The sequence below is a fragment of the Gigantopelta aegis genome, chromosome 4, assembly GCF_016097555.1.
Source record: "Gigantopelta aegis isolate Gae_Host chromosome 4, Gae_host_genome, whole genome shotgun sequence".
Lineage (NCBI taxonomy): Eukaryota > Metazoa > Mollusca > Gastropoda > Neomphalida > Peltospiridae > Gigantopelta > Gigantopelta aegis.
The window spans coordinates 105,033,508-105,105,070 of record NC_054702.1 but is presented as its reverse complement, the minus strand read 5'-3'; the positions used below and the strand labels follow the sequence as shown (position 1 = coordinate 105,105,070).

General features: G+C 35.8%; 2 protein-coding genes across 3 annotated transcripts; one reads left to right on the top strand and one right to left on the bottom strand.

The window, feature by feature from the left end:
• Positions 1–19,738: 19,738 nt before the first annotated feature.
• Positions 19,739–44,360, bottom strand: LOC121371660 (CLK4-associating serine/arginine rich protein-like). 2 transcript variants are annotated; one of them, XM_041497719.1, is made up of 20 exons: positions 44,078–44,360; positions 36,557–36,642; positions 35,664–35,816; positions 35,249–35,346; positions 34,477–34,575; positions 34,101–34,180; positions 33,560–33,644; positions 32,185–32,309; positions 31,578–31,674; positions 31,076–31,154; positions 29,706–29,779; positions 28,935–28,976; positions 28,456–28,638; positions 27,169–27,579; positions 26,084–26,239; positions 25,504–25,552; positions 24,021–24,081; positions 23,641–23,699; positions 22,699–22,892; positions 19,739–22,057 (listed from the first exon to the last, which is right to left on the bottom strand). In XM_041497719.1, exons 3-20 carry the CDS (start codon positions 35,760–35,762, stop codon positions 21,976–21,978), a joined length of 2,073 nt encoding a protein of 690 aa, XP_041353653.1. In that variant the 5' UTR covers positions 35,763–35,816; positions 36,557–36,642; positions 44,078–44,360; the 3' UTR covers positions 19,739–21,975. The 2 variants fall into 2 exon arrangements, with proteins under 2 accessions (XP_041353653.1, XP_041353654.1); XM_041497720.1 differs by lacking the exon at positions 19,739–22,057 and having other exon boundaries at positions 22,758–22,892; positions 25,500–25,552.
• A 13,213-nt stretch (positions 44,361–57,573) lies between these two features.
• Positions 57,574–69,329, top strand: LOC121371659 (REST corepressor 3-like). Its single transcript, XM_041497718.1, has 14 exons — positions 57,574–57,787; positions 57,899–57,955; positions 59,799–59,870; positions 60,325–60,377; positions 60,957–61,118; positions 61,827–61,948; positions 62,278–62,338; positions 62,553–62,653; positions 63,418–63,625; positions 65,056–65,133; positions 66,324–66,381; positions 66,587–66,780; positions 67,074–67,225; positions 68,605–69,329. Exons 1-14 carry the CDS (start codon positions 57,685–57,687, stop codon positions 68,726–68,728), a joined length of 1,545 nt encoding a protein of 514 aa, XP_041353652.1. The 5' UTR covers positions 57,574–57,684; the 3' UTR covers positions 68,729–69,329.
• Positions 69,330–71,563: the final 2,234 nt, after the last annotated feature.

Here is a 71,563-nt window from a genome sequence, read left to right as displayed (position 1 = left end):
CCACCCAAAGCGAATTTAACTACTCGATGGGTAGGTGTAAGACGACTACATTGACTTCTCTCTCACTAACCTACTAGCTTAGGTGTGTGTGTGTGTGTATGTGTGTATGTGTATGTGTGTGTGTATGTGTATGTGTGTGTGTATGTGTATGTGTGTGTGTATGTGTGTGTGTATGTGTGTGTATGTGTGTGTGTGTGTGTGTGTGTGTGTGTATGTGCCCAGGATACCGTGCTTGAACCTAAATTGTGGCGGCCGAAGCGTTGCTTGTGTCGGATGGTCGGGAGTCATTCCCTATAAATGTTAGATAAACTGATCCTTTATTGGTGATCGAATCAGCTCAGTGGACCAATTCAACTGACTGGGTTTTTCTTGTTCCAACCAGTGGCACCACAACTGGTCAAAGGCCGTGGTATGTGTTTTCCTGTCTGTGGGAAATTGCATATAAAAGATCCATTGCTACTAATGGAAAAATGTAGCGGGTTTCCTTTCTAAGACTATGTCAGAGTTACCAAATGTTTGACATCCAATAGCCGATAATTAATTAATCAATGTGCTCTAGTAGTGTCGTTAAACAAAACAAACTTTTTCCTCTTTTAGTGTTCGAGATAGACAAAAAGGGGACTTGGACACTAAAAATGCAGTTTCGTATTGTCCATCTTCAGTTAATGCCGTGGGCTGATTCTTACAACCATTGCATTGTTACACACCCATTAGCTATACTTACCTGTGTGATACATTGTTACACACCCATTAGCTATACTTACCTGTGTGATACATTGTTACACACCCACTAGCTATACTTACCTGTGTGATACATTGTTACACACCCATTAGCTATACTTTACCTGTGTGATACATTGTTACACACCCACTAGCTATACTTACCTGTGTGATACATTGTTACACACCCATTAGCTATACTTACCTGTGTGAACCCAGCTGTAATTAGTGGCAACAAACATTTTAAAGTTTGTTTTGTTTAACGACGCCACTAGTGCACATTGATTTATTAATCATCGGCTATTGGATGTCAAACATTTGGTAATTTTGACATATAGTCTTAAAGAGGAAACCAACTACATTTCTTTCATTAGTAGAAAAGGGTCTTATATATGCACCATCCCACAGACAGCACATGCCACGGCCTTGGGTATACCAGTCGTGGTGCACTGGCTGAAACGAGAAATAGCCAAATGGGTCACCGACGGGGATCGATCCCAGACGGACCGCGCACCAGGTGAGCGTTTTAGTGGCAACAGTGCTGACAAGAGATACTGGAAAATTAATGAACTGGTTTCACAAACTCGGCTAGTGGGCAGTACTAAGGTATTTTCTCTATATCCCACTGTTCTCGTGCCAGGCTGTGACAGACATTCGAGAAACTACCTTTGATCTACAAAGGGCTGTCCAGAAACATCACGAGGACCCGCTTTCTGCTTGGGTGAATCTAATCTAGAAATAATGGACAACCTGGTAGTGTTCACCTCTGGGCACTCTCCGAAATAAAACCGCAATACAGATATATTTACACGAGTAGATTTACTATATTCCATGTGTCACCTCGTGTGACGTGTCCAACTGGTTGAGTTGATGTACGAGTGTCGCTGGACAGGAAAAGAAAGTAGTATTTGTTTAATGACGCCTCAACACATTGTAAAGGCTATTTGGTGTCAAGCATAATATTATCGTCTTTTCAACATTTAGGAGGAAAATACAGGGGCAGAGACAGAGAGTTAAAGTTTGTTTGTTTAACAACACCACTAGAGCACATTGATTAATTAATAATCGGCTTTTGGGAGAGACAGATAGAGAAACGGAGACAGGGAGAGACAGACAGAGCTATTGGGAAACAGACAGAGAAAGATACAAATAGATAGATAGAGAGAGAGACAGACAGACAGACAGACAGACAGACAGACAGACAAAGACATCTAGCTAGCAATAGGGACCCACCCATTACTTACCAACAAAGCTATGCCAGGTCAGGTCATGGGGTTTAACGTGTACATTCAGAACAAACTGTTGTAGCGCACGCCTGTCATGGGCGCAGGTGTCTGCTCTCGCCGGCTCCTTCGTTCAGGATAGAAAAGTGTTAAGGGGAGGGCTCGCCCGCGCTGGCAATTGCAAGGGTGCACAGGCAGCCCGACGGGGTCGGAAGCGTTTGAGGATGGGCCGACTAGCAACAGGGGATGCTTTATACATATATCTAATTTTTCTGTAGGTGTGCTACATGAAACAAAATGTTTAATTCCACACACCCACCTTGGGTAATTTCTAGACCAGTCCAAAGAAACGACAATAACGAACCTAAGTCCAGTAACGTTAATAGGTGAAAAGAATCCGGATTCGGTATAGCATTTAATGACCTAATGCAGTGGCCCACAATGTCTATCCAGTGTGTACCAATCCCTGGTAACCAGGATACAAAGTTAACAATGTCCAGGCCATTAAGACACAATACAAGCAGCATGAGAGAGAGAGAGAGAGAGGGGGGGGGGGGGGAGAGAGAGAGAAGGAGGGAGAGACTGAAAGCGACGGAAACGGGTGTTAGTACAGCGCTGGACTCACAGAGAATTTCTGGTTCGAATTCTCTCATTGCCGTACATTTATTTATTACATTTTGAAGGTAACATACGGATTTGAGGTTCTTAGCACAACACCACCACTATGACCCAGTCAGGACCTGTAACAGTTCAGTTGCCTGTGACTCACAGCTCTGGGAGCGCTTTACTTGAAAGGAATTATCTCAACGATTTATAAAATTGTATGCATGTTTGTATGTATGTATGTATGTATGTATGTATGAATGCATGCGTGTGTGTGTGTGTGTGTGTGTGTGTGTGTGCGTGCGTGCGTATGTATGTATAAACATGTATGCATGTAGGTGCTATGTATGTCTCTGTGTGTAAATATAAACAGAGGGTTCGAGTTCAACTTTCCCCAAGTTAAAATACCTTGCCACCGTTACATCTCATGTCGTGTACACACTGTATATACACGTATCCTTAATTGCGAAATCATTGACAGTTTGGTGAAACAATTTCCTAAAGTGTTTTTTTTTTTCTCAGGTTTTAGTAACCAAACATACTTGTATCCAGTTTTGCATTAATTATCCTCCAACTTGCCTTGGTACCCTAATTTTTGTTAGCAGTGTCCATAAAGAATAATTATATTCGACCCCTGTCAGTATGTGTATGTGTGCGTACATGTGCGCGCGTGCGTGCGTGCATGTGTGTGTGAGATGGGAGTGTGGGGGGAGGGGGGCAGCTATTTTCAACTGAGGCAATGCAGTTATCTTCAATGCAAGTACTCCAATCGAGATTTAGTGAGTACGGTAGGTTATACATTTTTGGTTTCGGTGTCCATTGTTGCACTATTTCAGTTAAGAAACGGTTGAAACATAGTGCTACAAGTTTTGAATACCAGCTATATATAGAGTATGTAACAATATCCGGACGTAGAAAGAACCACACTTTTTAGGTCTATTCGGACTAGTCCACCATATTATGTATACGAAACAGTATAACTGTAATGCCATTTCAAGTTACAAAGTGTGTGAACGCGAAATTGCCACGATCAAAGTGCATATTTAAAAGATCCTTTGGCAATGGAGAAAAACATTGTAGCGGGTTTCTTTTGAAGATTATGGGTCTGGCAATCAATAGCCGATGATTGATAAATCAATATGTTCTAGTGGTGTCGTTAAACAAAACAAACTTTAACTCTTTAACAATCCCATATCCACAAAATATTCATGCACGTCCATCCTGGGCACGAGTTGTGGTTTGCACCAGATCTCCTAGATTTCTGATCTAGATGAGGTCCAGAAAATGAATAGAGAGACCGCTTGGGCACTACATTATTTACACCAACTGTCCGCCGAGATGGCCATCGCATGTGACCGAGTTCCCAGTCTCTTCTGGTCAGGTAAATCCGGCCGTGTGTTTTGGGCAGCCTGCCTGCCGGGCCGTGGAGCCGTATCGCATGACTCAACTCAAAACACAACAAAAGATAAATTGTGTTTTCTATATAATATTTTCGCCCACCTGTCGAGAACTGCTTAAACCATTATGTCGTGGTCAAAGATAAACGGTGACCGATTTAGAATACGAAATAAAACCGTGTATTACACGGAACAAGACTGATCCACGTTAGTTTATTTAGATTGTATCTTCGCGTCAAACAAAACCTAAGACGGAACATGTGCGTCAAATAACCTAAATAAAATATAGCAAGAGAAATCATTGTCAAACTGTCAAATGAAATTAAAGCATATACAAAACTAACATATAATTAATGAATAGCAAACTAGCTATACTTGTTAGATGTGTTTTGAAATAGATACATATAGTGTGCTTTTGAGTTAAAGGGGTTTTTTGGGGGTTTTTTTTTTTAGTTAAACTTTGTTTTGTTTAACGATACCACTAGAGCACATTTATTTATTGATCATCGGCTTTTGGATATCAACCATTTGGTAATTGTGACATATAGTCTTAGAGAGAAAACCCTTTACATTTTACCATTAGTAGCAAGGGATTTTTTATATGCGCTATCCCACAGACAGGACAGCGCATACCACGACCTTTTATATACAAGTTGTGTTGCGCAGCTAGAACGAGAAGGGTGGTTTTTTTTAGATAAAAACGAGCTAATATTAATGTGAAGTATTTTAGGGTATATTGTGTTAACACATTAATATGGAAACTCTCCGGGTTATTGTTTGGGTCGAAGGATCGAACGCCCTCTAATTGTTTTCACCCTCCCACGCCTGGTATATCAAATACCGTGGTATGCCCTGTACTACCTGTAAGAAAGTGCATATAAAAGAACCCATACTCCTAATAAAATGATGTAGTGGGTTTCTTCTGAATTCTACGTTAGAATTTCTAAATGTTTGACATCCAGTAGTTGATAAATCAATGTGCTCTAGTGTTGTCGTTAAACAACACATTTTTTTTATGGTGTATTAACTGTCAATATGAGCATAAGCGTGTGAGACCGGGGGAGGGGGCGCAGTGGGGAACTGTCCCCTAGTGTTTAGTGCTGGAGAAAAATCCTTAAATTCAGTCAAAAACGATAAGGATATTCGGGCAAAATGTGCTAAGCTGAGACCTTTTTACCATGTATTTTCATCATTCTTCTCGCAAAATGTTTTGTAATCCATATATAAGTGATTCGTTTGCACTCCTGTTTAGTATTTTTGTTTAATTCGTGCAAAAACTAGCCTGTCTCCCTTCAAAACTGTGAGCCTGTACGCTTGTAAATATGAAATAGTTTTAGTGTGGGTTGTTAATATGGAACGATTTGTGGTTAGTGTTAATATAAATTGTTTAAGGGTGTTATGATTATTTGCCCGTAGGCAGAGATTTACTCTTAACACTGGGTGTGTGGTGGTGGGGTGGGGGTGGGGGTGGGGGATTGGCGTATGGAATGGCATTATACTGAGGGCTGATATTTGTAAAAGTCAAATTCGGCTTTTGCCTTAAAAACTTATATTTGGCCCCCACAAAATGCTCAGCATCCATAATCGTAGGAGGCTTTTCACTTAGACCTAATCGTAGGAGGCTTTTCACTTAGACCTTATTGTTGGAGGCTTTTCACTTAGACCTAATCGTAGGAGGTTTTTCACTTATACCTTATTGTTGGAGGCTTTTCACTTAGACCTAATCGTAGGAGGTTTTTCACTTATACCTAATCGTAGGAGGCTTTTCACTTAGACCTTATTGTTGGAGGCTTTTCACTTAGACCTAATCGTGGGAGGCTTTTCACTTAGACCTAATCGTAGGAGGCTTTTCACTTAGACCTAATCGAAGGAGGCTTTTCACTTAGACCTAATCGAAGGAGGCTTTTCACTTAGACCTAATCGTAGGAGGTTTTTCACTTATACCTAATCGTAGGAGGCTTTTCACTTAGACCTTATTGTTGGAGGCTTTTCACTTAGACCTAATCGTGGGAGACTTTTCACTTAGACCTAATCGTGGGAGGCTTTTCACTTAGACCTAATCGTGGGAGGCTTTTCACTTAGACCTAATCGAAGGAGGCTTTTCACTTAGACCTAATCGAAGGAGGCTTTTCACTTAGACCTAATCGTGGGAGGCTTTTCACTTAGACCTAATCGTGGGAGGCTTTTCACTTAGACCTAATCGAAGGAGGCTTTTCACTTAGACCTAATCGTAGGAGGTTTTTCACTTATACCTAATCGTGGGAGGCTTTTCACTTAGACCTAATCGTAGGAGGCTTTTCACTTAGACCTAATCGAAGGAGGCTTTTCACTTAGACCTAATCGTGGGAGGCTTTTCACTTAGACCTAATCGAAGGAGGCTTTTCACTTAGACCTAATCGTAGGAGGTTTTTCACTTATACCTAATCGTAGGAGGCTTTTCACTTAGACCTTATTGTTGGAGGCTTTTCACTTAGACCTAATCGTGGGAGGTTTTTTACTTAGACCTAATCGTGGGAGGCTTTTCACTTATACCTGAAATTGCAAGTTCATCCCAGAAACAAAAATGTTACCCACTCTAAAGCAAGGTCAGCGAACCATGTATACTTCTTTTGACTTTTCTTTTCTTCTTCATATTTTTATTTCTTTTTTTTTCTCTTTTTTTAAATCCATTGAGCCTGTACTTTCACCGATGTTGATTGGGTTTGGCCCCGTCTGGTTTGTACAGTGAGAATTAGGTCTCCACACAGTGACGATTGCTGGCACAAAGAACCATACCAAGCTTTGTATACTCAGTCGAACTCGTGGACCGAAAAGGGTATTTATTTATAAAATTACACATCAGGGGCGGATCCACATGACCTATTTATTTTAATGCCTTAGATCCGCTATGGTTGTCATAATACATGCTTTAGTTTTAGTGATGACAACGAAGAAGCAATACGTCACAATCCATTGCTTCCTAGTGTCACGCGTGTTTGCGCGAGCGTGTATCCATGACAGTTAGCGTGAGGCATTTTGGGACCCGTTTATCTTTTGAGAGTATCATTATTATATTACCTTGGATCCGCTATTGTGTGGTTGCCATAATACATTTCTGTGCTCCGGTAATGGCAAAGAAGTAACAATACGTCAGAATCCATTGCTTCCTATTTCGTTGCCTGCGTGCGCATGTGCGTGTGTTTTCATGCATGTTAGTGTTGGGGTGGGGCATTATGGGGGCCATTTTATATGTGAGAGTGTCTTTTGATAACAGGGAACCATATTTTCAAAATGTCAAAACAGAACAAGAGTCCAGAACAGATCAGAATGGTTAACGTGAAAATATATATCCAATATATATCCAATATTAAATGAACGTATTATTAGAGGTAACCAATAAAAATAAAAACATTGCCGGACCAACGATATTGAACAAATGGTTGTATCGATTATTGTTAGGCTCTATGGTCAATAGGAAGGGGATATTTAGATAGCGGTACACACAAATTAGTGTCTCACCAGATCAAAGTTTGAAGTATACCGCTACCATATTTCAATTGGTGAAAGATGTTAGTGTTTGTTGTCATTTAAGAGGCCTACGTTTTTGTTTTGTTTTTCATGTGGCCAGTATAATCGTGTAATTTAATGTGTGCCGCGTCCTACTAAACATAGTACGACTAGGGCAGTGAAAGACGTGGACCGTTAAGTCTGAAACGAGCAGCTGAACCCTCAGTTTTGTGGTTCCCTCCCATTCTGCCTACAACCCACGTTGCCTACACCCATTTTGCCTACAACCCAGTATGCCTACACTCAGTTTGCCTACAGTGTGCAAAAGTGACATCCCCAGTTCATAGTGGGACAATCCCTATTATTTTGTGTCTCAAACCAATATAAAAATATTGTACTACATAAACAATTAAGATTATAATGGACATAAGTAATGCAATTGGGGCTTAGTTGCACAAAGGTGATTTCATGCTCTTTATGGTGATTAGTATTAGTCCAATGATCCCATACTGTGATCTTTAATATGTGATCAAAGTGAAAGACTTTCAACTCAACTCGCGATGAGAGTAGACGTGGTTAGCTGCGCTCTTGACTTACCCCCCCACCTGGGGGGACTGCTCGCCAGTTTTGGAAAGCTGAGTGAGTATCGCGTCACGCACACCGGGTCACGGGCTTCCGTGACCTTGGTGTACGGGGACGCGATCTCACCGACAAGGAATCGGAAGTGGAGGAAGAGGAAACCTGCGCCAGGAGCGGCACGGGGGGGATCTAAGCTGGCGGCTCAACCGCCAGTGGCGGTCCCTTCTGCGACGCCGCCCCCAGTCCAACCTGAGACGACGCGACCAGCCCCAAGGGAACCGTCGGCCACCGAACTGGACGAGCTCAACACTGCGGTGTGTGAGACGCCCAACGACCCTCCATCACCGACCGTCACGTGGCCCAGGAAGAACTGGCCGGTATCTCCGGTACAGCCAGTCGCCTCGCCATCGGCCCGATCGACCACCGTTGGAGAAAAAAGGAAGGCAACATCACCGACCGACCGGCCAGCCAAGGCCGAGAGACCAGCCCCGGTAGTCGCTCCCCCTGAAGAGTCCGAATGGACCGTCGCGGTGAACGGACTGAATAAACAACTTCACCAGTACATGCAGGGGGACACGACTAACCCGACGCAGCTACGAGGCAGCCACCTCAACACAGACTGGAGATCCCTGGAGGACGGCAGCAAATACGAACTCCACAACAAGATGTTTGGAACTCATGACACCGTAGTCGTGACGCACCAGAGGGACAAGACCTACCGCCAAGTCATACTTCCGGCCAAGTTGGACAACAAGAACATCCACAAGATGATCCGGGCGGTCTGTGGCCCCGACTACGGTGCTGTAGTGCGTACTTTGCTACGACGCCAACATCTCCTGCCTCTACTCCGGGAATCTTCAGGCTCGCCAAAGTAGACGCCAACCTCCTTTTTCTTTTTTTGGGCTTAGTTGGACTTTAAAATTTTTCGGCCGCGGCTCAAAATTCTTATGTTTATTTTTTTATAAATAGTCCAACGCACTTTACTTGGGTGCCCGATCAATTGCTCAAATCACCTTAAAACCTTTTAGGCCGAGCAGTCAAAAACGTTTGGTTTTAAATTCTTAGTCCGGACATGTGTAGAAGTGTAGAATGTCGTTAGGATTTTAGGACTTAGGTCTTTGACCGACCACTAAATTTTTTATTCCAAATTCCGCCCACCTCAAACGTACCCCTCCCCCCTCCTGGCCCGGACTTGGTCACTGGCGAAAGTCAGAGATTAAGCCCGTGACAGGCGTGCGTGAAACCTTCGTGGTATATACGCACGTGTAAAACTTTTACTCACTCACTCAAAGTGAAATGGCCTTCATGATTCTTTGATATAGGATTAAAGTTCAACTTTGTAAAAAATATTTGTTTAATATTTGTGAGGTCATTTTATAGTTTAATTGTTTTTGTTGTGTAATGTTATTCGTTTTTATAATAAAATATGCGTTTGTCATATTATTTTGTCATGTTATTTTTATACATAGGGACCATACATGGAATGCTCCACTTTTAACTGGGGATGGCATCTTTTCATACTGCGTGTAGGCAAAGTGGGTTGTAGGCAAACTGAGTGTAGGCACCAGTTTGGTTATCATATGCTTACAGGTTTTGGTATGGTAGTATTCAGGCCCGTAGCCAGGATTTTGAGAGGTGGGTGGGGTGTGGGTCGTTTAGTCGAAGCGCCCGAGTTACTTAGGGGGGCCCGGGGGCATATTGAAAAAAAACCCACAAGTAGGACACACACCCCTCCCCCCCCCCCCCCCATTGGCTACGGGTCTGGTATTTATATCCATGGTGTGTACATATTGATTGGGACTCTGCGTGTTTATGTAATTGTTTTAGCCACATTTGTTGCTATTATTGTCTGTGTGATTTCATTTGGTTGTATACACTATTTTACTATTTCAGATATAACCTCGATCTCTTACGTCTCCGTTAGTGTTTAAAGATCACGCTTTCCTGCTGTGATGTCGCTTGCAGACAATCAGACAGACAGACAAACAGACAGACAGACAGATAGACAGACTCATATCATAACAATAGAATAAAATGCAATCGTTATAAATAATATAATTCTAATGAGCCATTCTATACTAAGTTATGAGAAACCATCCAGTAAATAGAGGATACTACACGGGTGGCCGTTATGCTAGTTTAAACTACCAACTGCCAGCAGAAAGTTGGCCAACGTCCTGCTGTCACGACTTCTACGACGGTCCAATTGCTAGTCTGAGCGCTCTTACGGCTCAATTGCCGTGTAACCCATTAGTCTTAAAGGTAGGGTCAATTCAAACAAGAGCCTTATGTGTTGGAAAGATGCATACCCAGACCACCAACACATACTGACACTTTAACAAATGAAAACACGTGATTTTAGAATTAATAAAAAAACATGATTATTCCTACTAAGGTCTCACTACACAGATCACTTCCGGGTGAGAGTTCATTGATGACGGTCCACTATAGTTCCTAATTGTGGCACATGTTATGGTTCACATATTCACTTCTAGGAAATGGTGAAGAATTAAAACAATATGTATGTTTAATGGTAAGCCTTCTGGCTGTATTTTGCCCATGTTATTTTGTAATATTGTGCATCGACCTTTGGGACATGGGTATTTAGCGCAAGTGACAGCCGGAGTGAATCGGTTAATGAACCACCTGTTCGGACCGGTACTACAGCCAGATGCGGTTATATAGCAAAAAACTGAGACGGAAATGTTCACAATTTTGGAGTGAATATAAATGCTTATATAATGTATGTTCGCAATGGTGTATGTTATTAGTGCCAACGAGAACCCGTTCTATGGGCAATCTTCGCTTGAAGTTGGGCAGTTTAACATGGGTTTCAATGGCAGATGACATCTGTGTAGTGAGACCTAACTGGGAACAGCCATTTTGTTTAATTTTTGTAACGTCCGGTGGTATAGCTTGGGGCGAAGTGACGTCAGCTCCGTCCATCTCCTCTATGCACAGTGTAAACAAATGCTCTAATTTACGACAAGGCGCTTTGCTTTCGTCAATCTGACTTGTAAAACAACATAAATGACTTGATAGTATAATAAACTATTTAACTAAATATATTTCAGGTTACATCAATAGAACGAAATGGAGTTATAGTATTTTTCTCTTTTTTTAAATCCAAAGAAAAAAATGCATATTATTAGGCCTATTGGTAGGGTACGTTCGAGCAAAAACGACCACGCACGATACCCAAGTAATACTGTTCTTTTCTTTGGGACGACGTAATTGGTCAGTTTTGTAATTTTAGATGGGAAAGTCTACTTAATCAAGGGTTTTACAGAATTACTTACAGTAATAAAGCAGTATGTCCATTACGATTTGAGAAGTATCCGTGCGGTTATCACACAATACCCTGTGATCTTAATAAAAGAGGAACGTCTTTTTAGTGTGTCTAGACAGTGTCTGGGGACCGTCTATATATACACCTGCCAGTCAGGAACCACAGGTAAAGGCAATGGAAAGAAAAGACCAATTAACCAAGAAAACACTCCGGTTATTATTTCAGTACATGGGTTAATTTATGTACAAAACATAATACAGTTATTTCAACACTTTGACAATGGTGGTTTATTTTGTATTGAAAAATAATATATAATTGTTGCTGGCTTGCTGGGATGGCTATTATTACAGAACATTGCGATGCATCCGCAAAAATCAGGTATATTTTGTTTCTTGAGTTCCAATACTAATTCCTGACGTGACACGTTAGGTATTACGTAATCACCAGCTCGTCAGAGGGCGTATTCACTGGGATGGTACAAAATGGCTGCGCTCGTTATATATAATAGCTATCACATTTAACCGTTTTAATAATTAACTATACCATTATACTTATTGATATTAAGCAATAATGTGCATTATATATCGTTGAATATGCATACCAGGTCAAATGCCTAAATTGCCCCCTCTTTTAAGTCGGGAATTGGAGAAATTACAACGCTGGCAGTTGGCAGTCTGACCCTAGCATAACGAGCACAAAGGTTATATTATGTTTCTTATATATCCTAAAAAATAAATTTAAACGGCTTTTCCAACTAAAAACTTGTTTACGGCCCCAGCGCTTTGTCACAGACAAGTCAAGTTTCAGGTTAACTTGTTCGTTTTTTTCATTGGATGGTATGGCATAGGTGACCTGGTGATCGCCTAGAAGCAGCCAGTCATATGTCTTTTAAATTGTTATCACACGCATGTGTATTAACAGTATGTGTTATGAAAAGATAACGAATGATGTTCTCATCAACGGGTGTGTAAGAAACGCATCCAAGTATAACTGTTAAACGTTGACCGTGTCACGTGTTGTGTTAGTTATCTACCCTGGAGTACAACACCCATGGTAATGCATTCATGAGCGAAGATACTCGTTTGAATACAATCATACTTCTTTCAGTTTGATGTAAAGGGTTCTAAATTATATAAATTTTGTTAGACAGGACAGGACATAACAACCTTTGATATACATCAGATAGCAACGATTGAAAAGAGAAATAGCTGGTAATATGCAACAAACTCGTCTTATGAGATTCGACACAGCGACTTACAGCACACCAGTTGTCCATCTATATATCCTATATATGCTATGCTGGCCTTGATTAATAATGAGCATTCGCTTGATGCGCGGTCGGTTAAGATCCCCGTCTGACTATTTCTTGTTCTACTCTGTACACCACGACTGCTATATTAAACGCAGTGGTATATGCTATCTGTTCTATGGATTAGTGCATATTAAAGATCCTTTGCTACTAATGGAAAAATGTAGGTGGTTTCCTCTCTAAAACTGTCAAAATTACCAAATGTTTGACATCCAGTAACCAATGATTTATAAATCAATGTGCTCCAGTGGTGTTGTTAAATAAAACAAACTTTACTCTTACCGTCAGAGTACTCGGGCTATACGTGTGTGTGTCTGTGTGTGTGTGTCTGTGTGAGTGCGCTCGCGCGCGCGCGTATGTGTGTAAAACTTTTCCCACGGCTGTTTATTTATAAGTCCTTCGTTGTGTTGCCATATATACATGTTCAGGATATTATCTGCTTTTGTAACTACACACTCGTGTGTACTTTTCCTGAATAATTGTGATACCAGTCGTATCTATGGCATTGATACAGGCCCTTAGTGATGATATCTGGTGTGGGAGCACATTCTTTAGTGGGGTGGGGTAGGTTGGGGGGGGGGGGGGGGACAAACTTTTTTTTAAAGAGGGCAAAAAACAAAAAACAAAACGTACATGTTCGTCCTCACAGCACAAGCTCCTCTTTCCTCCACCCGGTTCCTACCGGTCTATATTACTTATTCAGTTATTGGTCCACGATGAATGGCAGTGCATATGCATGCATTATGTAAATGCTATTGCTATGTCTAGTTTGACTGCACAAAAGGGTAAACACTGTGTACATAAATGACTTGATAGTTTAATAAACTATTTCAATAAATATATTTCAAGTTGCATCAATAGAACGTTTTGGTGTTATAGTATTTTTCTTTCTGTGTACGGAGTTTATTATTAGCCACGTTGTGTGTACGTGTATTTATAGTTGTACGTATATTTACAGTCCACGTGTACTATTGTACATTATTACATATACCCATTATTATGTAACACACCTAGTCTGGTTTTAAACTCGCCCACCCACACGTACAGACGTAATCTGGCGAAGAGAGTTAACACTGGGTTTCGGACGGGGACCTGGCGTGTGTTAATCACATAGGATGGGTTAATTCCGTCTGGTGTTATGTAACGGATCATGTAACATGACGGTGCAGCAAAATTGCATGACCTAAAATACACAGGCGTTTGCCCTCGCATAACCCCAGTTGGTTATTTATGGAGTAACCTTGGGCAGTTGGCAAGTACCTGCGAGCTTCTCCTACCATGCAGAGAATAAAGGAAAGGAAGGAAGGAAATGTTTTTTATTTAACGACGCACTCAACGCATTTTATTTACGGTTATATGGCGTCGGGTTAAGGACCACATAGATATTGAGGAAAGAAACCCGCTGTCGCCACTTTATGGGCTACTCTTTTCGATTAGCAGCAAGGGATCTTTTATATGCACCATCCCATAGACAGGATAACACATACCACGGCCTTTGATGTACCAGTCGTGGTGCACTGGCTGGAGCGAGAAATAGCCTAATGGGCCCACCGACGGAGATCGATCCCAAACCGACCGCGCATCAAGCGAGCGCTTTACCACTGGGCTACGTCTCGCCCCCAAAGGAAAAGAAGACTGGCATAATGAAACTCCGCCTACTGTAATAAACTATGACTATATGATAAAACTGGCGTCCAGAAATGGGGGCGTGGGCCGTGGAGTACATTCCCCTCCCAACTTTAAATATGCCTCTCCCACAGGCATACGGGTTCCAATTTTTTACGGAACCTGGCTGATTTTTTTTGATTTTTTTATTTTATCGAATTAAACGAATAGGACTATTTTGGCAGAGTTTGGATGAAGTTTATTCAAAATTGCAGTAACTAAGTCTATTACACGCAGTTCCGAACAAATCACTATGCATTTTTATATGGATGTTACTATAAATATTGTGAGTAGAATGATGGAAATACGTGATGAAAAGGTTTCAGACCAGTTCATTTTGCCCGATCTGCTCCAGCGCCTATAACTATAGTTCATTCCATCCTCCTACAAAAGTTGGTGGGTTGTTTTTTGTTTTTGTTTTGTTTTTTGCGCGGGGGGGGGGGGGGGGGGGGGGGGGGTAGGGGGGTTAAAATAATTTCAGTTTGATTTGACGTAAGAAAAAAGTAAGTGTTCTGGAACTGACGAAAAAACTTGTATTATTGTTGTGTGCAATTTAGAAAACAATCGGCTACTGGAAGTCAGACATTTGGTATTTTGTATATATAGTCCCGCTACATGTTTTCCATTAGTAGCAAGGGCTATTTTATATACACCATCCCACTGCCTTTGATATACCAGTCGCGGTGCACTGGCTAGAGCGAGAAATAGCCCAATGGGTCCATTGACGAGGATCGATCCCAGACCGACCGCGCATCAAGCGAACACTTTACCACTGGGCTACGTCCCGCCCTCTCTAAGATAATATGTGAGAATTATCAAATGTTTGACATCCACAGATGTTGATTAATAAATCAATGTGATCCAGAGGTGTTTCTAAAATAAAAATACTGTACATGAAATTATTTAGATGTAAATTTTTGTGGGCATGTAGTTCAAGATATATTTTTTACATTTCACAATAAACATTATTTGTTTTGTCATAATACAAAGTATTTTGACACTTCACCTTTAATAAAAAATACAAAAAGCGATTGGGGAAAAAAAGTATAATATTGTTTTAATATGCACTATAACAAAAGAAATTATCGGTACAATAATGATCATAAAACATGCTGGTATAACAAACATTTTGAGAGTACTGCTAAAGCAATACAAGACACCAACCGGGACCAACAAATGTTTCTATCTGTTAAAAGTTGAAGAGTCATAAATGTCAACAATGGGCTAAATGAAAAGCTGTTCAATTTCAGCTCAATATTTTGAGGCATTGTGAAAAAATAAAAGTATTTTAAATCCGGAAAACTATATGCGGGATAGACGGATGGACGAACGAATGGACGAACAAACAGGCAGGCAGAGGAGACAAAACTATAAATATAATTCTCGCCTTGGACGAATAGAGGACCGAGAGCGACATTAAAAGTCTTATTTACAGTTACTCAGTCTATGTAGACCTTTTGTTACACAACAGAACCAAGTTATTTCTTCAGCATTATTAGACAGAAACTACAAATTAGTTCAATCACACGGTTTACCCAAATGTAGTTTTATAATTTACTTCATGCGAGTGTGTGTGCGCGCGTTTATATGCATAATAAATTGGATGGGTTTTTTTACGGAAACTGGAAATGTGTAATCTTAACATTACTAATTGTATTCTGAGCCTATTAAAAATTAAAAAAGTAAATAAATATTTATTTTTGAGGTGCACGATATTTTTTTTGACATGACAAGCATAACTGAAATGGTGAAAATTGTTGTGTGTGTGTGTGTGTGTGTGTGTGTGTTTATAATTAAATATTTATAAAATTAATCCAAATGATCTATTATCATGTTTCACATGCACATGTATTGGGATATAACCCCAGGCTGTCCAGTGAGTAAAAGTTTTACACGTGCGTATATACCACGAAGGTTTCACGCACGCCTGTCACGGGCTTAATCTCTGACTTTCGCCAGTGACTAAGTCCGGGCCAGGAGGGGGGAGGGGTACGTTTGAGGTGGGCGGAATTTGGAATAAAAAATTTAGTGGTCGGTCAAAGACCTAAGTCCTAAAATCCTAACGACATTCTACACTTCTACACATGTCCGGACTAAGAATTTAAAACCAAACGTTTTTGACTGCTCGGCCTAAAAGGTTTTAAGGTGATTTGAGCAATTGATCGGGCACCCAAGTAAAGTGCGTTGGACTATTTATAAAAAATAAACATAAGAATTTTGAGCCGTGGCCGAAAAATTTTAAAGTCCAACTAAGCCCAAAAAAAGAAAAAGGAGGTTGGCGTCTACTTTGGCGAGCCTGAAGATTCCCGGAGTAGAGGCAGGAGATGTTGGCGTCGTAGCAAAGTACGCACTACAGCACCGTAGTCGGGGCCACAGACCGCCCGGATCATCTTGTGGATGTTCTTGTTGTCCAACTTGGCCGGAAGTATGACTTGGCGGTAGGTTCTTGTCCCTCTGGTGCGTCACGACTACGGTGTCATGAGTTCCAAACATCTTGTTGTGGAGTTCGTATTTGCTGCCGTCCTCCAGGGATCTCCAGTCTGTGTTGAGGTGGCTGCCTCGTAGCTGCGTCGGGTTAGTCGTGTCCCCCTGCATGTACTGGTGAAGTTGTTTATTCAGTCCGTTCACCGCGACGGTCCATTCGGACTCTTCAGGGGGAGCGACTACCGGGGCTGGTCTCTCGGCCTTGGCTGGCCGGTCGGTCGGTGATGTTGCCTTCCTTTTTTCTCCAACGGTGGTCGATCGGGCCGATGGCGAGGCGACTGGCTGTACCGGAGATACCGGCCAGTTCTTCCTGGGCCACGTGACGGTCGGTGATGGAGGGTCGTTGGGCGTCTCACACACCGCAGTGTTGAGCTCGTCCAGTTCGGTGGCCGACGGTTCCCTTGGGGCTGGTCGCGTCGTCTCAGGTTGGACTGGGGGCGGCGTCGCAGAAGGGACCGCCACTGGCGGTTGAGCCGCCAGCTTAGATCCCCCCCGTGCCGCTCCTGGCGCAGGTTTCCTCTTCCTCCACTTCCGATTCCTTGTCGGTGAGATCGCGTCCCCGTACACCAAGGTCACGGAAGCCCGTGACCCGGTGTGCGTGACGCGATACTCACTCAGCTTTCCAAAACTGGCGAGCAGTCCCCCCAGGTGGGGGGGGTAAGTCAAGAGCGCAGCTAACCACGTCTACTCTCATCGCGAGTTGAGTTGAAAAGCCGCTGTCCAGCACACTCTTAAGAAAAAGTAGGACAAAAGTAGGAATGAAAATATAGCAAAAGTAGGGCAAAAGTATGAAAATAGAAGAAAAAAGTAGGACATAAGTAGGACTGAAACAGTACGTAGCAACGTTATTCATGCTCGTACTGGATAAATGAATGTTAAATCCAAAAAGTGGTATTATTGAGAATTTTTTTTAAATTAAAAATGTTTTAATATAATGTTCTGTTTGTACCGATATTTTGTGTGAGATCCAAAATAATAGTAAGTTTATGTAACCGACACGTTATTTAAAAGTGTTGGTATACTATATTATTTGTTATACATATTTATATGTACAATAATGTTGATGCACCTAGTTTGCAGAAAAAAATACATAAAACTAATCGGAGATGAAGATAATAATTCAAAACCCATGTACAGGCACACTATGGCAGTGCTACAACTCCACAGCTTCATCGGAGTATTGAAGGAGCACACTACTTAGGCATGGCAAAAGTAACATTTGAGTTCTAGAAATTAAATTTTAAATTAAATTTTATCTCACAATTACTTTCAGGGTATAAATTGAATATGTTGAGATAATATGGTGCCTCAAATTAGGAAATATATCTTACTATAAAAAACAATTCCCATAACTGTTGACTTTTATAATAACACAAGCAATATGCACACTTTAACAACAATTTGCAGCATTTTGAAACAAAAAAGTAGGAAAAAGTAGGTATTTTGAAGAAAAAGTAGGAAAAATAGGACAAACCAAAAAGTAAGAAAAAGTAGGAAAAGTAGGATAGCTGGACAGCCTGTAATCCAATTTAACGTCTTTTAAAAAATAAAAATAAAAACACCCAAAAAACCCATTCTTTTATAAAAGTGAAAGCTGTCCAATTTGTTCCCTGGTTAACAGTTTAATACCAAACCTTTGTATATTTGTCATCCAAGTTCTAATGCTATACATTTTATGCATCTTAACGCCAATCGGTGCCTCATAACTGATATATAAAAGGTTGTGTTGGCCTACATGCTAGCTGTCCTGTGTATGGTTAAGTGTCCCTTGATACTATTCAATATTAGTAAACTAAACACTACAGTTTTTCTTTCACTTTGTGGTCTTACTGTTACAACTATATGTTAGACACCAAATAGTTATACTGTGTAGTTTAAAAGGTGTTGAGGTGCCATTAAACAAACACCGGACTCAGTGACATAGTGGTTAAGCCACCAGACTTAAAGCTGGTAGGTACTGGGTTCACATCCTGGTACCTACACCGGCCTGTGGCAGCCACTACACAAGACCTCTCTCACAAATTGGATTGGACAGAAGCACGGAAATAAGTATAAAGAAGAATTAAACATATTCCTTTTCTGTCCTAATACACTGTGTCTGCTTGTTATTTGCCATCCCAGCCTGCCATTCATGGAGTATGGTAAGAGTAAGCATGGTCTCAGATCACATATTTTATTACGGTAAAGAAATATAAATTAGTGTTATATTTTCATTGCTTAGTTTTAGTGAACTAAAAAAACAAACAAAAAACAAGGGCTGACAAACTTCTTTAATTTCTTAGAATGTTTCCTGATTTTTGGTACACTTGTAATGAAGTAAAATTAATATCTTGTAAACTGAACTATAAACAGTAGACAAAACAATTTGACATCCCACATGTAGTTTTTGTTCAACACAAAGTTAGTGTTCACTAAGAAGGGTTTTCTTTGGTCAAATTTACAATACAACCGGGGTTGAGTATATATGCATATTATCACTAGTGTGTGGAAATTACAAACATCACAGGTCTTATTTACAACACATATATTGGTGGGGGGGGGGGGGGGGGGGAGGATACAGGAACACACATAAATAGAAACAGCAACATGTGTTACTGATATTCAACGTCACAGTGCTGACATTCAGTCCCACAATACATCTGTATTTTATACAAGCAGAACTACTCTTAGAGGGGCGGGCTGGGGACGTAGCTCAGTGGTAAAGCATTCAAATGAAGCGTGATCAGTTTGGGATCGATCACCATCAGTGGGCCGATTGGGCCATTTCTCGTTCCAGCCAGTGCACCACAACTGGTAATCAAAGGCTGTGGTATGTGCTATCCTGTCTGTGGGATGGTGCATATAAAAGATCCCTTGCTACTAATGGCAAAATGTAGCGGGTTTCCTCTCTAAGTATGTAAAAATTATAAAATGTTTGACATCCAATGATTTATAAATCAATGTGCTCCAGTGGTGTCATTAAACAAAAACAAACTACTCTTAATTAATAGTAAACAACAGAGAATTTTTATTATGATCTCAAATACCATGTGTTCCCTTGTTTGTTTCCATCAGTGCACATCAATGAAAACTATCAACAACCATACATGTGGCTATTTATTCTCAGCTTGTGGTAAATACCCAATAACAACACTAAAGACAAATAGAAGATATAATTGTTGATATCCCCACCCCAAAATATGTAAACTTACTTTTGTCAATGATTAAACAAAGTCATTGAGAAAAAGTTCTTTTCATTCTGTAATCCAAAAATACAAGAATTCCACAAAATTAAATGTTTCGGCTACCATAAACCTTTTTGGTGCTCTGTGATGAACATCCATAGATGCAACTATGAAACAAGTTTCACTGACCTAGGACTTGTGAGAAACTGACCTAAATGCTAAACTGAGGCTGTTGCGACCAGTAACACCTTTCGAAAAAGTAACACCTTTATCTCACCTTTTTACTTTGTAATATCAAGACAAAACGTGAAGAAATCATAATAATTTGACAATTTTACACCCGAAATCTAAGCAAGTAAAGCCCACCGCAGACCCGACATGTACAGCTGAAGCTTACAGATAGTATGAGATTTTATTCTAGTCAAACTAACCAGACATGAAAAACTGGGTTACTACGACTGTGTGCCTTTCATCACAGAACATGGACAGGAACAGCTTTCGAGTAGCACAATGTACAGTCAGGTGCAATAAAGCATGTTGGATCTGAGCAATTTCAGTCACTGACACTCGTTTGCAATAAAACTGTCACTACAGACTACCTAACACACACAGTACAACGATGGATGATTTTTAATTAATACTACAATTACACACATCATAGAAAGTCCTGCAGCAGACTGTTTTAAGTATGGCATCAAACAATATGTACAATATCATTCCTTGTAAGATAAACAAGTTGGTAAACTCTTAATTCATAAATAAATATCTATAGTAGGTTTTGTTATGTCTCCCAAAACATTAACTCAATACAGATGTACAAATAATGAAAGTAATTTGAACAATGAAGTGATGAAAATCTAGTCCTAAATACACAGAGTTGGGCTCACGCCACATGGCAAGTGTTACAGCTACTAGCATGTTATTTATCACTTTGCTTTAATTGAACGTCATATTCTGTTAATATAGCTGACAGCAGAATAAACCACATAAACATAATTCATTTTAGTTATATTTTCTGCGTTGCTTTCATAAATTGTCTTACAATTAGAATTGCTATTACATTAGAACATCACTACCCTCTCAGAATGAAGCACACTATCTATTCTGTACAATTCGAATGTTAACCTTTTTGTCATCTTTCAAACTCCTCTGCTGATTTCACAAATGAAGCATTTGATACATAATAATATTGATATGAATGTGGGTTAGTGAGGCGAACTTAAAACATCCATTCAGCAACACAGATGTTCTTTCAGTTATTTTAACACCTGTAATTATTACTATTTAAAAATAAAACAACATCTCCACTGTAAATAGAGTAAACAATATGTTCCATTGCTAACTACTTGTGGACTTCTATTCTGTAAACATAACACGACTTTCAGAGAACAATATGTTCCATTGCTAACTACTTGTGGACTTCTATTCTGTAAACGTAACACGACTTTCAGAGAACAATATTTCGGTATTTCAAGAAAAACTATACATATTCCTCTACTTCACACAATCCAGGTTAAATACCAGAAAATCCATAAATAATCACAGGTATTCTGACTATACACAAGTTTTCAGCTACAATTTTTTAGAATGGCAACCACATCATTAAAATGTTTTTATCCCATCTATTATCTATACAATTGTTAAAAAACAGTTTAACTTTTCTACAAATTATTATTCCCTACTGTATACCAGTTCCAGTGTCATATATTATGTATAAAAACTGAAATATCATGATTGTAATATTATTTCAACACAACACAGACCAAATATTTCATCAGGTTGTTATTAAGTGGAGGTATGCCCTGTTCGTATGTAACATGATGTTGCTGTTTTTTTGTTCCATTTCAAGGCTATTTCCATTATGTACATATATATTTGGAATAAAAATCCTCAAAACACCACATGCATATTGTTCAAAGACATCCAAGAATAACGTGTCTAGAAAATTCAGGTTTTTAAAACATCTGGTTCACCTTCAATTGTAAGCTTTGGCATAATTTTCTAGACACTAATATATGCAACTCCAACTGGCTGGCTGATGGGTTACACTTTCGTTTTAATACGCAACCAGTTTATGTTTCTCTCTCGACCTAGAGCGTGATCGAGACCTCGATCTTGAGTGGGAATAAGAACGTGATCTGAAAGTAAGTAAAAATTAATTAAAATATAAAAAGAGTACACAAAACAGGGACAAAAGCCCTGAAAGGGAATTGTGTAAAGCATATTTATCAAAGAATCGGGTATCATTTGAACTGATAAAATGTAATATCCAATTAATAATAAAAGTTGAAAATATCTTTTAAAAGCTGAAATATCTACACCAGACCTTGGTGTTTAAGGAGAGCTATCAATCTCGTTCCCCATTACTTCCTTGAGACTACTTCAAGGAGAGCAATTTCTAGCTCCCCTTAGTGATATGGTAATATCTTAAATGGCTCCCCATAATTTAAATTACGAGAGCAATTATTCAATCCCATACAAATTTTTCATGTCAAGGTCTGCTACATCACACTCAAATGAAGGTTATTTACAAGCATTTTCGATCATTTTTTTTTTTTAAATTGTTTATTTTATGCCAAAAAAAGAAAGAAAGAAAGAATCTGAACTTGGATGAAAAGATGAATAATGAGATCGCTGTGTTACTTGTTGAGATAAAAGTCAGAAGAGCTATGTACAACTGCACTAAAGCACATTGATTTATTAATGCGACAGATGAGTAATTAATTACTGATATAAATGACTTCACTACTGGGCACTGTACTGTAATAGACTGACTCACCTTCTCCGCTTCACTCTCGGTGGCACGACCTCCTGACTGTCGCTGTCACTGCTGGAACTGTTGTCATTTCGCGGACTTTGTCTGCGATACGGCCGGCGGTCCACGTGCTCCTCTGCCTGTAACTTACGGTGGCGCTTCTCTCGCTCTCGCCTTCTCATCTCTAACGCACGGGTCCGCAGTTCCTCTTCTCTGTCCTGTAATACAACAATATCAAACATAATTCTCAGAGCACTAACCAATGCCTCAGACAGAAACTCAAATTAGATATACACCTTAAGAGAGGTCCAACACAAAGGTTTAAAATAAAATCCATTGTAAACAGTGTAACCGACCAATGACATACTTTTGATAAGTGATGTGAATACAGTGAAAAAATACAAGTCCAGTGAGCAATTAATATAAACTGACCAATGATATTTTGATAAGTGACAACAGTGAGAATGAGTAACGTCACAATTGTGTTTTATAGCACTATTATTTCACTGATATTTTTGTATGACTACAGCAATAGTACGTTTCACATAGAATTTGTACACTCATAAAAATCTGAAACATAAATTCTAAGGAATTAAATGGCTCACAAACTATAAACTGATTTGGTGATGTTACATTAAAAAAAAAATATATTTTATATATAAAAATAAAAATTTAATTCACTATAGTTTTAAAAATACAGTAAGATCAACATTCCAAGATGCAACTACAAAGTTACATTGATCTGACGTATAATAGTTTGTGATAAATAGACCTAAATGCGAAAGTTTAACATTGGAATTAAACAAACATTGACAAAGTTACCATCAGAAAAGTAATACCTAAAATAAAAGGAGTCAGAATTTGCTGTCGAAGTCATGTAGATATTACATGGCTTGAAGCTAAATTAATTAAATACCAATAACCTACAAGATGAAACAGTATTATATTTCTAATAAAAGGTTATACCAATCTCTCTTGTTCTACTTTCAATGTTCGGTGCACTTCAGCCTTTTTGTCGAGTTTGTCTAAAAGAGAAATAATATTTATTTAAAACTATTTCAGTTACTATATCATGATCTGCAAGGGAATAATATTCTTTATTTAAACTATTTTACTTATTACATGACTTTGTCTCAAGGGGAAATAATATTTACCTAAAACTACTTCAATTATTATATCAAGTGTATTAATAATCAAAAATATTAATTGCTTTCTGATAAAATATGTCACTGGCTAAAAATAATCTCTTCTTTTTTAACATAATAAAAAATATTTTCAAATGTATTAGATGCTATTTTTATTTGTGACACCCCCCACCCTCCCAACACCATGACACAATTTCTTACGTTGTTTGTTGAGCTGTGCCTGCATTCTGCGTTTCAGTCGTTCCTGGGGCGTTAACTTGTTCTGAAAATTGTAAATGGGTAACCTGAACGAAGAAATCATGAACAGTTGACACCCTTCCCCAGTCCGTCGAGATGGGGAGAAGGTTCACACACACAGACACTTACCTCATGTATGGCATCATCTAAAGGCATCTCAAATGTGATACCAAATTTGCCAAATGCCGAGATATATGTCCGTGGTAGATTCCACCTGATGGTGGATTGCGTGATCAATCTTACTCTTTCTGGACCAAGTTATTTCGTATTCTAGGTGGTACTCCATGTCATAGTATTTAATATCCCATTTGTGGGATATGTTTATAAAAGAAGATTTGATATGAATTATAACGAATACTCTATACAAGCTGATAATATTTAGATGTCTGTGACATCATTGCACAGTCATTTTGCCCATCCCATATCTCACATAAGTGACTATGATGCTAATGGTGACCACAAAATTTAATCATGCCTGACTATTTATTTCAATCATCTAATGATGGCAATAGTCTGTGATGTTTTTTCTTCTGTTGTGCAGAAAATACAAAACATTTTATGCTTTTTTAAAAACAATGTACTTGGTCAAGGATTTTTTAGTGCAAATGATGAATCGAAAAATATTTTGCTTGGAACAGAAACACTTACTCTGATTTTTATTTTGAAATGTTTTTACTGATAATCAATTCAATTCATTAGGGTTTTTTGTTTTGTTTGGCTTTTTTTTTTTGGGGGGGGGGGGAATTCACACAAAAGTGCTTCCAAATAGCTGCTTTTCTCTTTTTGTTTCGCAAGAATTCCAAATCATCCTCCATTATGACATGCCACATTGTTATAACAATGTGTGTTTTTGATAACTGCAAAGAAATATAATCCTACATATCTGTGTTACTTCCCTTTGAAAGTAGATATTCATTATTTGGAAATACTCAAGACCGATCTCCACTGTATTGCAATATATCGAACAGTGACATTTGAAGGTTTCAAATTAAGCTATAACACTCTCAGCTTTCAATCATCAAATCACTATTTACTACTATTAAACTCATTAATAGTTCACAGCATTATAAATATCAAAGGTACAACAATTGCTTAATCAATGCTTCAAAGTTAGTGTTGATGATTGTTAGAACTTAAATATACCGCACCCATTCTAAACAAATTTCTTGTCAAATTTAGACAATATACAAAATCAATCCTGATAAAAATTGGATAAATCTGCAGAAGATTTTATTCCTTCTATTTTGTTTTACCTGAAGTTTGACTGCAGATTTATTCATCATGCTCAAAATTATTGGTTCAGTCCGAGAACAATAAAAATTCAACAAAAACATTTGTTATAGAATTTGTGTACTATCTGTGACATACTGTTGTATGTTAATCAATAAATATATTTCCAACAAATAATTAAAATACTACACAATCAGAAGTAAATGTTCTTACTGACTTTGTTTGACTGTGCAAGATTACCAGGCAACGAGAGTGGTTTCGTAGATCTGCAAAGAAACAAACAAAATAAACATTGAGAAACTAGAAACATTTCTGTTATTAAAAATATAATGGTAAAAGGGTCATAACTATTCTGAAAAAAGGATATATCAATAATGTAACAAATATAATCATTATCATCTACTCATAACAAGTTGTGATACCAAATATCGAACCTATTGAATAAAGATATAAGTACTAATATAAGTCTAGTTACTATTACTACTTGTAATGGACACTCAGAGACAACAAAATTAATGTCTCTAGATACGCCCATGAAAACCTACCTTTTAACAGGACTTGATTTCCACTCATTATGAATGTCTCTAGGTACGTCCACAAAAACCTACCTTTTAACAGGACTTGATTTCGACTCATTATGAATGTCTCTAGGTACGTCCACAAAAACCTACCTTTTAACAGGACATGATTTCCACTCATTATGAATGTCTCTAGGTACACCCACAAAAACCTACCTTTTAACAGGACTTGATTTCCACTCATTATGAATGTCTCTAGGTACGCTCATGAAAACCTACCTTTTAACAGGACTTGATTTTGACTCATTATGATTTCCATTTGTTTCCATGTCCGAGTCTGATTTGCTAGAATCTGATGTTGCACTTGGTCGACGATATCGCTTTATTGTAACTTGACCGACAATGTTCGATGGACTACGAGACTTGGAGCGAGATCTACAACACAAACGAATGAAGAACATTTATACCAAGAAAATCAATTCACCAGACAATGAAAACAACTTTCTATTTCACATCCATCAGAGATATTTTGGTATCACATGGTCATATGATAACACATGTATATGAGAGATTTAAAAATATTTGATTAGCTACTCCAAGATGACAACCGTGAGAACATTGATTTATTAATAATCGGCTACTGGATGTCAAACATTTGGTAATTTTTTACATATAGTCTTAGAGAGGAAACCCGCTACATTTTTTCATTAGTAGCAAAGGATCTTTTATATGCACCATCCCACACAGGATAGCACATATCACGGCCTTTGATATACCAGTCGTGGAGCACTGGCTGGGATGAGAAATAGCCCAATGGGCCTACCGACGGCGATCGATACTAGACCGACTGCTCATCAAGCAAGCTCTTTACCACTGAGCTACGTCCTGCCTCTCCACTGAAACTAAATTCTCTCTATGGTGTGTAAGGTAACTCGGACTGCAAAGTTGCCATAAATAAGTTGTAGGTGGAAAATATGTTTGTAGCATACTGCAGGAGAAAGCTCTGCATGTTCTTCACCCAAACTAGGTTTGTATGCATCAACATACAAGCTTTTCACAGGACATGTTCTACAAGCCCAAAGACAAAACCTAAGTCCCTGGTTTTTGAGGCTATGCATGAAATAGAGTACTACACTTGTGTCTGTTAGGATACAATTTATCTTACAACTCGCTGATACAGCCACTAACCAATAACTATCAACAACTCTGTAATACGCTTGTTATGAGTTGATGTCTCTGAAGAACTTATTGATTATTAGACTCAAAACGGAAAATATTGTTTACACAAATTGGTTTTTTTTTAAATATGAGTTAAAACTGTACAATGAATTAAAAAAAAGAAGAATATCCTTGCACAATCATACCTGCTTGATTTCGATCTAGAACTTGAGCTAGAATAGGAAGATGACTGTGAACTGTTGGAGCGTGAACGAGACAGAGATTTCAGAGATGATCTTGAACTGGCTTTAGACCCTGACCGAGAACGTGACCTCCTGTGGAAAGACCTTGACCTTGACCTCGACCGCGAGTACCTCCTGTACTGATTTCTCCTATCGTAGTTGCTCCTCCATCTGGGAGATCTCGATCTGGAGTACTGACTGCAGTCTCTCCTGTCTCTCCATCCGTATCCGCGGGATCGTGACCGTGACCTCGATCGTGACCTTGCCGCACCTCGAGCCCGCCAGTCTCTGCGATAGCGCGAGGAAGAAGGAGATGGAGGTCGATCACGGCCGGCTGATCGGCTACTGCTGCTGTGTTTCCTCGACCGTGGACTCCTGTCAGAACAATTCACCATTTCAATAGGCATTCTTATAAAGCAAGTTATGTAGTCCCCACGAAAATGCTTCTAAAAGATATATTTGTTTGATTTTGGTGAGACTTTTTAGGTGGGGATCGGGCAATTTAACTACAAATATTCACCTCATGCAGGCAGCCAGATAGACATACATACACATTTGTCATGGGCCTCATAAGTTAAAACAGCCATGTATATACATAGTACAATTACACTGATATTGCTTATGAATTTTGTTTTACTTTGTTTATTTTAATAGTATTGTACTTAACACATACCTACCACTTATCACCAATTTGACGGTCAAATCTGTAATAGGTCTTTTTACTAAGTGTGCCAGCACACACCAGAGGACACAACCGTCTTGTCATCATTACCCTAATTCTGATGGAAGATGATGTTACAAAACTGCAGATTAAACACGACTGTCGACTGTAGTGTCTTAGCACACACCTAATGATTGATCAGTCGGGAATCAGCGATAATGCTGAGGCAACAGTATTCTTAGTGTAACAATTTTTTCTCATTTCCTTGTCATAGATTCTGGGTTATCTGCCCATTATTCATATCATGTCATCAAACATTTGACAAAGCTACCTCCCACACAGTGAAGTCAATCACTTGTCACACATACCCACCTTTGTTGAGAAAACTCCACAGGCAACCAACACAAATTCTAATCAATGACATTTTTTTTTTACACAAGCTTCTAAATGTCTCGAATAAGGTTAGATCTTCCCAGTGTTTTGTCAAGGCATGGCAAAGTCAACAAACTGCTGTTTGCCCTAAAAGCTTTGTCTGTGTATTTATAAAAGACACAGGACCCCCTAGAAAAGCAGAAAATGTAAACACCGACCATGAGCATCTTTTCGAGCGAGAATGTTCAGACTGAGGCCCTGATTCCGACGGCAGAGACGGCCCGTGAACCATGCGCAGTTCCTCGTTGTCAGACTCCTTGCCGAAACTCGTGATGAACAACTTCTTGCCGATATTCGCCGGGGTAGGGGATGGGGATCTCGAACACGACGATGAAGATTCTCTGTAAACACAAGCACATTGTTCTAAGCGATCCAGAAAAAGTGATACCAAAAACTAAAATGAACAGAAATTTTGTGTTAACAATGTGTAGATTGTAAAAATCAAATTTCAATTTTCTGTGTTAAAAACATTTTATTTAAAAGCAGATATTATACTATTTCATGAATTAATATACAAATTATCACAAATTTAATTATCTAGAGCCTTTAATATTTTTCTTTTGTATTTCAGCTCATTAAAATTTTTAATAAACTACTATTACAAATAAGAAAACAAGACAGAAGACAAGGTACTTACTTTTTGTACGGTTCATACTTCGGACTATCTCGGGCAGCATAGCTACATCAAAACAAATAAGAACATTGATTTATTAATTAATGTTAATTTATTTTTGTTTTCAGAAAATGATTTACTATGTTCAGCATTCACATTATCTAAACTTTCAAAGCACAGAAAAAGTTATGTATCCACTATTATCTTTAACTTTTAACATCTTGTTTTCATTAAATTTAAATAATAAAAAATCCACACACACAACCCCCTCATTTCCTGCTTGTTTCTGTAGATCAAACAGAAACAAAAATATATTTAAAACAATCTCTTTCCTGTACAGATGGACCCATTCCTTCCCAAGACAGTCTTTATAAGAAAATGTTTTATTTAACAACGCACTCAACACATTTTATTTATTGTTATATGGTGTCAGACATATGGTTATGGACCACAAAGATATTGAGAGGAAACCCATTGTCACCACTTCATGGGCTATTCTTTTCGATTAGCAGCAAGGGATCTTTTATATGCACCATCTCATAGACAGGATAGCACATACCACGGCCTTTGATATACCAGTCACATCAAGTGAGCGCTGTACCACTGGGCTACGCCTCGCCCCAAGACAGTCTTTATAGACTTGACACTGTGCAGTCCAGTCAAAATGTTTCAAAAGATTATGCTATAAAATGTAGTGTATTTCCATTATGACAAATGAATAAATCACTTGTTTTAACAAATATTTTAAAAGTAAATGGTACAACATAATTTCCAATGCTGAAACAAAACTCCTACCTTGGGGGACTTATTTTCCTCCCAGCGAGTCGCTTCTCTTTAAATGCACGTCTCTCTCGTCTAGACTTTCGACCCTGCAAAGTGACAGATATCAATAATCTAAGCTCCACCTAGACTGACTATACTGATCATAGAAATCAAGACTGAAACAATCAATAGCTTTGTTCTGCTGTTACCCTACTTGAATGAATGAATGAATGAATGAATGTTTAACGACACCCCAGCACGAAAAATACATCGGCTATTGGGTGTCAAACTATGGTAATGCAAATAAATAAAGTGATGATCAACATCAATATAAAAATTCAAGGTTTAAACAAAAACAGTGTAAAGAACTGTGCAAAAATACAAATACAAATATCACAGAATTTTACGGACACCGAATTCTACTCTAAACTTCAATTTGTGCTGTATTGGCCATTCTCAAAGAGAATGTTACACCCCTGCACCACGGTGAGGTTACAGCACGCGCAGGGGGTTACCCTACTTGAATGCTACATTAACTATGTTTTGCAACCAGATGAATATTACCTACTGACAATCGTAACAAAACTATTTAGCAACAAAACAATTATCATTATAGTTGCATAGTGTCATGAATTAATTTACAAATCTGCTTTGAAATACATTTAGTAAGTCACAAATAAAATCTGTTTCAATGTATATTTTTGGCAACAAACTGATATTTCCATACCAATGCTTTTGGATAGGGTGACAACATTGGCAGTGTGTAACAAGTCTGTGATAGACAAGTGACAAAAACTTGTCACTGGCAAAAGGAGAGGACCAACTTGTTTACCAGTAAAAAAAGCCAGTAAAAAAAAGGCCTGGATGACATTTCCTATGTTTTAAAAAGTGGCTGAAAAATAAATTCAACAAGACACATGACATGACGTCAGTGGTTATGAAGTATAAAATTACTTACCCAAAAATCTTGGATATTAATGGATACATTTTAATACTTTTTTGAAAGATTATATAATAAGAGAAATACTGTTTACAATTTCTTAAAGTACATGAAATGCAGTGTCCAATTTTAAAAGATTTCAAACCCATAACCACCTAGTAGGAAGACTTATGATCTGTTTAGTTTTTATTACATATCTTCATATTATTTTCTGGCAGAAGGCCTGCCTTGGGAATGTTAAGCTGATGTTTTTACCACCAAAAAACAATGCCAGAAGCTAGGTGATCAAGCCATTAGTAAAAATCTAAATTTTAACTAGACATCAAATCCTGCACAAAACATTTGACATAATCAACAACAAAAAAGTAATTTAAAATAAATTTGTACAAAAATTGTTATTTTCAATAGAATACCAACAATTAAAACAAGCATTTTTTTAAACTTATAAAATTAAAAATCATACTGCAAACTGAGCTTTCTCTTCTTCAATAATCTTAGCTTGTCTCAAGGCTTCCAACTCTTCTTTATCTTTCATAAGCAACCTTAAAGTAAAATTGGAGAAAAGAGAAAGATATAAAACCAGTGAGAATAGTAAACACTGTTGGGACATAACAAAATATTTAAGTGTTAATGTTTTGTAAAAACAGCAATTTTTTTATTTAATAGTGAGTGTGAGCTGTACAAGTTTCAGTTACAAATCCAAATGTTGCGTCCTCAGGCATCTTGAATGGACAAATTTCGATTTGTTTTATCACCTACCCTCTATATTGTAAATACTGTAAAAAAAAAACCTTCTTTTTTTTTTGCAGAAAGAAGAATAGAAGAATGTTCAAAATTGCTTTAAAATGAAGGGACCAATATCAGAATGAGAGATTGATATTACCTCATTTTATTTACTATATATAAAATAGAATCTTCAATCTATTCTCTAATACTCTTAATTACTCTAGGTGGTATTCATTTACCTGACAAAGTCATCATTTTTCATGCCGTATATCTCGGCACACTGGTTAACAGCAACGATCTGATCTGGCGTTAGTTCATCCACGTTCAGTGTGATATCTGTAACACACAAACAGAATCATATATCATATTCACCGAGTCTTAGTGTTGGGAATCGGTTAGAATTCTATAATTTATAATTGGCTTACATCAGCCGATTGACTTTCGATAATACAATCGGTTAGAATATATTTGAACTAAGGAATAATCTGAATTATTATGCCTATGGATTGACTGTACAAATTTCAGAAAAAAAATGACAGTTTACCTAATCATCAACCTCGATATTGGTATTTTTCCTGCCTTTTTACCTGCCAATCTACAGGTACCACATGCTTTGTTAAAATTAAATCATCAACCGTAGCTTTATATTTCTATTTCTAACATACCAATGGTAATTTAGTAATTTTATTACAATAATTTAAGCTTGCCATCCAAATATATGTCCAGCATTACCAATCAGTTAAGACTATATATGAACTGATGAAGAATTTGAATTCATATGCCTATGAACAGACCTTACAAATTTTCATGAAAAACTACAAGTAATAACAAAGTATAACAGTTTACCAAGGTCAGCAGCCTCGATGTCAGTGTCGCTGCTCTCATCGGTGTCTTCATCCTCATCTTCCTCGTCTACAGCCGGGGTGCTATCCTCGTACGTGTATCCTATAGCAGCCTTCTTACCGGCCAACCTACAAGTACCATGTGCTGCTGTGTTAGATTAAATCATCAATCACACTTCGCTCTTTAAGGCGAGCTCTCACTCTGTGCACATATTTTCGAAGCAATCTTAGCGCTATGAAATCGTAACACCATCATAAGCTATGACGTCACTATGGCCTGTGCTATGGTGACGTCACAACCTATGATGATTTTATGATTTCGTAGCGCTAAGTGATTCTCATTTTAAAAAAACACAAAAAAACCCCACTGAAAACATCATTTCCACAATTTCTCCGACGACGGAAATCTGTCTCACGACGGACAGTTAGCAGCCATGTAGCTTCGAAAATCCCTAGCCTGGTTCCCTTTCATTACCCTGGGGCTATATCAAGGAGAGTATTTTTTAGTTTCCCTTAGCATATGAATTTTTTCTTACAATAGTATTACAAAAGGATTAATAAATTTCAATGTTCAGTATGATAATAATATAAATATCTCCCATAATCTAAGTTTGGAAAGCAATTAATCACTCCCCTCAATTTATCTTTCAATTGTTAACATACAAATGTTAATTTATAATTTGATTAGAAAGATTTAAGCAAGGAATCCAAATATATATCCCGCATTACCATTTTTTTGCATATTTTGTGCAAATATTTCGCATTCTTGCTCAATAATACCAATATTTATATCTTGTGTGTCATGCTGATTTTATGAAACAAGTGTCAGGATTAATGTATTACCCTCACGTTCATTAGGGTAATACATGAATTCTGACACGAGTTTCGTATAATCAGTACGATTCACACGCAAGTGTAATAATTTCTTTATTATCCACATTATCCAAAATATTGTTTTAATGTCAAAACATTTCAAACATAACTAGAAACAGACGACAAAACAACATCATTTTGGTAAGCATTTACATAGAACTAGAACTAGAAGTCGCATCACAAAATTAAGTCATTCGCTGTAGTTGTGCATGAGAAATCATTATGACACACGTGTCATACTGGTTATATTTCCTGAATATTTTGAACTATGTGGATAATAAATATCAATATCTACTACCATATAAGATAATACTAATACACTGGCCATCTTTTAACCTGGGTTGTTTTACCCTAGGATAAATATAACTTGGTTTATTTTACCCCAGGTTGAATTGTGTCTACACATATTAAATTAATGCAAATTAATGTCACTAAATTTAACAATGACTGATGACTCGTTAGTGGTACTTTAACTATCTTTTAAGAACTAACACAGTGAAACCTACTTTTTCTTTTCTTCTTCAGCAGTGCGGTCTGGAGGTCCGAACTGTTCATCAATATAGATTTGCTGCAGGGCTTGTTCTTCAGTCACTAAAACAAACAACATACATAGCAAGGTCAAGACAAAACAACACAATATGGACATTGTTATTCAAGCAGATTAGTAATCATCAAAATAGAAATGGTGATTTGCTCAATACACCTTTTTACAGTCAGCTCTTATCAACATTTAGTTTTATCAACAAAGTTAATAGCTGCCTTTATGGACTGGACTCTTTCTTTACACAATTTCAAACAAAAAGACATTTTTATTTAAAAAGACATTTTTATTTAAGTGATGACTTAAGTAAATTTTGACTAAGGTAAGTTCCTTTTACTACAGTAATTTTCTGAATTGCTATGCCTGCCATTCAAGAATATAAAAGATGTCACTCTTCTAATACAAAATTCTTTAAGAGATACTGATGTACAAAACCAGTCAAATATATGAAAGCCTATGGGTTTGGGGTAGTTTTTTGGTAAATGTAAAAAACTAAAGTTGCCTACAGCCTGCAGCTTCATTTTCAACCAGCGTTCGATACCGTTCATAGTTCAAGTGTCTCTCTTCATCATCATTCACCTTCATTCTATAATTAAAAATATACATAAATAAACCTATACCCATCCATGTTAAAACATGTTGTAACAAATAATATTTGCCTTTATGTCACGAATGGACAAATAACACTGTCAAAATCATCCAGAAAAATAGTTTAATATAAACTAAAAATTGAATAACAAAGGTGTTTGCATAAAGCAGTCAGACAAGGTAAATCTCTTAAAAGGTCAATGAGGTTTTATATAATTAAAATTCTTGTAATGAATCTATAATGTAAATTGACTCAAATTTAAACAGTACAAAATATATAAATGTCTAACTTACGGTGTCTCTTTTTTCGGATCATACTCAGGTATAAAATCTAGGTGAGCTCGAACATCAAACCGATCTATCATGTTGTCTCTGTTGCCTTGCCACGGCATCCTGTTCAAAAACAATTTAATTAAATATAATATATCCTGAGACAAAATAGAAAACTTGTGACAATGGATTTAATTGATGCATCATTTGTCAGTATAATTAACAGGAGGTTTTTAGTACAAAATGAAATGAATAACTGTCACGTCATACTTTTAAAATACAATGCAGTAGTACCAAAATGCTAAAAACAAACTGATGTAGTATAGTCTGACAGCATGTTACAGTCTATTTGTATGTAATCTCACATTCAACATTTCACTGAAATTGGTTGACATTGCAAGAATCTTCAGTCATATATATATATATAAAAAAAAAAGAATCATTCTCTTTAGGCGCAATTTTTAACATTAGTCTGTCTTAATATAATCCAGTACAAACATCTGAATATGACATTTTATCAGCACTCATTGATAAAAGTATAAAAAGCCTCGGACTTCATACTTTTATCAACTCATGCTGCTAAATTAAATGACAAGACATTCGTAGAGTATCCTCTATTTGATAGACAACAACATCATGCACAACTGTTCCACATAAAAGATGCCAACCTTCTGTGAATAGGGTTAAGTAAATATTTTGTACTGAATTTCAAATAAAGATGACTTTAGGACTGATGTTCAACACTGCTAACCCAACAATAATATTGTTAAAAGATTCTTTTCAAGAAAATACTCACATGCTTTGTGGACTCTCAGCTGCCATGGCGATGGCTGGATCCAGATTAATCTTATATGGTCGGCCATACACGCGAAGGAACTGAGTAGGATCCAATTTCTAAAAAACAGGGCAAAATAAACAGATTCAAAATAATATGCAATATAAAATATAGCATCATATTTAATCAAATGGCCATAGCAACAATCAGTGTCTTGAGCGTAGTCATAGGTGATGGGTATTTGTGATTGATTAGGCTAAGTTATGGTAGATTAATTGATACTAAAACATGTTGTAACATTAACCATTATAAAAGAAATATATGATCATATATATTTCAATGTTACCCATAGGTGTAATTCAAGATGTCTAACTCATGTTTCACACACTTGTAATACAAACCACAAAGGTTAAAAAAAAACAAATCCAGCTCTTACAGTTTTCTCGTAAAATTCTCGCCTTCTCTCTGCTCGCTTCTTGAAGTCGACCATCAACCCACGGATCTTCTTCTCCTGTTTCCGCGCTTCGTGCCACATGGTGTTTTCCTTCAGTATCTATGCTATGTCATTATATGAGGATTATCTGAAGAACTAAGAAAACAAGAAGAAAATAGCAAAATGGCCATACTAACCATACTAATGTTACTTATGAACAAAGTATATAAATGGTCCATGTGATCTTGCATAAATCTGGGACAATTTCGAGTCATCTTTACCTCCTACTAATTAAATACATGAAACTTTATATATAACTACCTAAGTCTATGAAAGTTGACTTGATGGATTTTAGGTTAGCTTGGTTGCTTTTCATTTTATAGGTTTTTAAAGGCTATCATAGCCTTTTCCTTCCAATACCAAGATTCGACGCCTGTAATGGTTTGTCAACACAATACTATTAAAATAAAAACACACTCTAAAAGTTACTAACTCGGCCAATTAATAGGCAGACTTTCTCCAATCCCTAAATATACTGTTTTTAAACTATAAAACTGTGACACAGCTTTAGATTACACCTAAGTCTAGGCAATAAACATTGTGCCTAAAATACATATACCTAAAATACATATGCCCAAATTAAATACAAACATGCTGACCTCAAAGCATTTTACATCAAAACCACTGAATGTTTAAAAAGCTTTAATCATATTAAAAGTACTTGAAATGCATTTCTAAACATCTACAAATTTTCAGCATCGATTAATAACATTAATGCTCTAAACAATGCTTAGTGCAGATAAAAAACCTTGTGCTCAAATTTGTGACATCTTAAATCCATATGTGACTAAGTGTCAATTTACAGAGAATCAGCTGACACACATAACATTGTTTACCTTATGTTTCTACTGTACATCATTCAACATGGTCATTTGTCAGTTCTTCCCATTAGTTCATCAATCCCAAACTTGCATCAAAATCACTGAAAAACCCCAACATGTATCCAGTTATCATTTAATTTAAGATTTTTTTGTATATGATCAATACGTTTTAATAAAAAATAACATTAATCAACTTGTACTTCAACAGTTTAAAAAACAAACGTTAACAACAACTACAAGAAATACATTGTACCTTACAACTAAATTGAAACAAATTAGAAACACTTCAATATTAAACACAAACATGCAATTGCTGTCAGCCTGATTTGTGATCAGAGACTAGAAATAGAAACGAGATGCTTCAGGAACACGGAGAGAAAAAAGAGACTATGCTGTCTGTGAAATATATACTTTTTAATAAAATTCACCGTAAACTTAATCTTTAAGAACATGTTATACACAAAAATAGATTTACTCTGCTACGGTTTTTCCAGCATAACGGACTTAGAACATTTTTGTTTCACCTAAGACCCTCTACCAAGTACCTTTTATGTTTTAACAATGTTTCCTTTAAATATGTAGGTACTACCTGGTTTTTCCCTGTGGTGAGTATATTACTGATTAATATGTAAAATATTTGTTATCAGCGAACTCAAAACAATCAATGTCAAACATATAATTATTGTTGTATTAATTAAGACCAGTAATCTTTGCCTAGTCTGTGGGTAGGTAAAAATCTTTTTGGTTAGTGGGCAATTTTTTTTCCGCGACATTGAAATAAAACAAATTATTGGTAACTTAATACTTTTAACATTTTATTTAGTTAACTCATAGTAGGAAAGTTATTAAGTGGTTAAAATGACATTATATTTCTAAATAGCGTTGCATCTTAAAATGTTGTATACTGGTATTATAAAGCAGACTCATGTGATATGAATGGAGGTTTTAAGGTGGGGGGGGGGGGGAGAGGTCTAAACTAGCAAGTGAACTTTAAACTTGGGGTTAAGAACATGCTCCACAAGAAAATGTATTGAAAAAAAGTAGTTTCACTTTCAGATTGCATGTCAGCAGGCCTATGAATCAATTTTTTTAAAATGGTATGGCCTGTCTGAATGTTTATTTATAGTCCTTCCCACAGGGAATGCCTTTTTTCATATTATGCAATTTTCTACAAGTTATTTATTTCTGAGCCGATTGTTTCAGGATTTTATCACACGTTTCTACTCGGCTAATCGGCATCATTCACTACCTTTCACGAATGGCTACGTCAGTTTCTATTCCCAATTTTGGATTAAAACATACCCAATATGAATGTAGATATTCCTTTTGTTCATTATTATTATACAGATAGATTTTGAAATCGATACGTATTACTTGACAAACACTCCTTCCCTCACCCATGACATTTCATAATGCAAAATAAAATATATTAATTTCAATAAACAAGTACATGTATTTGTTACATTACTGTACATTGTTGTATTACTTTTAAAATCTAACTTTGTTTAATAAGATGAAAATTCCCTTTTCTATTTTGTAAAATGACACAAAATTCCCAATGTCAAAGCCATGGGCGTCATGTAAAATTTTAGAAATAAAACCCTGTTTTTAAATTCCACACAAAAATAGTTTGTTTTTTATTTCCAAATTAATTTTACTTTGATTTTGATGTCAAAACAAAACAGGCTAGTAGGTACTGGGTTCGGATCCCAGTCAAGGCATGGGATTTTTAATCCAGATACCGACTCCAAACCCTGAGCGAGTGCTCCGCAAGGCTCAGTGGGTAGGTGTAAACCACTTGCACCGACCAGTGATCCATAAATGGTTCAACAAAGGCCATGGTTTGTGCTATCCTGCCTGTGGGAAGCGCAAATAAAAGATCCCTTGCTGCCTGTCATAAAAGAGTAGCCTATGTGGCAACAGCTGGTTTCCTCTACAAAACAGTGTCAGAATGACCATATGTTTGACGTCTAATAGCCGATGATAAGATAAAAAATCAATGTGCTTTAGTGACATCGTTAAATAAAACAAACTTTACTTTTTTTTTAGTATATATGTAATAAATGTTCAAACAAAACATTTTGTTGCAATTTCACATTGGAATTTTTCCAGCATTTTGAAAATGGAAACGTCATGTACCCAGTGTATTGTTATTGTAAGAAGATGTAAAGCAACATCATTGGAATACTGACATCATTCAAATTCAAAATTAGCTACATTATTACAATGCTTTGCCACATTAAGGCCAAATAAATTTAAAAAAGAGTTGGTGATCGTCCCCGCCCGTACCTGAAAAATATGCCCGCCCCTGAGTTTATTTTATTTTTTATTTTGTTAAAAATGCATCGAGATAGCAGCAATTCAACTTCCGTAAGCACTGTAATGGGTTAAACCATCACCAGGTCCATCTGGCGGCCAGTGAAGGAACTACAACATCCAGGCGCATGCGCTGTTGGCTGCTACTCCCGCAAACAAAATGGTCTCCAGGGTTTTATAAAGTTTTTCACAGAACATTTTTAAACACATGGTGGCGAATACAATACATATCACAAATATAAGTTAACGAATACGAATATGTATTCTCGTCCATGAATACAAAAGTGAAAAGGTTTTCAGAAAGGAAAAAAAGTTTTTATTTATTTAAAGTAAAAACGGATTAATCATGTCTATTAAGTATTATCATGTTATTTTTAAATTATACAGTTAGCATTACATATATGTATTCGATTCAGCTAGTGATGAATACGAATGCAACTACGATACAGATCAGTTTGGTGCACCGAATATTCAAGTATATCACAACACCCCTATAATCCGTCCCATCATTCTATAAAAATGTTTTTGTACATAATTTCAGTTTGGTTTGATGTAAGAAGAAATAAAAAAACTCACCTATTTTTGTCTGCAATTGACAAATCAATTGGCTCAGAAATAACCAACTTGTAGTAAATTGTATAGTATGAAAAAAATACATGTTCATGTGGGACAGACTATAGCCGTGAGTAACCCTGAACCGGCCTACTAACGGGAAACGGTTTCTGCACAAGCGCATTGTTATGTACAATCGATTTGATGAAATAATGTTTTACTGTGTTCACTTTCTTGTCAAAATCAACCAACAAATGTTAATATCAATGCCATTTTCAGTTGTGAAGAGATTAAATGCATGTCAGTCTAATGTTGACATTGTTCAGCTACTCCCGTAAACAAGGCTAGTTTTTCAAGACTGATGCATGTCACGATGTCACAACTCTTATGCAATGAATCTTTGAAGCAGACGAGACCTTGACAATGACAGTGGTGTGAAACTTGTTTATTTAGATTTGTTTAATATTACACGCCATTTAATATAGTGTGCACAGTGCAAAATGGCGGTCGTGATATACATAACCTATGTATAAAAATATTTTGAATGTCGACACTCATGTCACATTAGTCTGTGCATGTTAATTACGTTTTAAAATTAGTATTGGGTATGTTTGTAAACAAACTGGGTTTTTAATGCATAAAACAATTGTTAAAACAACATATCTTGATTGTGAATATATGTCTAAAACTGACAGATAACAATTTGAATTGAAAAAAACCCTCTGAATTAATCCAAAAGTATACTTTTTCCAGCCTCGATCAACGTTTTTGTATCACGTCAACATGTCTTTCACCGCTGTAATGATCAACTATGTATATCAACCTTGTTTTTACAGAGGCTTCAATACATATACCGTATAGGAGAAGCCACGGTGACGTCACATGTTTTGATCACGTGGTACCGCATGAGCGCTGGTAGGCAAGAAACCAGTTGATAATACTGGCATTAGTAGTAATGAACAATTGAATGTTTTTCCGTCAATTAAATCAGTGTAGACTAGTTTTGATGAATGGTATTTTGTCATGGTAATTTCATACGTTGTTGTTAGATGCACAAGTCACTGTAGTAAGGATTATGAAATTAGTTACATCAAATAATGTGGAAGCGAAACGTTGAACAATTAAAGCTGACAACAATCAACTTTGCCCATCCCCCAACGGAGATCGTCATTTTATACAAGGTTTGTTGTATGTTATTCATTCGTAATACTAATACACGTCAGTATTTATTGAAATGAAAAATTGAAAAGACAATAAAATAAAATAATAATAAAAGCCCCCACCAAACTGACATGGAAACAAAGATACCCTGTGAACAGTAGGGCTACCCAGTCAATCGACAAACAACGTTTTATGTAACTTTTTGTTTGTATTGACAGATCCATTATAGTGGGTAAAACAAAAATCTGAATATATTTTATATTGTATTATGCCATAAAATATGTAGGTGGCTGAGTATTTATATTTTTAATTAAATAACAGGGAGCTGTGTGTGTGTGTGTGTGTGTGTGTGTGTGTGTGTGTGTGTGTGTGTGTGTGTGTGTGTGTGTGCAATCAAGCATATATATATTGTTTCATATGAAAATGGTTCCGAAATATTTCCATTTATTAATTATATTATATGTTAATTATAATGTTTTACAGTTTTTTATTGAAGAAGTGATCCACAGGTGTATTTGTAATGTGTAAGTTGATTTTTTTATAATAAAATAAAAGGTATAAACATTTCAGGGTGGGATATCAGATGTATTAAATCATTTGTTTGGGATTAAAAATAAATTAATAATAATAATAATAAAACTGGATATTGATCCACAAGTTGGTGATAGCCACTATATTTTATTAAAAACATAAATTATGTTACATGCATTTATTATATAAGTTATCTGAATTTGTTTGCAGCAAATAAAGAAAGAAAAGGGGAGCTGATTGTATTTATAAGTATTATTGTCATCAGTGACAGATGTCAATATGTCTTCACAAATACATTTATGTGTATTCAAATATTTCAATAATATTCAATATATATATATGTCCTTGACCAACATCTTGGGCTTACATGATACAGTCAAAAAATGCTATAGTTACTAGTACTAATATGTACACAATATAAAACTTTCATACTTATATATCATAGAAATTTACCAATTTTCATATTTTTTTCTAGGTATCACTACTATCAGTGATCCCTGTTTATGGACAAAAAGAGAACCAGCAACTCTTGGATGAAAAATGGGCCTTTCACGATGAATTAAGGGCGTTTAAGTTTTAGGGTGAATTAAGGGATGCTAAGGAGAACACTGGTATCAGATTCAGCGATTCTTTTCTACAGTATCTCATGTTTCTGTGCATAAGAAGGATACCAGAACCTTTTTCACTGACTTTCCAAACTACCATATATGCAATATTATTGGGGCTATTCAGTATGTGATGATGACATTGATAACACTTGGATTTAATCTTTTTTTACCAGGATCTCTATTTTCTAATAAAAACAGACTTTACAAAATCAATAAAATTATATCCAGAAACAAAAGACAACACATATGTATCACACAGATAATATTAGGGAGGAAACCTGCTGCTGTCACACAATGGATTACTCTTTCCGATTAACAATAAGGGATCTTTTATATGCATCAGCCCACAGACAGGATATGCCCCTGCGTGTGCTGTAACCTCACCGTGGTGCAGGGGTGTAACATTCTCTTTGAGAATGGCCAATACAGCACAAAATTTAAGTTTTTAGTAAAATTCAGTTTCCGTAAAATTCTGTGATATTTGTGTTTTTGCACAGTTCTTTACACTGTTTTTGTTTAAGTCTTGAATTTTTATATTGATGTTGATCATCACTTTATTTATTTGCATTACCATAGTTTGACACCCAATAGCCGATGTATTTTTCATTCATTCATTCATTCATTCATTACAGACAGGATAATAAATAGTGTAGCCTTTGTTACACCAGTTGTAGAGCACTGGCTGGAATGAGAAATAGCCCTATAGGACCACCAACAGGAATCAATCCTAGATCGACTGCGTATTAAACTAGGTCCTGGCCTGCATGGGATTAGGCGATTAAAATATTAATGGCAATTTTTTTGTGTGTATATATATATATATAAAATAATGCTACAAAATGTTCTGAAGATGGAACCGCAAAGATGAGGGACCAAGTAAATTTGAGATGTATCCTGTTTAAAAGGCTAAGTTCTGTACTAATATTTAAAAAGGGACGCTCTAGCTAGAGGGAGCAATGTATGTGTGGTCATGGAACATGTATGGAAACTAAATTTAGGTTCCTCCATTTTAATACAATGTGTTAATATGTATCCAATATCAGCAAGTTTAAGGAATAAAAAAGGACTTGATAAAATTAATAGTTTTAAAGTTTTTGTAAAGTTTTCTAATAAGATACTTGCTTAAATTTATTGTTGATGAAAAGCCTTACAAATGAACCAGTAGACAAGTCTGATGTGTTATATATATAACTACTGTCTATATATTGTCTACTGGTTGTTCATTTGTAACAAATGTTCATATATACATACATATATATATATATATACATATATATATATATATACATATATATATATACACATACATATATATACACACATACATATATACACACATACATATATATACACACATGTATATATATATATATATATATATATATATATATATATATATATATGGGTTGTTTAAAGAAATAATTTCCTTTAACAAAGTGTAGGCCAATTATTTCTTTTAAACAGTTTTAAATAAAAAAATATAGGCCTACTTGTTTTATTTTATTATTTTTATTTGTGTGCGCGCGCTCGTTTGTAATGCTTTACTTGAAATATGGACCAGACGCTTTAAAAAGACATGGACTAAAAATATTTATTCAGGTGAAAAGAAAAAGAAAAAAAAGGAAGTTTGCTATAGTTTTGAACTCGGTCAATCGTCAAATTGTATGGGTGGAAAGAGTACATGTATCTCCTCCATACAGGAGCTATGTAGAATAGCGTTCCCGTGCTACAAGCGGTATTTTAAGCACGTTTTGGCCATTCTTTGCTATTCACGCTACGCTAGTTCGCTTTGTTACTATTATTATGGTCATTACGATAGACTTCTGCCTACCAGATGTGCACGCATGCTGATACGTGACGTCACTTCCCTAAAAACATGGCTTCTCCTATTGCAATGTATGAACCCAAAAATTTAATAAATGTTTTATTTTATCTGTTAACGTAAACATCCAAGTATACTTTGAATTTCCCTCCGAGTGACACAACACAACCAATATGGCTGCTCAGGCTATAAAGCTTACAGCATGGCCTATTTTGTTTCATAATTATCACTGATTGCCCTATGGCCTATATGACTAACAAACACTATTTGCGCTCATTTACTACTGTCGACCTTAGCTACGAGATATGGCAAGACTTCCTAATATTCCAGCATTCCGTTTGTTCATTCAGGCTTAGGTTTAGGGTTAAGGTTTGAGAAGGATACATGCTGGAACGTTTGGAACCAAGCTTTCAAATGTATTTTACTCGAGAGTAAAGTGGTCGCGCCCCCTTTAATTTTCAACCAGTGAGAACTTTGAAACCAGATGATGTAGTTTAAATTTAAAGTAAAAAAAAGTTCTACCATGTCTTTTAACAAATATCTCACCTTAGAAAATCAATTCTAATCTCAAGGATGTGCACAGACAGTGTCAAGTAACCACCATGACCGGTATATCGCCGAGTCGGACGAACTTCACCTGTTCACGCAGAGAACACATAGAAATACATTATTTGATTTTTTTTTTTTGTGTTTGAACAATTTAATTACGAGTATGAATTGTTAGTATCAACAAGTATTAAACTTTTTATAACACCCTTGGATAGGACACAATATACACTGTCTCTATTGTTAAAACAAGAAACAAAAGTGGTCGCAAAAGAGAACAGACGCCATTTAATTTTCAAAATTGATTAATTGTACGACAGCCGTGGTATTCACGAACAACAGGAAACGCTGTTAAAACAGTAAAAAATTAATATAACATATCCAACGGATTTTTTTTTTTTTTTTAATGTATATATATATATGTATATGTATATGTATATGTATATGTATATGTATATGTATATGTATATGTATATGTATATGTATATATTTGACAAATGGTACTTTTTATTTCATTCATCTTTTTAAACTTAAACCTGATATTTTGTCTAAAATTATTAAATATATACCGACATATCTGTATAAATGATTTATAAACGGCGTCGTCTAATCAATATAGAACTCATAATCATTTTAACAAGATAAGCAGACCGGTTTTTATTTTAATGTGGCCAATAATTGTAATAATATAGCTAATTTTGAATTTGTATGACGTCACTATTCCAATGACGACAACTTATATCTCCTTCACTCCTTGCAATGATAAATAACTACGTAAATGACGTTTCCGTTTTTAGAACGCTAAAACAATTCCAGTGCAAAATTTGCTATTTAAAATTTTGTCGTTTGAAAATCACTAATACACCTGTTTTTGAAGCCCGTACGAAAAAATTACTGTCGTTGATCTCATTTTCAAAAGAAAAAAAATGTGATCAGCGACATTAAGTTCTACATAGAGTTTTTACAATAAACAGATAACTGTAGGTACTTTTCAGGAACGACATCTGAAGTGTGTGTCGGTATAGCCTGCAGTGCGGGCACAAGCTGAAGTGGGAAGACACAGGCAAGATTTTTACCTCTACGTATATCTTTTTTTATCCGTTCGCCGAGGTATCAGGTCATTTTGCCCTTAGGCCGAAAAAAAGAGAGTTGGTGATCGTCCTTTTGATCACACAAATCAGGGTAGGGGGGAGGTTTTTTGTTTTTGTGAAAAACTTTATAAAACCCTGGAGACCATTTTGTTTGCGGGAATAGTAGCCAACAGTGCATGCGCCTGGATGTTGTAGTTCCTTCACTGGCCGCCAGATGGACCTGGTGATGGTTTAACCCGTTACGGTGCTTACGAAAGTTGAATTGCTGCTATCTCGACGCATTTTTAACAAAATAAAAAATAAAATAAATTCAGGGGCGGGCACATTTTTCAGGTACGGGCGGGGACGATCACCAACTCTTTTTTAAATTTATTTGGCCTTATTCAGATTCGCCCTGAGTCAGATTCGTTTGCGGACTCCAGATTGTTTGGTATTGAGCAATAAACTGAATTGAATTGAATATATAGAAACGGGAAAAAACCGTACATTTTTGTCCTCAAGTGGAACACAAATATCAACCCCTAACCCTAACCCCACCCGCCAGAATGCGTTTTTGTCCATTTTGAATAAGACACAGAAAGAAAACTAAACTTTACGGTGTACGTAAATATAGTCTATTGGTGGTGTAAGTTCAATCAGCCTTTTTGTCGCAAACGTTTTGTTAGACTGATTTGTACGCTACACATTAAACCGAATGACCACTTCGGGAACCAGTCTATTTAGTTTGCAAACGTTTAGCGAAATACGATTGACTGAACGTTGGCAAGTTTCCAAATTTTATGCAAGATTTGATTTTAGTCTCGGGGAGTCGAGTAATACAAAGTTTCCCCATTTAATTAAAATTAAAATATAACATAATATTTAGTAACATTATATATATTCTAATTTAAACTAGAAACAAAATAATTATTATCTATTAAACAATTTTGTTGAAAATACCCACAAGTCTATTCGGCGGTAAATTCAGTTCATTTTTAGCAAGTGCACGATAAGTTTGTTTTGGTAAATAATATAAGCGGTTACACCATTAGTTAATTTTATTATTAGTATCACAGATCAGTCATTATTTTATAGGCTTAATAATTTTATTGCAATTCAATTAAGTTCAGTTTATTTATGGATACATGAACAGTATTACACTGTTATACATTTTCGATCATCTTATGTTTTCGAATGGCAATTTATACGCCATTTTTTTGCATGCAATCGGTGCATAATGAAGAACGGACGTCAACAAATATCGCATTTGTTATAAAAAAAGTGTACAAAATCCCACCAAAAAACCCCCTGTAAATATGGCATTTAATAATACTATTATTTTAATAGTGTAAATCAGACCTAGCAATCCAAAAAGTAAATAGAATATTTTTATTTTTTTTAAATTAGGGTAGTGATTAATAATTACTAGTCTTCCCTAAAAATATCTCAGAGCCATTTAAGATAGTACCATAATGAACATTGATATTTAATCTTGTTTATAATTTTTTTTTTTAATTCACATGCTAAGGGGAGCTAAAAATGACTCCTTGAACTAAGGTCGAATAGAATAGAATAGATGTTAATGACACCCCAGCACAAAAAATACATTGGCCATTGGCTGTTAAACTAAACTAAGGTCGACAACTGTTACTTTTCGCACCCTTGTTTTGGTTTCATACACAATAAATATAGCATATCTCACTTTAATTTTACTTGTAATCCATATTTCGTAAATAGTACATTTTTTTAATTACAAATTAATTTTCTAAAAACCTTCAGGTGAATTAGTAATGTTACAACAAAAATTTCAACAGCAATTTTGCATTGGAATTTTTTCAGCATTCTTAAAACGGAAAGCCATGTACCCAGTTTATTGTTATTGTAAGGATATACAAAGTGATGTCATTGGAATACTGATGTCATTCAAATTCAGACTCAGCTATGTTATTACAATGCTTTGTCACATTAAAAGAAAACTAGTCTACAGTACTAACCGTGACCCCCTGTCAAAACTCTATAATGAGTGGACAACACTGTTTGGGCTGGGATTTAGCTCAGTCGGATCCATTCAACTGACTGGGTTTTTTCTCATTCCAAACAGTGCACCACAACTGGTCAAAGGCCGTGGTATGTGTTTTTCCTGTCTATAAAAGATCCTATGCTGCATTAGGAAAAATGTAGCAGGTTTCCTCTGATGACTACGTGTCACAATTACCAAATATTTTATTTCCAATAGCTGATGATTAATTAATCAGTGTGCTCTAGTGGTGTCGTTAAAGAAAACAAACTTTAACTTTTAAACGCTATTTATAGGTCAGTATTTCTTTTCTTTCTTTTTTTTGGGACAAAATATTAAGTTTAAGTTTAAAAAGATGCAAGAAATAAAAAGTACCTTTTGTCAAATATATCATATCAGAAAATTACTGTTGGATATGTTATATTTATTGTATATGAAGCAAAAACAAGGGTGCGAAGAAAGACTGTTGTCAACCTTAAAGTCTGAACCACAATGTTAACAACTACAAAAATTTACTTTTATACCTTTAATTATTTTTAGATTTTCTCCACATGTTGCCCAGACATAAAACGTAATGATTTTAATTTACAATGACATGGATTCCACATATTAGAATAGACTGGAACCATATCTATATAGGCTTCACTAAGATCTTCAGTTCTAGGAAAAACACATACAAGTTTTCACCGTCTGTCATTTTTCTTTTTTATGAAATACTGGTACTCTTGAGATGTGGAAGCCTCTGATGTATAAAAGTAATTAATTTGATGCCATGATGGTTACTTTATACCTTAGCACATGTCATGACATTGTAAGATTATGTCATAAGATTATGTCATATTGATACATCCCTTTTGAAGAGTATTCCATAAAAAAAAATGCAGCAAAAATTGCATGTGTTTTGTCTATAATTTAGCATGCTAAATCTGTGTCATTCTAAATGGGGTTTTTTTTACAGTTTGTGTTTGGACAAAGTGTGGTAATTAAATGTAGTTGTTAATGATGTGGTTTTGACTTTAGTCTCAGGGGAGTTATGGGAAGCCAAAGAGATATGTTCCCTTAAACAGCAAGGTCTGTTAATGAAATTGTTAGGCAAGTAATGCTTAACTAACATATAAAAGCACTGTGTAATACAGCACTGCATGGTCAATACTTGTTTATATCCATATATGAAGATGTCACATGTACCCTACACTTCTGTGTTGCAACAAAAAAGTGCTGTAAATTATATAAATAGATTAAACAAGCCTTTTTCAGTAATTAATTCTAAAATTGCCTTTATAAAAAACCCAAAAAGGTATTATTAATTAATAAAATATGCCTTTTATATCTTTTTCCATTCATTTATTAAAAAAAGCTCATAAATTACATTAATGTTTATTTCAATTAATTTTTGTGTATTTTTAATAAAAAAACAAGTGCCCCGAAAATGGTGAAAATGCCCCAAAAGTGTTTGGTCTACCTTGCCTTGCTAAATTTCTAGGGAAATCACTACAGTTGAAATATAGCAATGACTAATCTTAATTTGTTTAAGGATTTATACTATTCAAAAACAACCCAAGGAATACTTATATATAGATACATTTTAATGTTTATATTTAATATGCGCTTTATGCTTTATCAAAGCAGACATTACTCTTAACTGCCTATTGTAAGCACAGAATTGCAAGAACATAACATTTCAAGCTGATAGGAATGTAATAAGTATGAGGTGAAGAAAAAGAACCAAATAATGGTGCCAGTTAGTAATTTAACTACTACAAACAAATGCCATAACTGTATCGATAATTTAAATATTCATACATTCTTTTTCTATTACAGAATATATAATGGCCGTGGATGGTGGCAATATTGAAACTGGACTGTCAGGTGTAAAAACTGTTATGAACCTCAGCCATGACCAGGACGTAATTGAGGAAAATAATTATACTGATCTTTTTGGTTTGTGTGATGAGACAACAGCTGAGGTACCAGATACTGAAATTAACTTAAGATGTCACAAGTCATCTAATATCCTCTGGAATTCCCCTGAACAGAAGAAATACAAACAGAAAAATACTGCAACTTCTCGTATCCAAAAATTGCTTGATTTTGAAGACAACACAGAACTTGATTTCCATTTTGAAACATCAGTTTACACTAACAAAAAAGATAAAAACAGAACAAAATTAAAATTGTTGAAAAGAAAAAGGTCTTGTAAGTCTTTGAATAATTCATCTATGAAAAGTCTGCCTTTGTGTGAACAGCTTCAACTAACACCTATCCTATCTGTTCCACCAAACTCGCCTTGTAATGGAATAAAGCGAGATATTTCATATGACAATCCTTTCATCACTTGTTTGCTTGACATTCTCGAAAAAACAAGGATGAACAATCTGACACACACGAGTAAAGAATCACAATATACCAGTTCTCTGTTGCCGAAGTCGTCTTCAAGTGTTGAGACTAATTCTTTGTTGCCCGAGACCAGCATCTGCACAACAGAGGTAATTCCGATTCCAGATGTAGAAACTCCAACAACTTGGTGTCCAGAGTCTAATCGTGCCGATGATGATCATGTTGTACCACAAGTATCTCAACTAATGAATGCCCACAACAGTAGCAACACTACTCGTGTGTTTTATAACAATGACTTGCCAGTGCCACATCATCAGAGAGTAATGCAGTCTTGTATCAATCAGGATCACATCGTCCCAAATGTTATAGAAGAATAGACTTCATATTTGAACTAACAGAGATGAAGGAGTGATTTTCAACTTAAAGAAACAATCATTTGTTGTAAACTGAAAATTTAGATACTAATTTAATCCTAATTGCTTTCAATGTGATAAAGGTACTGTTATTGGCATTATCTAAAACATTTTTTTATAGATTATACTGTAATTTGTTTCCTTATGAAAACATAACTCTTGTTTTGATAACCGGCCTCGGTGGCGTCGTGGTAGGCCATCGGTCTACAGGCTGGTAGGTACTGGGTTTGGATTCTAGTCGAGGCATGGGATTTTTAATCCAGATACCGACTCCAAACCCTGAGTGAGTGCCCTGAAGGCTCAATGGGTAGGTGTAAACCACTTGCACCGACTAGTGATCCATAACTGGTTCAACAAAGGCCATGGTTTGTGCTATCCTGCCTGTGGGAAGCGCAAGTAAAAGATCCCTTGCTGCTAATCGGAAGAGTAGCCCATGTAGTGGCGACAGCGGGTTTCCTCTCAAAATCTGTGTGGTCCTTAACCATATGTCTGACGCCATATAACTAAATAAAATGTGTTGAGTGTGTCATTAAATAATTTTTTTTTTTTTTTTTTTAATGTTTAGAAAATTATGTCAATAATCGATGAAAGCCAACAACAGAGGAAGTAACTATTGAGAGTGGTTGCTTATTTATTCACCATAAGCTACACAGTAATTACAGAATATTTAGGAGATTGTGGCATCTGTGGTGAAATACTTTTATTTTGGATACCATGCAGAAGTGGCCACTGATTTCATCGATCACTGACATAATATACAAAACATATTAATTAACATAACAAGAGTTATGTTTTCATAAGGAAACAAATCACAGTATAATCTATAACAATTGTTTTTTAGATAATGCCATTAACAGTAACTTCATCACATTGAAACCAATTAGGATTAACATGGTGCTTGCGTGGCATTAAAAATTATTTCCCTTTCACTTCTCTTTTCCTCTGCTACTCTGCCCTTTCTTCCCCTTTTGCCTTCCTCTCCCTTCTCTCTTTTGCTTTTCTCTTCTTTTTACATGTTATAAATTTGTTATTTGTTAAGTTTCATTAATTTAAATCTTTATTTCAGCATAAATATGTAGTGTTCCTGGTTTTCTGTCGATCTATCATTTCATATTGCCTTGGTTATTATTTTTATTTGGTTCTTGTTATTCTTCTTCTTATTAATTATATTAATCTCTAATATTAACCTTACTAATAAGGGAATGCCAGGAACGTTACGTTGTGCATGTTATAAAGTATGGTATGAGACCAGTCTAATTTATATTGTGGTGGAAAATTACTCGGGGGTTGTCGGTAGTTTACGGGCTTCGTTATTATCTGACCTATCGGGTTTAAGGGTTATGAAAGTCCATGCAGATCGGGCCAAGGCATTATCCTTTACTTGGTTTTTGGGTTTCAAACAAGTACGTCTTGTTTTGTTCTGTAGGATGTTTTTTTGATTGAATTTGTGCTTGCTTTCAAATCATTAGAACGTATTTAAATATTATTATGGGTGGGGAAGAGATTAATTAATTAAATGGTTGTATTTGGCTAAAGGAAATTCCTTTCCCAACGATTACGCTAGCACATTTTGAGTGGGTTGGGAGTTTATCCGTCTAGGGCAGCGTGTCAAGGAATCTGCTTTCCGAATTAGCAAAACGGAGCTAACGAAAAGGGTGCCGTTAGACTATAATAGGAAGTAGGATTCAGGGTTTGACTTGTTGAAGAAATCGCTTTCTGAATTAGCAAAACGGAGCTAACGAAAAGGGTGCCGTTAGACTATAATAGGGAGTTGTTTTTCCGTGTTTTGAGAAGAGCTAGCGGATATCTCAATCTCATTTAGTATTGGTGAACGTTGTGATGGGGAGGTGTTAATTAAAATTGAACTTAGATTTATTTGTAAATAACTATTAAAATTTAAATGTCAACTGTCTTCGTATTGCGAAATGTTGAGAACTGTTTTCTGTGTTGACCCCCTTGAATAAATATATAATCTGTTCTATTGTTATGTAGTCTGTCTGATACTAGTATTTAGACGTGGTATGTCAAGGCCGCCTATTTAGTGTTAAGTACATTGAAGTCTACAACTGAAAGGGGTAGCTGGACCCGGGTAAAATTTCAAGTGGCATGATTTTGTTTCATACTTGAGTGCGAAATTCATTACAAATATACTAAATATAAATATGGTAAAATAAAATAATTAACAAATAGTCATTGGGGGGAGACTCCCTACCCAAAGAAGAATACGGCACAAAGCAGCAGTTTATCCATAGCAGTTTTGATTTTGGCTTTTTGTTACTGCCTGTCTTCTCATTTCCAAAGAATCTTCAAATAAGATAACATTTTCTTTTACATGTATTTTTTCACTGTTGGAGTGATATATAGTAGTAGTAGTAAGAATAAGTGCTGACACAATGGTTGACCATTGTTTGGAAAGCAGTTTACTGATGGGTCAGGATGTTGATTAGTTTATTGACAATTAGACTGGTTTATTGACAATACATTTGCATGATTGTTTGGTTTTAATAAAAATAATAATAAATCATATGGTAGGTGTACAATCAACACTCGTATGGTAAAAACAGTTTATTAAAATTTAATAAAAACAAAATTTTGTTTTTAATATAATGTATCTATTGAAGTTACTTGTGTTTTCTCTTTTTCTTTTGAAATTATTGTTAATAGTTAATATAGGCATATATGACGCATATTGATATTAGTTTACTGATGCTGTATACATGTTTTTGTACATATGTGTTGTGAACTAGTATTAAATACCTTATGAAAAACACTGTAAAATCTATGTACAGATTTTCTGAAACGCACTATAATAACCAGTGCAACTTAATTGTTCCAGTCAAGAGAATAATTTTAATGTTATAGTACGATTTATATCTTAACAATGTTATAGATTTTATTAATTTTGGAATAGGTGGTTATGGTTGAAGATGTGTGAGCAGTGCTCACTTGTTTGTATTAGTTTTTTAAGTACTGAATTTCTACAGAATGTATTGTTACGTCTGATATTGATGGTTGTTACTAATTTCATGGAAGTACCTATCCAAAAATAATGGGGCAGGGGCTGTTGTTACAAAAATTGAACATATAGGTGCAGCTATATATATATACTAAGTCAAAAAGGTTTAGCAATTGGGTAAATGGTCTTAAATAACAGAAAACTCATGACTCTCAAAGTGAAATCAGACATTGAATTTTATTGATGCATTATTTATCAGTATAAGTAACAGAAAATGTGTAACTGTAGCTTAATTCTAAAGTAAAATGCAGTAGTACCAAATTGCTAACTTTTTTGTCTTGGTGTGCAATAATCTTCATTGAGACAAAAAAGACATTTGTAACTTAAACAGAGTGTTTCCGAATTCATTAGGTATGATCTTGAAGTTATACATTGACAGTTGCACTCTGTGCTAAGTTATTTGTTTAATGTTTAAACTGCAAATTATAACATTTTCATCATGTTTGATAGGCCATTGTGGCATAACTTCAATATAAATATTATCTCAATAATTAAATGAGCATTCATCAGGAATCAAAACCTCTGACCTTTAAACTTTAAAGATCTTGCAACTCCTGCAATTAAGAAAATGTCCATGGCAAAAAAAAACATGCCATTGAAAAACCCCACCCCAAATAGTCCACGGCAGAAAAATGCTGTGGAGAACTAAAACCTCTACAGCATTATCGACTGCTGTGGACAATTGCAGGGGTTGTGTTGTATTATATAATTGTAATTAAAGAGAAAAGTTACCTATTGTTCACACTCGCCAAAAAGATTCTAAATATAAGCTAAGACCCTTCATGTTATTAGAACTTTGGTTATTTATATTCACAATAAAATGTTTCTTGATTTCGTTTGGGGTTTTATCCCCATATTTAATATTATAAAATCCAAATATATACTATGCTCTTCATTGTTAGCAAAATACCCAATTGTAATTTTATACATGTATATGTATGGTGTTGATGTGTTTTTATTTATTGTTCTGTTAAATTTCTTGTTCTTTTAAAATAAAATTATGATTGTCCATTAAGAGTTATTGGAATCTGTACACTTGTTATTAGACCATTTTTAATTATGTCTAGGGCTGGTTTAAACATGCTATAATTGCTTATTAATGAATAATGCATACATATGCAGTGTTTCTGCCAGAAATAAAATTTTGGGTATGACACTATGGAATTGAATGCAACCAATCTAATTAAAATTAGCTCCACTATTACATGTGGATCTAACAGCAGCCCGTTGGAGCTCATGTCCAGTTGACCTTACTTGCAAAATCATGCCAGTGATTTGAAAAGAATTTGGAAACATTCGGGATTATGCCAAGGGTATACGAAATGATTCGGGTGAATTACGAAGTATGTCAGAAACTAATTTCAATATAAAATTTTATATAAAATTTGTTTCAAGACGAAAAACCCCACCTGTTATGGCATAGCCATGAAATCTGTTTATACTAGTATACAATCCAGAGTTTATTACTGCACTTTTCCCCCTGGTTTTTTTCAATGTTGAAATAGACCACCAAGTTTGCCTAATGCATAAATAGTCTCGCCTGATATTTTTAGAATTTGTATGCTCCCAAATAATGCCATAAAAGGCAAAGTGGAATTGGTCGATATTTAAATTGTTATTTATAGATGAAATGTCACCTGGACATGGAAGTCCACGCAATGCTGTTAGATCTACTGGCTAGACCCAGTAGAGCTAATTTTAATCAGATTGGAATGCAACCACAGTCAACGGGATATGGGATCCTCCCCCAGAAAGAAAATGTGTTAAGTTTAGGCTTAGGGTTAAGAAAATCATACAGCAATGATAAGTAATTAATTTTGTCAAAAAAATAAAATCTGCTAAATAATTTGGGTATGGAGCCATACCTGTTTTACCCTCTGCCAGAAACCCTGATATGGCCAGGAAAGGGTCTTGGTTTGTTGAGACTTACACACAAGAGTGGGGTGGAGTCATGTACAGAAGACTTTCCAGTGATGTTCAGAATCGAGACAAATTATATCAGCTATTAGTACAATTTTTTTTAAAGTGTGTTTTGTTTAATGACACAACTAGAGCACACTGATACACTGATTTATTAATCATCAGCTATTGGATGTCAAACATTTGGTAACCTGTTTCATTTTTCCATTAGTAGCAAGGGATCTTTTATATGCACCATCCCACAGACAGGATAGCACATACTACATCCTTTGTGGTTCACTGGATGGAACGAAAAATAGCCCGATGAGCCCACTGATAGGGATCGGCCCCAAACCAACCACACACATCAGTCGAGCACTTTCCCACCCATTTCACAAGTTATACCAGTCTGTAAAATAAAATGAGCTGTCGTTTCCAGTTCTCTTTCACCATTGAGTTTGGTTTGTATGGTTGTTTCAACAGGCCGCTCAGATTGGGCACTGCTGTAGTATGAGCTCTATTGTTAAATTTGGTCTTGAGACCATAGCTGCAAGTTGGTGATGGTGCTAGCTTGAACTTTTTTTATGCATCATCTCATAGACAGGGTAGCACCTACCACAGCTTCTGATATACTATACAGTTGTGGTGCGTTGGTTGGAATGATAAATAGCCTAATCGGCCCACAGACAGGAATTGACCCTAGACTGACAGCTCATCAGAGAGTGCTTTACCATGTCCCACCCCATGAAAAGTAGGTGTATGACAAACGGCTAACCTTAGTTGTACTTGTGTGCAATGCAGTGACATAGGAAGGTGCCAAAAAGTGGGGAGCACACTTTTATATTTACACACAAAATAAAGCAGAATATCTGAAAAGTGAGGGGCACATGACCCCTTTCCCCCCCCCCCCCCCCGCCCCCCACACACACACTTTCTACGCCAGAGGCAAGGTTTGGTGATCCTATTTGAATTGTTAAGGGAGATGTGGCCCAGACTGATTTCCTTTATTGTGCAGTAATCTAAAAAGTAGGTCATGGTGACCTAGTTATGATATGCAACATACCACCATCCCAAGTTGTAGTGGCATGCAAGGTTTGATGATCCTGTATATTGTATGGATTTACAAAGAAGCTATGCCCCAGACAGGAAATCCATGAAATTCTAGCAGGAATTTAGCACCCCCACCCATTTTGGTCAGTAATTAATTTTGCCTCATGGTAAAGGGTGGGGTCTTGCTTATCAACGATACCGAACCACATTACGTTAATCTCCACGCCTCATTATGCAACATGGATCTACTCTGGGCCCAGTAAGGAGCCGTTCAACCATTATATAACATGTAATTTGTCATTTTGTAACACTAAGCAGTGGCGGATCTAAATGTGGCCCCAGGGGTCCGCCACACCCTAAATTTTACGACATATATTATATATATATATATATATACATATATATATAAATTTTTACGTTGGAGAATCCGAGGCATCCCTTCAGGAACGTTTAAAGCCTTCGGACACGTCATCCCCCTCCCCCGATTTCCTGGATCCGCCACTGCTACGGTCACTTTCCCCTCTAAAATTATGTAAGGCTTGTCTACTAATTTTTCAGTCATAATGGCGTAATTTGTCCAATTTTTTTTCTTCTATTGGATTAGATACAAATATATATATATATATATATATATATATATATATCACCCGTTAAAGAACAATTACTACCTTCTACTTTATAAATAATGAGACAATTGTTTTAAAAACGATATGTAACTCGTGACAAATACCTATTCCCCCAACCCCACCCTCGCAACGCATCTGATACCCGCTACCGTTACGTAATAATAATTGTTTAACGGACCCTACTTCATAGAGGGTGCGGCTTAAGTGGGCCCGATTAAGTACCATGTCTGTATGTGTTGAAAACAAAAATGAATTCAGTCCCAATTTCTTGTTTGTTTGGGTTGTTTTGGGGTGGGGTTTTTTGTTTTAATATAAGGCTATGTAAATAATTTCCGACAAACTCTAAATTTATTTGTCACGGTAGTAAAACTAGGTACACCATACTGTTTTGGATCTATCGATACAGACTTTTCGCACGCACACTTCCCGTACACACAAAGCGAAAATACCAAGAATCATTTGCTACGGTGGTCTGGTGGGGACAACCATGAGACTAAAATTTAACAAAGAGTATATATATCCAAATTAATAAAAGGAGACAACTACCTCAAAATTCATCGAACGGTTGACTTAGTTAATGATATTAGTTCATGTTTGTCAGTTACGTATTTGTTTTGAGCGTAAAAACTAATAATATTTGCTTATCGAAATATTTAGCAAACCATTTTTTGCACAGTTGGATGGAAGTACACTAGAACACAAACGACGTCAGTTTTGTCCTATTACAAGGCTTTTCATTTATTTATATTTCTCCACATCGTGTCAAGGACCACAATTTGTCCAAATTATATATTTTGGTTCTTGGACCAATTTTTTTTTTTAATTTGCAATTGTGTGCTTTATAGTTGCCGAAAAAGATCAGGCGGAACTAAGGATATTGTATTTATCCGCCGAACAGTTGCATGAATTATCACAAAATGACAAAGACTGAATATAAAACTTAGTTGCATAATATCATTGACTATAAATTAAATTATTCGTCATTATTTGTAATTTGTAAATGTAACAGGATGGTTAATTTCATAAGTTCCACATTGAACTATTTTATATGCCTGACCACACAACAGTCTCTTCCTTTGGTTGCCTGTGTTTAGAACGTCGGAGCACTAAGTCGTCAAAATTGAACGAATTCAGCTTAGAACTCGAAGAAAAGGTACCTCGGGTACCCAAGAGTACGATATGGTAATGGCAGACAGAAATTCCGACGACTATCGCAATGGAAGGCCATCTAGAGGCGCTAGTCCGAATTCTGAAGATAGTAGTGGGGATGATTCCGATCAAGGTGAGTTTTGGCGTTTATCCGTTGAAGTTCTCCATAGAAAATGTGAACTCGCTAAGCATATTATTTGTATGTTTTAAAAATAAATAACTGGTGATAATTTATTATTTTTAGAAAATGGAATGAGAGTTGGTGATGAATACCAAGCTGAGATACCAGATATAATTACCGGTAAGTAAAGACGCGGTAATATTGCATATACACATTGGCGCATGTGATCTATTTATAGATCATTGATACCAGTGTCACTGGGGTGATACGAGTACTGTAATAAAAGAATCTCTTAATAAAATAGGAGTATGTCGTTTCCTTAATTTTTAAAAAATATTTGCATTAAAACTATGGTATTTTATTCACAATACCAAGTATTTCGTTTTTAATTTAGTTTATAGGAAACCTTTTTTTAGATTAACATGAACCTTTAGGCTAATACATAGTTACAAATAACTAATTGAGAATGTTTGTACATAAATTTTTTAATCATAATTTATATTATATATTTAAATCAATTGGAAATATATTAGGTTATTGTAAAAAGTTTGTTTTGTTTACAGGGAAGGGTGGGGGATCTAGACTGGCAAGCAAAGTTCAAGACATGCTACTTTGGAAAATGTATTGATAAAAAAAAAAAAAAAAAAAATTGCTTGAGCGGGGGTGGGGGGTTAGATAAAAAAAACTCCACCCCCTATCAACACGTGCTACACATTTATTTATTAATCATCAGAAATTGAATATACTTTTGGTAATTCTGAGATATAGAAGTCTTCACCACATGTGACCAAAATCAAGCAAGCAACAATATGTACCCTAAAATCTTGGAAATTAATGGATATATATTTTTATATATATATATATATATATATATATATATATATATATATATATATATATATATATATATATATATATATATATATATATATATATGACAGTAGTAAGAGAACTACAGTTTAAAATTTGTCAAGTGTATGAAATGAATAAACACTTATATGGGGCACATGGATGTTTATGACCTGTTTTGTTTTTCTTACGTACCTTTAAATTATTTTCTGGCAGAAAGTCTGCTCTCCAGAAATGGTGCTAAGCGAGCAATAAAATGAAGTTTCAAATAAAATGCATTAAAATGTTTATTACACAGTGATCAATTTGTCACTCCTGAAACTTTTCAGGTCAGTATTTAGGCAAGTGCAAGTGATCGCTCATCTCTCCTGGCTACAGCTGTGTAGTCTTCATAGGAAACCTGCTACATTTTTCCATTAGTAGTAAGGTATCTTTTATAAGCACCTTCCCACAGACAAGACAGCACATACCAGCCTATGATATAGCAGTTGTGGGGCACTGTTTGAGATGGAGAAAAAACCCAAGCAACCTTAAATATTTTATTTCCCCAGTAAAAAAAAAAAACAAACATTGTTGAATACTGATTTAAAAAATAAATAAAAATTGAAGGATGTACCGATTAACAGGTCTGGTGAGCTTATTGTAATGTTTAATGTAAGATGCATTCTTTTTAAACTTAAAAACAATGCATGCATTATATTTATACTTTATTAAATTGCTTTCATGAATGTGGTCTCAGAACAGAAACAAGGGATGGGATCTGGTTCAGTCAGTAATGTTTTGCAAGGTGCGTGGGTCGTAGGATTGAACCCCTTAAGTGAACATATTGAGTTTTCCCCATCACTATCAGGTTCCCATATAACCAGTATATCAAATATTGTCTTTTTCTGTGGGTAGATGCATGTAAAAGATTGTCTGCTTCTGTTTAGGAAAAATGGAGCAAATTGCTTCCCAAGACCTAAAAATTACCAAATGTTTGACATCCGGTGATTCATTAATCCTTGCAGTCTTCATCATGAGCATTATCAAGCCAAGCTGTAGATCACTCTCCTGAAATGGTGCTAGGCGAAGTTCAGAACAATCATATGTGTCAAATAAAATATATTAAATTTATGTTTTGCAAATTCATGCTTGTTAATAAATTATTTAAGTTACCCATTGTTCTTTGTTTCAGGCATTCGAAATGACTCTCGGACAGATGCCATGCTCGTGTGGGCTCCATCTATTGAGATGGAAGATCTTAAAAGTAAGTTAGTCATAAATAACAATAAGTAAATTTTTATGTCTACATTATATTTACCTTAAGTGTGTGTGTGTGTATTAATTTTTTCTCTTATATGTGAATTGGTAGAATGTTTTTGCTTTTTTTTTGTTGCTATGATGTTAAATATTATTCATTCAATATTTGGGTATTTTTATGTTAATGTCATCAGTTGTAATTTTTAGACATTTTAAAATTAATTTTCGCATTCAAATTTGCTGTTTTCATGATTACATGGGGTAATAAGAAATAAAATTCAGTTCTACCTGTTCAGACGTATCTAGTTTTGTTGTGCGATTCGGACCTCAATAGTTTTACACTTTGTGCGAGGGTTAACAGTTTTATGCTAATCATCACAGCTTTGTCGTTTTAACATTTTAATTAAAAATTTTAAAACAAAAATTCAGAAATAAACTCCCTAATTATTTTCTTTTTAAAGTTGATGAATACACAACCATTGCAAAGGAGAAGCATGGTTACAACACTGAACAGGTGAGTTCAATAAAAATAAACACTAGATCTCAGCTTTTAAGGAGAGCTATCACTCTCGCTCCTCATCAATCCCCTGAGACTAATTCAAGAGTAATTTTTAGCTCCCCTTAGCATATGACTTCATATGGTATCAGTATGGTAAGGGGTGGGATGTAGCCCAGTGGTAAAGCTCTCGCTCGACGCACAGTTTTAATGCGTTCGATCCCCATCGGTGGGCCCGTTGGGCTATGTCGACAGCGGGTTTTCTCTCAGTATCTGTGTAGTCCATAACCATAACCATATGCCTGATGCCATATAACCGTAAATAAAATGTGTTGAGTGTGTCGTTAAATAAAACATTTCCTTCCTTCCAATATGGTAAGATCTTAAATGACTCCCCATAATCTAAGTTCGGGGAGCAATTAAATCACTTCCCTCAACCTTTTTTAATAGCAAGATCTAATATGTATTAATTTAGACTTTATGGGCATATTAACAACATAATGTCGTTTAAATTGTACTTGTTAATGAAATATTATCTTTTATGTTGTGATGTTGAAATATTTATTTTCTTTTCTCAATTTGTTTTGTTCATTTTAGGCATTGGGAATGTTATTTTGGCACAAGCACAATGTGGACCGGGCACTGGCGGACTTGGCCAATTTCACCCCATTTCCCGATGAGTGGACTGTTGAAGATAAGGTTCTGTTTGAACAGGCATTCAGCTTTCACGGAAAGAGTTTTCACAGAATCCGACAAATGGTAAGCCGATGAAGACTAAAATATTTGTGCAGTCATCTCACAGTTAGGGTTTCTGTCGGAAGGTACACAGGGTAAAATTACATACCCTAAAATCTCGGAAATTAATTGATATATTTTTTTAATTGTTAGATAGGTGATAGTAAGAGAACGGCTGTTTAAAATTTGTCAAAGCACCTATGGTGTTGTAGATGTTTTGGGTAAATTTCTCACACAAGCATGATAAGCATGATTGCAGTGTGAATGTCTTGGTTTACATAAACAGGATTAAAACCAAAATTCAGTCTATTTCATTGCTGTTGTCATGGTTTATATTGCAAACTATTTTCTTTGGGCCAGTTTTATAAATCAGCTGTACATGTAGTTTCTGTTTTAATTATTTAAAAGTTCCCAATCTGAGTAAAAATCTTTCCATGACACATTTTATAACCAAAATTTATCTAATGCCAAAAAACAAAAGTTATAAAAATTAAATTGTAAAATTAATACATTTGAGTATAAACACTGGAATAATTCAACAATAAAAACTTGCAATACCTTCACCAAATGCTAATATTTTTGTGTAATTATCTGACCCCTTATAAGTCGACCCCCTAAGTTATAAAATAATACTTTGATGAAGATATTTTGACATATAGGCGAAGATATACAGTACATTTTGAAGCCTGTTTTAATAATTTTACATCTTTATTTTTTTTCTATCATTGATAGCTGCCTGACAAGTCTATAGCAGCCTTGGTGAAGTACTACTATTCGTGGAAGAAAACACGATCTCGAACCAGTCTGATGGACAGACAAGCCAAGCGACTTCACAGTCAGCGGGGCACAGACAGGTGTGTAGTTTTTACAATTTCAGTCGCTTGCTTTTCTAGATACCTTAATGCAAGTGCTCAAAGGAAGAGGAAGTAGCGTCTGCTCATGCTCGGTCATTATTATCATGGCATGATGCGCATATTTACACTGTAAGAATAAATTATTGTTGAAAATTATTTTCTCAACACATTGCCTGGTCATAATATTTAAAGTAGTACAATATTGCAGATGAACCTACTGATTCACATTTGATGCTTTACAACAAACTGTACAGGTCTTAGTAATAAATCAGAACATAAGAGGTATTTTGTTGTATTTACAAACTATAATATGTGTTCTATATTTACAGTGACATGTCTGATGAAGGTGAAAGAAATTCTGATAGCGACAGTGAAACTAAAGAGAATGGGGTAAGAATGAGCTTTTGTTGTTATACTGTTAATTCTTAAAAATAATATTTAAAATTTTGTTGTTAATCAATATCGCATTCCATTAAAATTCCTTTGTGTTCCTAAGAAAATGTCATGTTTATTTTTCATTCTTGTATATCTGACTGTGTGTTTCACACAGCTCCAATGTTTCACTTCTCACAACAGTGAATCATTGTTTGCCATCTTCTTTCAGACTGTTGACAGGGACCACTGTAACAACTGTAAGGTGAAAACCACTCAGATTCACGTCACACCCAAGGGTTCGCTCTGTAACTTCTGTTACCAGTATTGGAGGTGAGAATATTGCTTTATTTGCTACACTGGTTTTTTGCGGGGGTTTTAATGTTGTGATAATGGTATTAGAAATGGTACTTAAAATTGGCTTGGATTTTTTAGTTTTTAATAATTGTACAGGGTCATATGGATCATATTCCTGGTAAGTCTTGGAAATTGCATTTTAATCTTTTACAGATTTGAAAAGTCTATTTAATTTTGAGCTGAGTCATCAAAATGAAAATTTGCTTTTTAATTTAAAATAAAACCAGATTGGCAATTTGCAATAAAATTGTAATATTTGGCTTGGTTTGTTTTATGACTGCCAAAAAAGTCCAGGAAAATCCTGAAAAGGGTGATGGAAAATTTGTTGAAAATGTTGTTAAAAGTTGTGGAATTTAGTTGTAAACATGTATGAAGCCTGTTTTATGTTTTTATGGTCATTGTTGAGGTTTTTGTCTCTGATCAGAATAGAAATGTTTTCACCTACATTTCAATCTTTAGTTAAAGAGATCTTTAGGCTTGTATCACTAAATGCGAACGTGTCCACTGTATACCATATACCCATCCTTACTGCACAAAGTTAGGAATTAATTTGCAATTGATATATCTTTTTATGGCTTTATTTTCAGACTCATAATAACAAAATAACCACTATGATTTTGGGTTTTTTTTACTTGTGGTGTATAGACCTGTGTATAAGTCCTTGAAAGTAAATTTTTCTACTTTTTAAAATGTTGTTTGTGTTTTTAAAAAAAAACCTTTTACTCTTTACCTGTTTTTAGACGGACTGGTTTTATGCGGCCCCAGGGTTCGAAACGCCACGAACAGCAACACATGGTTCGAGCGCATCCGATGAAGCACAAGAGGAAGCCTCCGAAAGGAATGTTCCTCACCAAGGAAGACATGCTGGCCATGTTGACCGGGCCCGCCGCCCAACCGGAAGCCATCTTGAAGTCATTAGATTCTGAACACATTGCTTTAAAACGCGAGGTGAGCTGTGTACTGTTATTCTTTATGATGAAGATGAATGTGGACTTGACTGTTGTGTTTCTGTAGTTAACTAGAACAGCTAACTAAGTATTTCTGATTGCTTTAGGATTGGGAAAACTGTTGGGGTGGATTGTGCCTTCTGTTTATGAATGTGCAGGTGATTGAGCAAATAGTAAAGTAGAGATGTGATACACATTTGAAAATGAAAAATTAAACAGTATTATCTAAAATAAATTGAAAACACTATACTGTAGTTAAATAAATATTATTCAAATTTAATCTGCTTTATGAAAATCAATTTATGCAACAACAAAAAATCACATCCCTGCTAAATGTATATTACGCTTCATGTTTAAAGTAGACCCTGGCAAGTTTAAAAAAAAATATTACACTTAATTAATTTTTAGTTAGGCTTATTTTCAAACAGTTGTGGTTAGCTGTCTAGTATTTACTACCATTATTCTCAGTTACTGTGTCTGGCCAGATTTATTTTGGCAAAATACAATTCAGAATATTCTAATATTATGCAATTATGGCACTGTGATGAGAATTGAAAAAAAGAGAGACGTCTTGAGTGTTGTTTTGCTTTTCATAAAACAACAGTCTCATCACGGTGATTATTGTAATACATCAGTCAATTTAATAAATATATACAATCTAGCAAGCAATAGTATTTTGCATTATTATCCACTGTAGGACCCCACCATTTCCAAATGCTGTCGATCAAACTGAACACTCTGAAGCTGTGCCATGTTTTAGACAGGAAGAGTATAATATCATGATTTATTAGTTTGCAAACCCACAAAGCAGTGCAGCTTGATTATACTGACCAGTTGAAAGTTTATATGTAATATATTTGAGGTATTAATATATAATATTGTTGAAATAGTCAAATTTGTTATCAAATTAGCTGTTATTATGCAATTATGGCACTGTGATGAGAATTGAAAAAAAGAGAAACGTCTGAGTGTTGTTTTGCTTTTCATAAAACAACAGTCTCATCACGGTGATTATTGTAATACATCAGTCAATTTAATAAATATATACAATCTAGCAAGCAATAGTATTTTGCATTATTATCCACTGTAGGACCCCACCATTTCCAAATACTGTCGATCAAACTGAACACTGTGAAGCTGTGCCATGTTTTAGACAGGAAGAGTATAATATGATTTATTAGTTTGCAAACCCACAAAGCAGTGCAGCTTGATTATACTGACCAGTTGAAAGTTTATATGTAATATATTCGAGGTATTAATATATAATATTGTTGAAATAGTCAAATTTGTTATCAAATTAGCTGTTACAATCAGCTGTCAGTTCCTCATAATGACAGCTTCTCCACCACTGTTGTGAAACTAAAACAGGCCCTAAATATTATCTTCACACCTCAAAATTACTGTCACTAAGTAACCTGTTGTTCTCTTCAGGTTCAGAGTAACAAGCAGATGATCAGTTTTCAAAAAGAAAAGTTGGGAAATGGTGTAAAAGAGTTCCAACCTCCAGAGGTGAGCTATTCTGTTTGGCTAAACCCAGCATAACAGTCTGTATGTTTTAGAGTATGTGATGGGATTGTAATTATTTAACAGATTTTGGGTTTCTAAATATAATAGTCAAAAGTGATCACCTGTAATCAGCGGTCACCTTCTGTAAGCGGACACTTGTAATGTAAATGTACTTGTACCACCTAATGCCACAGCTGCCATAGTAAGTGTTTACTGTTCTATAAAAAGAGCTTCTAGAATTTTATAAAATTCCACTAGCCATGGGATCAGTTATTTTAAAAATATACTAGCCATGATTGAAAATTCACTAGCCCTACTTTAAATAAATACTGTTTTACTAATACATGTAGTAATAATCAGATAAATCACCTAAAGAGGGAGATAGATCTTAAAAACCATTATATTAGGGGTGGAAAGAGGGGCAGAATATTCATATTTACAAAATAAGACTTAACTGTAGCATTTTACAAGGTATTTGTTTCACTAGCCATCGGGCTAGTTATAATAGTTATTTACTAGCCCAATACTGAATATCACTAGCCATGGGAGTGGGGCTACCATAATCTAGAACCCCTGTATAAAAGGGATATTTTAAACAACAATGACAAGATGATGCAAATAAGTAATGCTCACACCTTAATGGATAGTAATACCCATTTAGTCCGACATCTCCACTATGTATGAGCTAAAAAGGTATGACTCTGGAATGCATCTAGTTGCCTCTGGGTAGGTTACGCTTGACATTTGTACATTCATCTACTGTGACAATATGCCGCATGAAATAGTAATTAAATGGACAAAGAAGACAAACTTGAGGGATAATGAATTTGAAACTGTTAAATTAATACATTCCAGTTACATTTCATTATTTCTGAAGAAGATGATTTTGACAGTAAACTATAAAGCCACTTCCATTAATAATTTAATTAGCAGTACAGACAGTAAAAAAATAAACAACAAACATTTTAAAGACTATATTTGGCAACTTGTAATCAGCGGCCACCTGTCTTCAGCTGTTGCTTTTGTCTACTTCCTTGCATGCCCACTTCAGACAGGTTTGACTGTATTAGATAAAATGTTCCATGCTAACATAAACTGACGTAATGTTCACAAGAACAACTATACTTCAATTGCAATAAAATATCTTTTGAAACATGATAGTTTTTGTAAATGAATTACCTTTTGTTTTAAAGGCTCCTTTCAAAATCAATGCCCGATGGACAAACGAAGAGTTATTGCTTGCTGTTCAAGGTAAGATTGTGCCTTCTGTAGCTATTAAATGAAGATGTTCATAATCTGTTTTTCTTAACTGGCTTTAATAAAAAATAAATATTGATACCATTGCTTTTAATTTATTATTTTATATCTTCATAAGATAATTTATTTCACTTGCTGTGATAAAAAAAAAGCCTGTCATTTTTAATACAAATATTCCATAAAATTTTATGGTATTCAGGTGTGAGGAAATACGGAAAAGATTTCCAAGCGATTGCCGATGTCATTGGTAACAAACTAGAGGCTCATGTTCGAAGTTTCTTTGTCAACTTCCGCCGACGTTACAACCTGGACGAGGTCCTGGCAGAGTACGAACTGGAACATGGGGTCGATTCTTCCATAAAGGAGGAAGAGGAAAATGGGGAGACTGAAAAGGTAAACAGACTTTGTTATTTTCATAGGTTTGTTTTATTTTATTGTGTAAGAGATTTAAGCTTGTACCATAGGGAGAAATATATAGGTCATAACTAAAACATTTGTGTGTTAAGCATTAGTCTAAATGGAGTCATGTTGTGTTCAGTGCACATTCCAAGTAATATTTTAGATGACTAAAACATCAGTAACCTACTGTAAACATTTTCTGAAAATGTATACCGAAAGGACAAGATTGTTTTCAAAATGTCTCTGGTATTAATAAATCAATGTCAGTTTCTTGTTTTTCATTACAGATGGATGTTGACAAATCTATAGATGGTTCCCCATGTTCCATAAACCCAGCAAGTAATTCTCCCACCGCTGCAGCACCTCCCCCTCTCCTGAAACAACCCCCCGCTACAGCAAAAGGTTCCCCACCACACCACAGTCACAACAATCACCCTCGGTAAGTTGCACTGTTACTATTGGCTGATCCAGGTTTACTCTGTCAGGTCAGTTATTGGCAAGTTGCATAGTTATTGGCTGATCCAGGTTTAGTCTGTCTCAATGTTGGTGATCTTCAAATGAAAATAATCTGTAAAATGTAATTAATTTTTTCTAATTTTTTTAATGAAAAGTGTTGCTTTATGGCATTGAATACAATTTATTTGAAATCAAATGGTTGTGATAAATTGAATTAGATGAAACCAATTACAAGTGTACTTTGTCATTATTGTATGTTGTTATGACAAGTTATAGCATAAACAAAGAACTTTGCAGACAGATATTGGTATAGATTGACCATGGGTTGTTTGTCTTCTCTTTTTTTTATTGAAAGAAATTGTCCAAAACTAAACTACATCAGTTAACCTTTAGACTACTGGATTAATTTTTAACAAAAACCACGTTGAGTGGGTACAAGTTTATAATTTTTACTCACATATATTCACTTAAATGTTTCATAAATACATGAAATAAAGTTCAAATAAGAATCGGTAAGTATTATTTTCGTGTCTTTTTTTGTAATTTTTATTATTTTAGATCGGCTAATGGTGATTAAAATTAGGTAAAAAATCGAAAAAGTTGCGTTTACTTACGGGCATTTGTGGCCAGCTGTCCAGTATTTATGTCCATTATTCCCGATAACAGTGGTTTTCTGACCAGAATTTTTTTTTAAACCCGAACTACAATTCATATTGCAATATTTGGTAATTTTCGTTGTTGGTAAAACGATCAAATTTATTATCAAATTAGCTGTTACAATCAGCTATCGATCCCTAAAAATTACCGCGACGTGCCGCCATTGTTGTCAAGCGAAAATACTTGCCGAAAACCACTTTTTGAACTCAAAATTTCAAGGTATTTTCAATTGAAAAAATCAAAACAAAAACCACCATTTTGAAAAAAATTCTTTTTTCTTTAATTATATTTCCGTTTCCGGTGAGTGTCGTGTGCAAAACGGCGGGAAATATGAATTGGGGAATGCACTGTATACAGTGTACAGTATATCGACTGACGTGACGTCGGGCGAGATATCTCGCCTGCAGTAGTCAGAAGGTTAATAAACATACTGTACTGGCATAGATAGGTGTAGAATTGGATCCAAGTTTACCGTATTATTCCAGTATGTTATATGATCTTCTTCTCCTTTTCATTCCTTCTTGTAATGATATCACAGAGAGATGTTTGCTGCCAGGATGAATCTCACAGTGACATGGAGTATATGTTATATGATTATTCTTCTGACTTGAAACAATGTTACCTGACCTTCTAACGCTAGATAATCAGATAATCCTTAATCCGTAATCCCAAATGTGTAGCTAATTGATTTTTGTTTTGTTTTAGCTTGATGCCACAAAAGACTATTCTGCACCAACCCCCACCTCTTGTCCGTCCCAGCTCGTCGCCGGGTAGCCATCACACGAAGCCGAGCATCATGGCCGGTATACACCCGCACACACATGACTAGCAACGAGCATGATTCCACTCCAGTGATAGGCAGTTATTTATACAGGTTCTACTTGCTGTGATCGTCTTGCAACAAACTCCACAACAGAACTTCCTACCCTGTAGAATAATGGAAGGGAATCGCTGAAATGTTCCTGAACAAATTTCATTAAGTAACAAGACATATTTTCTCACAATTCAGAACAGCTTTATGCCGGTGACAGACAAACTCGTAGGTGGTGTGTAGTGTTCGCCGTGCGTTATGGTGAGTTCATCTTACCAGTAATTCTTTTCAATGTATTTGTAATACAGGTCACAGACTTACTCGTAGGTGGTGTGTAGTGTTCGCCGTGCGTTATGTTGAGTTCATCTTACCAGTAATTCTTTTCAATGTATTTGTAATACAGGTCACAGACTAACTCGTAGGTGGTGTGTAGCATAAGCTGTGCGTTATGTTGAGTTTATGTTGCTAGTAATTCTTTTTTAAATATATTTGTAATACTGGTGACGGACTAACTCATAAGTGGTATGTAGCATTATGTTGAACGCATGTTGCCAGTAATGTTTTTCTATGTATTTGTAATGCTGGTGATGGATAAACACTGAGATGGCGTGTAGTGTAAGCTGTACATTGTGTTGAGCACATATTACCAGAAATTCTTTTCTATGTATTTGTAATGCTGGTGACTGACTAACCCGTAGGTGGTGTGTAGTTTAAGCTCTGCATTGTGTTGTGCACATATTACCAGTAATTTGTTTCTATGTACAGTCGAGCACTGTTGTGTCGATATCGTGGGGACCGCACATAAATATCGAGTTCACCAAATATTGACTTAAACGTTTAGTCAAGTATGTAAGTAAAAAATTACAAACAAAAGATGTCAAATTTAAAAATGAAATATAATTTATTTGTTTAAATCAAATCAAGAATTTCATTTAATTTCACAATAACATAATGTAACACAAAGAAAAATGTACTGAAATTAATAATAACAAAGTAATCAATCAATAAACCAATCAATAATACCGATGTGCACAAGCTTACTGAATCTGTTAAGTTTTTATAAATTGTGGAATTAAAATGACTGTGGATATGGAGACAATTAAACAAAAAATTACTAAATAATTTAATTTTATCAGAATTTTTTAACCATGTAGACAAAGTATTTTGAGGAATGCCAAATTCTTTTGCAATAACGCTTTTTGATTTATCACCTCTCTCAACAGCTTGGATAGCTTCTAATTTTGTTTCAATGGATTTTACCATCAACTTGCGTTTCTTTGGAGCATTATCTGATCCAGTTTTCACCCCAGATAAGCCAAGTCCTTCACTAGATTGCTCAGACATGGTGCTCTGGTTAAATGACCAACGGTCCACTTTGCTTAAATAGGATAGGTGTCGTTAAAGAAACACCGACATCGCTTCTTTGTTAATTAACAAACAAATAACCGACCACCACAAATTAATCCTACTTTAATCCGAGTCCATTTTACCAGTCCTCAATTTATGAAAGCCATAAGTCACGTGACTTGCTGCATTCCTGTAACAATCATTTCGTCTGCTCGATTACCGCGTTTAATTTTAAGATCGGTGAGGCCATTTATTACCTTGATTACTGTTTTAGATAATAATATTGATCTCACATGTGAACACTAATTACAAATCATATCTGTTTACAGTGGAATGTCGGCAATGGTTTGGTTACGTGCCCAAAATCCTGTCAGAGCGTTAATTATAGGTTGTGCAATTTATACTTACCCTTATACTTAACAAATAATTTTACTATCGACACATCGAGGCACTTTTGTACATAAAAGTTTAATTAGGGACCCAAAAAATATATCGACACAAACGTAATATCAACTCAATCGTATCGACTCGACAGAGTAAAAAACATTATATTTAATACACGTTTCAGCCGGGACCGGCCAGTCACATCGACACAAATGATATATCGACTCGAGCAAGGTGACACAAAGGTGCTCAACTGTATTTGTAATATTGGCGCAAGTTACTGAGGGTGGCATGGTGTAGAAACACAATGTGTTTTGATCACTTTCAGAGCGATTTGAAAACAAGTGATGTAGTATGGATCAAGGTTAGACAAATCCACTAACCCTCGGTCCCGGCTAGTAAATGTTTTGTCGGGCCTAGTGGAAATTATCAATTGTAGTACCAAAAATTTGCAGGGCACTAGCTAAAGCTTCAAACATTTGTCAAACACTGGCACTATGCCAACTAGAGTTACACAGTTTTCATTAAAAGTCCAGACTACTTAGCAAAGTGCCCAGACTTTATCTGAGAATCTGTTACACCATTTGTCTGACAAGACTTCGTTAAAGCCTTGAGTCGGGAGTTTAAAGTTTAATATCACTTGGCAGCTCTTGATATCTGCTGAGCACTAACACTGTCTGTGAAGACAGCATGCCTTTCAGCCAAACTACATGCTGCTGGCACTACGCTGCACTCCACCTATGATTCAATCTGGCACTGGCAGGACACAATAACTGTTGTTCTATTCATGGAACAGGTTAAACATTTTTCAAGCTATCTTAGTGCTACAATATCGTAAAACTGACATAAGCTATGACGTCACTTCAACGCATGTCGTGGCCTACGGCAGTTTTACAATATCGTAATGCTAAGATGACTTTGAAAATGTGAGCTGTTATGCATCTTTAAATTGATGCAAACTGCCAATTAGTTACACTGAACTGTTACATGTTCTGAAATTGAGAGTTGCAAAGATAATTCATTTTAGTGCCAGTTTGAGGGAATTGATTAGGTTATGTACATACAAATCACATAACCAAACAATCGATCACCAAGTTAAAATCAGGTGAACCTGGTTCAGGT

Coding starts and splice junctions, on each gene's coding strand:
- LOC121371660 (XM_041497719.1), bottom strand. CDS start 35,762: ATGTGGCACGAAGCGCGGAAACAGGAGAAGAAGATCCGTGGGTTGATG. Junction 35,347..35,663: donor GAGAATTTTACGAGAAAACT/GTAAGAGCTGGA, acceptor CCTGTTTTTTAG/AAATTGGATCCTACTCAGTT. Junction 28,639..28,934: donor AAGTATGAACCGTACAAAAA/GTAAGTACCTTG, acceptor TTGTGTTTACAG/AGAATCTTCATCGTCGTGTT.
- LOC121371659 (XM_041497718.1), top strand. CDS start 57,685: ATGGTAATGGCAGACAGAAATTCCGACGACTATCGCAATGGAAGGCCA. Junction 57,788..57,898: donor TGGGGATGATTCCGATCAAG/GTGAGTTTTGGC, acceptor TATTATTTTTAG/AAAATGGAATGAGAGTTGGT. Junction 59,871..60,324: donor TGAGATGGAAGATCTTAAAA/GTAAGTTAGTCA, acceptor TTCTTTTTAAAG/TTGATGAATACACAACCATT.